General features: G+C 42.9%; 1 protein-coding gene across 3 annotated transcripts; it reads right to left on the bottom strand.

Annotated features, from left to right (window-relative positions):
- Positions 1-1,767: 1,767 nt before the first annotated feature.
- Positions 1,768-59,207, bottom strand: LOC137784288 (ephrin type-A receptor 5). Of its 3 annotated transcripts, none has more exons than XM_068574832.1 (19): positions 58,910-59,207; positions 54,095-54,159; positions 45,128-45,848; positions 31,807-31,962; positions 31,383-31,721; positions 24,509-24,633; positions 23,265-23,354; positions 22,993-23,062; positions 22,720-22,822; positions 19,721-19,788; positions 18,731-18,856; positions 17,033-17,218; positions 16,452-16,513; positions 13,751-13,818; positions 13,519-13,660; positions 12,090-12,239; positions 9,082-9,275; positions 7,776-7,940; positions 1,768-7,075 (listed from the first exon to the last, which is right to left on the bottom strand). In XM_068574832.1, exons 1-19 carry the CDS (start codon positions 59,007-59,009, stop codon positions 6,964-6,966), a joined length of 3,042 nt encoding a protein of 1,013 aa, XP_068430933.1. In that variant the 5' UTR covers positions 59,010-59,207; the 3' UTR covers positions 1,768-6,963. The 3 variants fall into 3 exon arrangements, with proteins under 3 accessions (XP_068430933.1, XP_068430935.1, XP_068430936.1); XM_068574834.1 differs by having other exon boundaries at positions 7,027-7,075; positions 7,771-7,940; XM_068574835.1 differs by lacking the exons at positions 1,768-7,075; positions 7,776-7,940; positions 9,082-9,275 and adding an exon at positions 11,103-11,166.
- Positions 59,208-60,568: the final 1,361 nt, after the last annotated feature.

Below are 60,568 nucleotides of genomic sequence, written 5' to 3'. Positions count from 1 at the left end.
CGGGACGCTTCGACCACTGACACCTCTTCAATAGAAAATTACTTCATCGTGCCCTGGGATAACTGACTTTAATCTGATACAGCGGCAGTGTAATAGAGAGGGATACAGGGGCAGAGACTGGGGCAGAGATGTAAAGGCAAGCAGAAAGCCAGACATGACGACCGAGTGGAGTCACAAACAGAATGCCATGCAGATGCAAAGATGTGCAGGCGCGCAGCAGTCGGGCAGAAGGGGCCGGTCAAAACAGAGGGAGGCAGACGAGCACGACGGGGGAGTACGTGAAGAGGTGCATGCATACAGAGGGACAGCCGGGCTTGCCCCGAAGCCAGACACCCATCAAGGAACAATCCCAGTCAGCACCGATGGGAATATGGCCCCAGCGCAATCCCAGTACACACCCCCTGCAGCTCTTTTCTCCAAGCCGCTGATACAGAGGTTTTTGGTAATAGCCACGCTGATGGCGTGATGGCTAATTTCACCTTCATACACTTTATGTGTGTGCGAGTGTAATAATCACCTTGAGCCGTGCAGGCGGTGGATTCCCCCAGAGATCAGCCGGCCTTGATTTTACATCACAGCGCACACGCACACGCACACGCACACGCACACAAAGTACTGATATTTACATATAAACTACTTTCGCAATGTAAGAATTGCATCACCTTCACACGTGATTCAAGGTTAACAACAAAATAATGAAAAGATGTGTGAATTAGATTGGTTTTTTTTATGTATTGAAAGGGATACTCAGCAAATCGTTTTCTCCTGTAATACAACGTCATAGTGATTTCAAGCAACTACTCCATATTGACCATTCACCCTATTCGCGGAAAAAAAAAAAAGGGATTATTGCGTATAGTATGCTAATTGTTAGCAAGGCTCTCACCCTGGAGCCAACACACAATTACATGAGTCGCTGACATCAGCAGCTAAAGCATCTGACAGATACATCATTGCCTGGTCTTGCATCATCAGGTTTTAAAACACTGTGCGTTTTATAGAGCCTCGCAGCTCATATCAGTATAACCCAGCCATGAACTGTAGTTTACTGGATTGTGTTGTCAGTCATGATGCACCGTCGACTGTACCTTTTGCCAAATACCTCAGCACATGGATGGGGAGCTGTGTTATTTGGGGTGAATTTCTTTACTAGGGCAGTATTTCATCTCATTTCAATCAAAAATGGCCTCAGTGTTCATTAATATGTCTCACATATCATTCCCTCTCAGTCTGCACCTTGAAGAAGAGAAAAAATGCTAACTAGCTCCCTTGTTACCTTGACAATCGGCATTTCAACCAATAAACCTTATGTCTAATTGCGCTGCCTGGAAACATCTTTTAGCAATTACATCGTTGGGCTGAAATAGCTCATTACATATAAACCAACTAGGGATATAAATGCAGACAAAACACAAATCCTAACAAATCACATTTCAATTAAGTTCACAGCCTGTAGTTTGCTCTATTAACTGGGTATCACAAACTACAATGCACACTTCTACATCCATAAAAGATCGCATTACTATCCCTTTTCAAAGGCCAATCTCAGAAGTTAGCGTTGCACTGGTTCCTTTGACGAAAAGCCAAAAGGAGTTTTCCATTGTTTTGCACTATTTACATAAGCAATATTCAATTAACCCTACCTCTGGATGTGTTACGATGTGGCAGCAGCCCAGGCTGTAAAGCATTACAATGACACCTACATCAAGAGAGGATTTTTTTTTTTATAGGTTTTATTGCAAAAATATAGATTTTTGATAACACACTACAAAAACATCAACACAAACATAATACATGACAGTCTCAAAGACAAACCAACAGCACATCAATTGTATCATAACTGTGCTTTCGAAGAGTCACAAAACAGTTATTCAGATCTTTAAAACCTTATGTGTGAGTAACTGATAAGATGATCGTTGCCTTTGACCTTGAGGAAACCTAATAACCAAATACCTGCTTTTGTATGTTGATACTTTGAGTGCACATGACAATGTATCCATGTCCCATTAAATGTACCAAGTTCCCACTTCCTGAGAAGTTAACTATACAGTTGTGAAGTGGGTGGGGCTACTGGTTAAATTCAGTATTTTTCCACACATTTTAAATTTGATTCAGCACAACTCGTTATGTTTTAACTTAGAGTAGTATTACTTCACTCCCCAACACTGCTGTTTGTCCACGGTTGCTGTCATGACACATCATGTCAGCTAAATATTTAAAGTCAGTTCAAGCTTATCCCAAACACACTTGGAACAAGACTTTTGGCTTACTCAGTCCTGCACCCATGAATTTGTATTTGCACTTTCTCATTGCCTGACAGAAGTGTAAGTGTTGGAAATGATCAAACAGCATGTCAAAAAAAGTATTATATTGTCCAAAGAAAACATTAGGACTGTTATGACTAAAGCTGTGACCCAGATATAACCCCACCCTCTTTGCTGTTGCGGTTATTAAGGACACCAACATTTTTTTTCAAAATTAGAACACGTCTTAAAGCCATTCAGCCATTAGGTGCAAGCTTTTATGGTTGTTATATCCCTACACAATGGTGTGTATGCAATTATATGATATTGTTTTTGCTATTAATATCAAATATTGCTTTTGTACATTTGCTCGAGCTCAGTTTAACTTATGGAAATGAATGTGTACATTGATTTAAACTAGATTACCACCTTCAACTAAGTTGAATCAAATGCATTACATAATGTAATTTGACAGTTAAAAATGTGGCTGCTGTGTAAAACTTCACTGCATGGAGTTCCAGTTGACAGTCATTGTAGAGTAATAACACCAATAAATCTTTACAAGTCTCTGCTGGTTTGCTGTGCTTCGTTTCTTCCTGCTAAATGAAAAGTACTTAACAAGAGACGGCGAGGATCAAATCATGCCATTGCAAAACCGCTGAGAATAAATAAATTGAATTAACAAAAAGGTGTTTGGCGCAGCAACACCCATCAACTAAACCGTTCATGTATTGTTGTTTGCAAAGACAACAAATCAATACCTGCTTTCACACCTAGCAGTGGGAGTTGAGACAAAATGTCTGGCCGAAGTTTGTTGACATCAAGGGCTCGCGCTATGGACGCTCGCACAAAGTCATATCATCCGCTCACTGTCGGATGTCTCTCGAACCCTGTGCTTACGTTCTGAAGATGTATCGTTGTGCCGTACACAATGTGGTGTTCTATATCAATAATTTAGTTTTCAATATATATATATATATATATAACTTTGATTTGTTTTAAAAAATATTACCAATGCCTTGTGCTTAACTGTCAAATGTTATACTATGGGAATATTTGAGAATATGGAGTGATATACTCAACATAAGGAAACTCAGTAATCATAGTAAATCAAGAAGAAAAACTAGTCAGTCACCTATTTTTTTTTTTTGTCAAACAAAAAGGGCACAAAATTGATCATAAAGTGCAAATTAAATTAGTTCCAACATACACATTGTCTGACATTCTTCTTATTGCCGTAAGATATTGTTGGCAAAAAGTAAATACATAGAAAGTTGGGCCATAGCATTTTGGTAGGGGAGGAAAAAATGGTGCTCGAAAGATGAGAGGCACTTATAAGGGTGTACTATTCACCAATTCATGGCCCAGGCATAGGTTAAGTTGAAAAGGGTGGTTGTAAAAAGCCAATACGATGAAATTTGGGTGGGATCAAAACACTGTGAAACTTCATCAGATAACAACTGAGGAGACCACCCAGCACAAATCCTTCCACTGTACATGCCTTATATTGTCAAATATAAAAGGTGCACCATATTATTGATGCATTCCCCCCACTACATTAAAGATCTGCATAGCCACAATAGTCTACTTACTACTGCATATGTTTTACTGCCAAAAAGTTGGTTGCAGTTTTGAGACGAGACTAAGACGTGCTTGAAAAAAAAAAAAAAAATTACAGTGCAATTTAAAAAAGGTAGAAAACCAAAGATTTAATGTTGCAGAATGGCTCTTTTTCATATCATAAAACATAAACAGGAGCCAAACCCTCAAAATGATAAATGTAGACTAAAGAGACTTTGCAGATGTTTATCTTTCACGCAAACCTTCACTCTGTTAAAACATTTCGACTTTTAAAAACGCATATCCATATAGAAGTATATCAGCAGGTGGAAAAGTTCAAAAGCCACAAGTGAGTTTGCCCTTAAGGCCTTTTACTTTGACTCCTCATTCAGCAGGAGGTTTGAGTTTTAAAAATGCGAAACACATCCTCTAAAAAAGTGAAATACCCCTTTAAAACCTTACATTCTTCGTGTGTGCTTTCCTATGCTTTTCATACAGTCAAATGATATCACTTCTTTATAAAAACTATCTTTACAATCTCATTTTGTTTCGACTCTTAAGTCACAGCATCTGCACTGCACTGTGTATAACCAAGAAAATATTAGCATGTCATCTGCAAAAATGAAATCTATATTTATACTGTCAGAACTCAGTTCCTGCTTCGGTGAACACAATGGTGAAAAGGGTCAAGTTTAAGCAATAAAGCACTGAGTAGCAATGTATAATATACCATACCAAAGAGAAGTAAAGCAAGGGCTTGATCATTGACATCATTGTATACATTTAAAACATACCAGAAGTTTATATACCAATCCCTGTGCACTCTCCTCTGGCTTTTAGAGACGACAGAGTAATCAATGTGGTCTCATTTAGGGCCGCTGAAAATATTTCTAGGTCTTGTACCAAAACTTGAAAAGAAACACAATCACCAACAACATAACATGAACATCTGGTAATTCTGCTTATCTTTCGGGGCACCCTTATATGGGGACAGATGTGCTGGTCGCCCCACCTGACAGTGGTCCAGGTCTAAGTAGCAGGAATGCTGATTTAGAATATCTGTCACAATTTACTATCATGTCCTACTCTGAGATGCTTGATCAATACCAACGTGTCCACACGACGGTAGACAGAAGAACAATGCTCCCTGCTTTAAATATATTATACATTATATACATGAAAGACATGTAGGCAGAGCTGCTCAGTAGTCCAATAGAGTATTATGACGAAACAAACTGTCTACATCATTTAAACTTTTTTTTTGAAACAAGTATAAATAAATAGATGATTATCAAGTTGATCAATATCGCCCCCTTATTTTCAGCAGTCCTGTTCGAGTGAGGTTTATTGTGGTGTAGCAGACGTGTGGTGGAGAGAGACTCTACGGCATGGTGAACTGTTGAGGGTTTCCTGTGGTACCTGAAGGTTGTTGGTTCTAAGTGAAGGCTCCATGAAAATCTGAGTGCACTCTTGAGTGAAGGCTGCATTGGAATTCGAGTAGAGATTCCATTAGAATCTGAGTGGAGGTTCTATTGGAATATCAGTAAACAGTCCCACTGGAATCTTTCTGGCGGTTCCAGTCTCACATCAGCAAATGTTCCATCAGGATCAACTTCTCCTGCATTCCCATGGAATTATATTACTGCAACATTTCCATCAGAACCTTGTGTGCCTCGTCCATTTGAATGTCCGACGTAGAGCCTGCACGAAGGTTCTTCGGAATCTGGGTGAAGGATCCATTGGGGTCTCAGTAAAGGTTCCAGTGGAATCTCAGTAAACAATTCTTTTTGACTCCGAGTGAAGCTGTGTGGACCTAAACGAAGGTTGCCCGGCATCTGAGTGAACGTTCCATTAAAACATGCGCGACGTATCCAGTTATATGAAGTGATTTCCAACTGGAGTACTCATGGTTTAGGGGCGAATTGCTGAATGAGTTCCTTAGGCGCCCATCTCGATCTTTGTGGAGATTCCTGCAGATGTTCGGGGCAACGATGACAAACAGCCAGCTGAATATCTTTTACAATCTGCAGATTCATTTATAAGATGGTTTTAAGGATCAGATTGTTCTCTCCCTGCTTAACAGCTTTTCCATATCAAGCAAAATAGAATGAGGTGTCAAGCAAGTGTTGTGTTTTGTGTAGTGCTATACATTCAGCCAGAAGAGCAGTTATAGGTTACCATAATGCTTCAAGCGTTGTATCCTTTCACACTTTTTCTTTTGTAGGTTCAATAAGACCCAAACTCATCTGGAAGAAGTCAGGCCCAGACGATTTCCTTGTTACTTTGTTGTATTTTAAAATTCCAGCCTCATTAAAACGATGAAGGTTGCATTATGCGGTCTGGTATTGTATCACTTTGGAAGACAAAGAAGTACATGATGCTGAATATGGACCTTTCATGAGTTGTACAGCTGGGTTTTAACTAAAGTCTTTTTGCATGTAGACGTGCCAGCGACAGGAAAGCAAAATCCAAGGCCATCAGCATGGCAAAAGCAAAGCCTGAAACTAATGAACATGTTGCTCCTGGTCCATTATTACTTTTTTCCCCCCCGCCTGAGAATGGTGTTCAGCTCAATGACTCGTGATGGAGGTGCACTTCCAGAGAAAATTGCCAGATAAATTGTTCACATCCACGGGGTTCAGATCACCTGAGACGGGCTGAAAAAGTTAAGTTTGAGCCCGCTGCATGAAACCCACTGTATCTGTGATACAGCCTAAAAGTGCTGGCTGCTCTCAGAGCCAGATCTGCGGTCTGTGTTTCACGTTTGATCTGAAAGAATCCAGACAGACAGTGCACAGATATATATCACAATCCCCAAGATTCACACAAATAGAATAATTAGAAATACAACTCTTCACTTGAGTTCAGTTGAGCTCACCGTCATCTTTCCTTCATGTAGCACTCGGCTCAGTTTGGTTTTGTTTTAGTGCTGCAATGTCAAAAATCCCCAACGACACCAAAAGCAAACTCCAAACACAAGAACCACAACATATGTGGATCCTCCAGTTTAGTTCCATGTACACTGGGCTTCTTTGTCCGTAGAAAGTGCTAAGCCGTTCTAGGTCCAACAGCAAGTCTTTTCGTCAAATACTAGGTCCATATATTGAGTGTATGTGTGCATTTGTGTGTGTGTGTGTGTGTGCATGCCTGTACATATCCATCAGATGTTTACAGTGGAGTTGGTGTTGTTCATATGGACTCTCATCTCTTGAATACTAGTGATGATTTTCTTTTGATGTCCAGCAAGGTTCACTCCTACTCTTCGCAAATCTCTGGAAAACATCACAGAAACAACATGCCCATATTATCAAGGGGTGTGCTAATAGGTAAAGAAATTCATGATGCAAGTAATAAATAAAAACTGTACTTGAACTTAAAGACGTTTCCTTCATAAGGTTTATTCATAATGTTTCAGACTACCTGCATTTTGATGCCATTTTTATTACATTTGTAGTGATTTGTTTTTTTCCATAAAGAGACTCAATATACAATATTCTCACAAGGGCTTTTGTAGACATCCCGATTAAAGCAAAATTATTATCGTTATACTGATATGGTAGTTTCTGGACGGTCCAGGAGTAACACATTCACGAGTCCTACTGAAAATTCTGTAGCATTATCCATCGTCACAGCTGCTTTTAGGAAGTGTATAGCAGGCTTGCAACCTTGTACTAGATACTGCAGCCTCATTTAGTTTCAACCTTCGCAACATTTTGTCTCAGTTGCTTCACAGAGTAAAAAAAAAAAAAAAAAGCAGAAATGGAAAAAAAGGCGTTTATTTGCATGTGCTGCATTGAGCATTTGATCGTTGGCATTTGAGTCTGGATCATGTTGTTTAACGACATGTTTTACCTGAAAGAGTCAGTTCACCAACCAAGGACAACTTTTACACGCAACACACATTATCCCTGTATAAACTGACAACAATAAGGATATTTCTTTATGTCAGTGAGTGTGTGGAAGTGACCTTACTCTGATGTCATCTGAGTCACTGTCTCCAGTGAAGAGTAACCTCCTTCCATGAAGAGCTCGGTGTAACGACCCATCTTGATGGAGTCCAGCCACTCCCCTACGGTCTGGCTCAGGGTGCTGCAGTTCCCTTCTACACTGGCATGCTCCACTAACAGGTTGGAAACCCTGGTGCATAGGAAGACGGACACACAGTCAAAGAAAGAGTAAGTCAGTAATCAAATGAAAAGACAAAAGGTAGAAGAAATATTAAGGAGTGGGATCGACTCCATTCTGAAGCCCAGGGCTGAGCATAAAAGTCACCAGCGAAGCTTCGTTATGCTATTTATGCATCATCACGCAAAGCTGAAAATGCTGTCCACTCGAAACTCTTTGTCATTCAGCTCACTCTCCACGCTTTCAAACAAGCTAACAATATTCTCTACGCTGTAGCTTGAACAAGAGTGTTATGTGGAACAAGGACTAAGGTCCCTTTAATCTGGCTAACTGTCATATGTTATTGCACGGACCATTAGATATGCCACTGATTTATTAACTGTGCTGCTGCACGTCTTTGTAACTGTGTGTGTGTGTGTGTGTGTGTGTGTGTGTGTGTGTGTGTGTGTGTGTGTGTGTGTGTGTGTAAATAGACAGATTTCACATCATTTCATTATCTCGGGAAAGAAAATCAGGTAATAAGGGTGTCTGCTAAATGTCTGTTTCGCAACACTTATAGCCGTTTCATGCCATTATACACTAATGCAATGCATGTGTATAGTTGGGGAATACTAATTGAATATTCAAATGTTACGATAATCAAAAGATACCCCACTGAATACCATTCAGACTAATGTGTGGTTTTGGGAAAATCAAGCCACTTTCATTTATTTCTCTCGTCTACTTTGCAGGCATGCAGCAGTTAGCTACTGTGTCCGTCCTGATTTAATTATGCAGCTCCACAAGACTTTAATACAACTCCATTTCTATTTCATCTGAATGGTGACGAGTCTATTAGATAGCAGAGCTGGGTTTAAATGAAAAAAAAAAGCATTTTCAAGATTAAAAAAAAGATCTCTTCCTGAAAAAGTAAACACAACGTTATATTTAGTAGCCTTTTACGAGCAGGGGCATGAAAATCAAACCCTAAAATATTGATTCCATTCAAATGTTTAACAAAGGAAATCTTCATATTCTCATACGTCAGTGTAACAATTATTCATTAACTGCTTGAACCATACAATATATCTTTGTTGTATTGACATTAAACATAAAAAACAGTACATTTTTAAAAGGGACTTTCTTAAAAAAAAAAAGAAGATTGAATTCATACCTGTGTGAGGAGTTGACCAGTTTTTTTAACGAGCTGGGATTACGAATGAGTTTGTCTAGCAGACAGACAATCTCATCAAACTTGGGGCGGCTGCTGCGTTCCCGCTGCCAACAGTCCATCATGAGGTGGTAGAGAGCCTCAGGGCAGTCCATAGGACCCGGCAACCTATAGCTCTCCTCCACGGCCTTTATTACCTGCAGACGGGCAGACAAAGACAAAAAGCGGTTAGGTCCTTGGTATCAGGTTAAGATCTGCTCACAAATGAGTTACCTTCATTTAGAAGTTGAGAAAAGAAGTGAGACAGAGTGAGAGAGTAACACCCAGTTCACAAAGGCTGTCCATGAGGTTTAGGAGGCGCAGTGGAGACCAGCCACAGCAGAGAAACCTCACATGTTCCTCCCATCCAAAGGATGACTTTGACTTTTAAAAAATGTGTCAAATGTAATCTCCGGAACATTAAGAGAGCAGCAAATAACCATCATGTGCGTTAATATATAGTGGATTAATGTCTACCTGAGCAGAGACTCCCCCACTCTGTGTGTTGTTCTGGTCACCAGCTGTTTTATCCTGAGCATTGAACAGTTTGATGGTACAAATATTTCTCGCCCTGTTAGACCTGGCCTTCGGGAAACAGAATCTAAGCTGTGCAGTTCATGAATCTTGATTAATTCTAAATTATGCTGAACTGTAATCAAGTTTGTTCAAAAGACTCTGGACTGAAGGGAAGAGGTGACATAATGTGTCCCACACAGTGAAGATTGATGACCAGCTGTGTATTTTTAGGAGGGCGAAAGACGGCTGTAAGGACATAGTCTGAAGAAGACTCGTTCCCATGGCGTAGAGAGGACACAACTTGTGGACATGTTATTACCTTTTCACAGCACGAGTGTGAAAAACTTCAGCAGAAGTAATGTTACCTCCAATTTGAAATCTCCGGAGCAAATTTCTGAACCCAAATGTTTGCTCCAGGGATGCTGCTGCTCTCTATCTGACCCTGCACTCAAACCTCCATGAAGTTAGCAAGCAAAAATGAACCTCCCTGCGAGGATCAACAAAGCAATACATCATAAAAACATAATTTGTGTATTTGATACGCTGCACGGCCCAGTTAATCATTTCCGCAAGTAACAAGACGCAGCACCGAATCACAGAAATGTTTTTTTGGGGGGAGGGAAGGAATTGAATTAGATGAATAATAAATAAACCCCGGCTCTTTCCTTAGACCCTGCAGTGGGAAGCAGTCTGGAGTTTTCAGCCTAGTTCTGCCTGAGCAAGACACTAAAGGGAGTGGGTTTGTTGAGTTCAGACACTCTTTGCTCGTGTCAAATTCACACAAAAACACAGACGCGATAGCGCCCCAATGAATGTGCAAAATGAAAGTGCACGTACGCTCGCAACAAAGCGCGAGAGTGGAGCGTGGCATCGAGTCATCGCCGCTCGCGGAGAGCGGAGAGGAACTACACACGGCTGACTGGCAGGAGGAGAGAGAGAGAGATCAGAGGAGGGCCGAGCGGGGCGAAAGAAAGAGCAGGCAGAAGGCGAAGGAGAGGAAACGACACTGACAGAGTTTGCGTTCTGGAGAGACAAGCGAGAGCACGAGAGAAAGCAGTGAGGAGGCGAAGGGGGTAGAAATGGGAAGCAGAAGGAGGGAGCTTAGAGAAAGAGGAGTGCGAGAGCCTGCACTTTCTGGCACAGATCAGAGAAAATCCAGCATAACGCTTTCAATTAAACATCAAACGTCTTCTCCTCTCCTCTCATCCTCCTCTCCTCTCTCCCTCCCTCCCTCCCTCTCCAGACTTCTCTGAGACAGACAGCCTAATAACCAAAAAGAGGGAGGGGAGGGGTCTGAGGCAGGGGATGAAGAGGTCACTGCAGGGCTGTGCGCGCATATGTCGCCCCTGTGTGCGTCTGTGGGCGGGAAATGAGTGCGCGTGTGCGGCGTCTGAGGCAAATGGGACATTCCTGCTCATCGGCGTGTGACGCGATGGCAGGTCTCCTCATTAAAATGGCCTCCGGGCTGCATTATAATGTAGGTGCTGGCCGCTCCTCCTCTTTTCCCACACCCTCTTCCTATTCGTCTCCTCTCTGATGCACACACACACACACACACACACACACACGCACAGGTCATTTGGGTTCCTGCTGAGTCGAGCTAACCCGCTACCACAACAATTCATTTAGCCAAATACTGGATGTCAAAAATTGCTGCGTTTTGTTTACAAGTGTTCTAAAAACCTCGAGGCCTAATGTGAGACACACAGACCGCCTCAGTGGGTCTACAGGCTGCTATTCTCCCTGCCATGGTTTTTCTTTCTGCTTAGCTCTGCACCTCCATGCGTATTCACCTGTTTCACTCTTTTGCTTACGCACGGCTTTTTGCTACACCCCGCCATGTCCCTCTGTGTGTTTCCATTGAAGCTATTCATTCCCATTGTCCAGACTTTGCAGTAATAGACTCGTAACAATAGGTTCCTGCACGGCCTTTCTTATTCCAACCTCCATTCAGCCTCCAGACAGGAGACATGTATGTTTCACCTTTTTGTCTTTTTCTCCCTTTGCGCCTTCATCGATGTCTTTATTGAGCCCCAAGTTTAGTTAATTAAACTAATATCAATATGCATGTCATCAGAAATCTTTCATGATCCGTCAGGTTGAGAAAGACTGTCCCAATTTAAGCTCAAAATACATTATTGACCCTGGAACTTGCAGTTGAAATACAAATGATTTCTCAACCCCTGATTCCAAGTTCCTTCAAGCAAAAGTTTGACATTTTGGAAAATATTTCTTTTCTGGCGGAGAGTTAGAAGAGAAGAGTGATAGCACTAGAATGACAACTAAATGGACCCTGAGTTTCCTGGCTGCTGTACAATCCTGCTTTCTCTGCATGCACCTCCTAAAAAGGTGGAAACCACATTTCCACTTGGTGAATAAATTGCAGGGCTTCAAAACAGGAACAAATACAAACACAAGCAGAAACATTTTCCAAGACAGCGTCACATCAAACTTACATCTTGATTGGACATCTCCCAGTATGGCCTCTCTCCGTATGACATCACTTCCCACATGACAATCCCGTAACTCCACACGTCGCTGGCTGAGGTGAACTTCCTGTAGGCGATCGCCTCCGGAGCCGTCCAGCGAATAGGAATCTTCCCGCCCTGTGACGACATGCAAGAACTTTTACCACATAGTGCAAACATCTTGTTGGACTTAAGCGGTAACTACACTTTGAATTGTGACTTCAATTGTTTGTGGTGCTGAGCATAAATAAGACAACAGCTCAGTGCCACACTTATACAAATGACCTTCCCTGTATAAATACAGCTGCAGGCGTTTGAAATTCCAAAGAGGGAAACAAAGAACAGACCTTAATTGAGACACTTGTGCTGCATGTGGTCCAACTTACAATCACACTAATGAACAAGTTCAAGATACAGAGTTTCATTTCCTTGAACAAATCCCCTGTCCTAACTGTTGGGGGTCTTGACATTCCTCGGCTCGTTTTCCTCATCTTCATTATCGCGCCTTCCTTGTGAAGGCAGAAAAGTTCACAGGACGACTGCTGAGTTCCAGAGGAAAATGTGTTTTTCGGCTGATGAGTCGGGAAATTAGCTTGATGCAGTATTGATGAACACAGCAGCGGGATGTCTCATGGTCTGATTATATGAAGGGTGTGAATTATGTTATTCTCACTGCTGTCAGCGACTGGGACACACACACACACACACACACACACACACACACACACACACAGCGCGAGACAGGGAGAGACAGAGAGAGAGACAGAGAAGCGATGGAGCCTGGCAGTGAGAGGTGATTGACAGGATTTTTGGCGCAAAGGCTGCAAGACTCGGTGCTAATTGAGTGTTGCGGAGACTGAGCTGAGTACTAATTGGTCCTCTTCCTGCAGGAAGGAGCCAGTCTCTGGCTGACAGGACGCCACTCAGCCAGGGACACACAGTTCAATTTAAAACCTGCTGCCGTCTGTGTGTGTGTGTGCGTGTATTCGGTTTAGAGCGAATCCCTTACGTAAGAGTTTAACTTAATCCAAAGTTTGATGTAACACAATACTCTGCACACGCACACACACATATAAATGTCCTCAAAGACACAGCAGTGTGCCCTCTAGTTTACCTTTCCTCTGTGTGTGTCTCTCTCTCACAGTGGTGCTGAAACAGTCACACGATTATTGGATCAGCACAAAACTGACAACCATCAATTCTTTGCTCGAGACGTAAACCTATGGGCTGCTTTGATCCGTTTTCATGTTATTTGAACCATATCTTTGAGCGTTTTGCAGAGATCACCTTGGAGTCTGGAAGATTGTGACCAGCATCTTTGCTGTGATCACTTGAATTCATAAGTGATGATGAAATAAAACAAGTTAAAAAAAGAGTTTAAGTCCTATTATACATCTCCAAAAATGACCAATCTTACCCGTGTGGTGTACGCCGCCTCCGGGTCATCTTCCAGGACTCTGGACAGGCCGAAATCAGACACCTTAGACACGAGGTTACTGTTGACCAGGATGTTACGAGCTGCGAGGTCCCGGTGGACGTAGCCCATGTCCGACAGGTATCTGCATTTATCAACACAAAGGGATTAAGTCTAAACACTGTGCCCTAATGATGTGCACTGTAATAGACAGGTTGTTTGCGCCTCTGTGTACCTCATTCCAGACGCAATGCCTCGCAGCATACCAACCAGCTGGATGACGGTAAACTGAGCATCGTTTTTCTGAAGAAAAAAAAAGGGAAAAACAGGAAAAAGACTTGTTGATATCTGCTCTATGAGAACTGGGAACAGATAACATTCAGAGGGGGGTGTCGGAAATAAATCTAAACACTTCACATGACCAACAATATTTCCAGTGAACGCCACTATAAATGCTGTTTAAACAGCATGCTCCGTATGCATTTTCAGTTACGCAGCATGTAGTATTAAAAAGCCTAGAAAAAGTGAATCAATTTGCTTCAATACAGATTGTTTTTTTAAAATTCTTTCTGTGTGTAGACTGCAAAACCCGGTCAGCTTACAAAACAATATAAAGAGGCGCAACATAGAGGACACGTATGACCTCTGCATTGTAAAATGAGAGCTCAGCATTCTGTTAACGGCCGCTTACAAGTTACCTTGTAGCAGGAAAACCATTAATGCCACAATTACTGGAAGTTATAGCCCCACTGCACGGCCAACGTTAACACACAGTTGTATGTCAGCGGGGGTTTCAACCGTCTCCTTCCTGGAAATATAAATTCCAAATAATTTATCTCTGATAATAATCATTTCCTATACATCATGGCAATCTCTCGGTTTGGTATCAAGTGTGCACTTTTGTACCCCAAACTATGATTAAGGCTTCCTCTAATCCTGCACAGAGCTTCGGGCTGCCCTGCAGTCAGAGTCTCACCACGTTTTATGAAACCACTGCCTCTGGAACAGACACCAGCCGAGCCTCGTCGCCCTCGAGCGAGTCACGGCCACGTTCTTGTTCCTCACTTCAAACCCCGGTTTAACCTTCTCTCGTGGGACCTTTAAAACTCCACACCCAACTTTGATAATTAGGTCTTTTTTAATAATCGAGGCAGAATGATAATGGGGAAAATAACTTTTTTTTTTGCCAAGGACAGAATGGGTTTTTTTCTCTTCTTTTGCATGCTGGTCATGAGGAAGCTCCCCGAAGGAGCCGCCAGACTTAACGGGATATGCCACCGATTTACCTTTAACCTCCTCTAAGCGTTCATTCAAATAATTTCCCCTAATCTCCACAGCAGACATGTCGGTCTCCTCCTTCTCCCCTCATGGTACCCACCTCAGTTTCTAATCACTTCTGCAACTACCTTCCCCATCCCTCCACAGCAGCTGCAGAACACCCCACTTCCAACTGAAATGAGCTGTCGCGCTAAACACGCGAGTTATGAGCCTCGTACTGCATTGTCCATAGCTGTGACCCTTAATCCTGGAGCTAGTCCGGCCCCTGCTTCTCTCATGGCTGTGTCGTTCCCGTCCAGCCTCAGTACACCAGCCATCCATGTAATTACTTCACAGGGTTGTCCGGCTGCTCCGCCTGCTGGTCTCCCAGCTCCTCTGCCTCGCTTTGCCATCCAGTAGCATCGCTGCCCGAGTTTCCACTGACCACAGCCCTGCAGCTCATCCTTCCTCTGTCTTTAGTCTCACAGCGTCCTCCAATTCAGCACATTCCGGTTGAGGACGTCTTGTCCGGGTCTTTCCAGTCTGCATTGCCTTTCCAGCACCCCGCCGCACTTTTCTCACCTTTCCCAAATTTCCATAATTGCAGCCGTTTCCATCACGCAATCACGTGACCTTATTCCTCTCATCTCTCCATTAGCCATCTGCTGCTGGAGTTTACCCTCTTTTTTTTTCACAGGCTTTAGCCTCGTCCGCCAACTGAGCATCTTGCCATTGTAACCAGTGAATAGACTTATGTGCTCTGGAGAGGGATCACTCAACTCAGAGGTTTGCCAGCCTTCATTATAAGCCTACCTTCTCTACTCAGCGAAGTCCAAATTGTCTAGACAATGCAGACGTGATCCCGGCCCCGAGTGCTCAGATGCCTTTCATATATTCTGGCAAAGTGATCTGGCTACTAAAGATAAAACTAAAATTATAGAGTAACTTCAAAGTCTGCACCATGTAGACGGGCTTCCTGTTTATTCGGTGTAATTAATTGTCGTTTCCGTGAATGTTTGAGAGAAAGAAGACTCACGCTGCCCTGGGTATGTGACAAGGTAACTTTGCTTTCCCCTTGACACCTGCCAACGGCTTCACAGTCACACATTGACCATAATACAGGCTAATTCATGGCTACCGTCATGGCTATCACATATTCTTCTCTAGTTCATTTCTGCTTCGACGTGTATAATAATGAGGTATTGAATTGGAATAATGATAGCTTTTGTTGGACATATTCTCCCACAGCGGTGCGTTTATCTCCCCTGAAAAACAGCTCCCGTAAATATATTTTCCTTTCCAAAGGATTACAGGTTTTTTTTTTTCATTTGCCCCTGTGATAATTGTCCTCCCAATTTGGCATATCAGCAAGTGGTGACTCTCCAGCCGTGCCCATTTGCCAATTACCTCAGTACAAACCAACAGTGATCTGTGTCTGAGAGCCGACACCACTTCATTTTCCTATATACCACAAATATACTGCAAAAACAAGTCCCATTTGAAATTGATTCTTGAGAACCAGTGGTTTTCCATATCCCCTGTTCCTCTTTTTTCCTAGTCCCTATACTCTCTATCATCCTCCTCTTTATCCACCGTCTCCTTCCCATGGCCTTATCGTCTTTCACTCCCTTCTCCCTGGATTCCCCTCTCTTCCCTATCCTTGTCCCCCTCTGGCCTACCTTGAGGAAAGTGTCCAGTGATCCATTCTCCATGTATTCAGTGATGATCATCACCGGCTTGCCTGAGAAACGAGATACGGAAAAACAACTTCACCACGAGAAGCATAGCACATATTTGTTTGTGTTCGTTTCAGAGGATTCAGCTACTCAGAATGGCGATGTTGGAGCGTTCTGAAATATATTACTTTTCATTTTGTTATTGCTGTATTCCCCTTATGAATACATACGTCGTATGTCAGAGAAAAGGTCATTTAAAAAGTACAACTTAAAGTACAACTGAGCTTGGTTAAGCACAGTTGGAGCTGGCGAAGCGCATCCAAACCGGACTGATGAAGAACAGCTGGGTCTGATGGATGAAAAACCCTGACTAAGTACAGCTTATAGACGGAAGAAATCAGAGCAGAGTCTGACAAGTTTAGCTTGAGATTCCCAAACGACTACACAGTGCAACTGTCATATGAGAAGTCGTAGTAATCTGCGTTGTGACATATGTTCTGAATCCTGAAGTGGGATTCTTAGGCTCACGACCAAAAACCAAAGAGGGAAAAGTCTGACTAGAAACAGACATGCTGGTGACTCACTCTTGGTGACTACGCCCTCCAGGCGGATGATATTTGGATGGTTGAACTGGCCCATGATGGACGCCTCCCACAGGAAGTCGCGTCTCTGCTGCTCGGTGTAGCCCGCCTTCAAGGTCTTAATGGCAACCTGCATCTCTCTCTTCCCGGGCAGCCTCAGCGGTCCGCTGCACACCTCGCCGAACTCCCCTGAGGGAAAGAGACAGAGCTTGAACGTGGCCTTAACGTGTCAGCTCACCTTGATCTGCAAAAGTCTTGATGAAATGACGAAACAAACCCTGCATAGCTGATGCTTCTTTTCTCTTATTCTGTTATGAAACCTCAACCTATTGCAATAATGTTCACAGATCTTTGTAAAAAGTCAAGCAGGAAGCTGCTTGACAACACTGCAGCTAGCGTCCTCACTAAGACCAGGAAAGTGGATCACATCACTCCTGTTCTGAGGTCTTTGCACTGGCTTCCTGTCAAACAAAGAATTGACTTTAAAATCCTGCTGCTGGTTCATAAAGCACTGAATGGTTTAGAGCTTAAATACTGCACGTTTGTAATCTGCTGCTACCTTATGAACCACCCCGACCCCTCCTGACATCTGCTTCTGGTCTACTTTCTGTTCCAAGAGTCGACATGGAAAGCAGCGTTCAGCTTTTCTGCTCCACTTGTCTGGAATAACGTTCCTGAAAGCTGCAGGTCTGCTGAGACCCTCAGCTCCTTTAAATCCTGATCCGATACTTTTCATCGCTGTGGCCTTTATTTGAACCAGATTCAAGGATATTAATTAATTGCTGCATCTCACTACCGCATTTTATTGTCGAATCTGCAATGCAACTTTTTTGCTTTTTTATGGTTTTATTGAATGTTCTTAATTCTTCTGCATTATGTTTTGATGCTTTTAACGATTTTATGTGAAGCACTTTGTTCTTGTAAACTTGCCTTGCCTGGCTTGGGATCAGAGTTGCAATACAAGCACATTTTGACTTCTGAAAAAATACCAGGCGAGCGTCACTCGGCTCAGTGTTCTATATCACAACAGATAGATACATAGACTCCAAAGGAAATGTTCAACTGAAGTTAAGCTGCTGCACAGCTAGAAGGCTTGTGAGGCTCACAAATGTTGCAAATAAACAACGTTTGTCAGCAGGACACAAACAGATTTCACAGCCGTGCAAGCTGTTATATTCTAGCAGTGCTTGGCTTAATTGAATATGACAAGTCTGGTTGTGGCTATTTAGGGTGTGGCTATCTTGTTATTGACAGGTTGCAAGCGCGGTGTTGTCTGGCCCTGCAGTTCGTTTTTTCATCTCATCTTATAACTTTTTAGTTATAAAAGAGAGTTGACATTTTGGTTGGCTTTAAAATGCCCCATTCACTGTTCAGTTGTACTTGGCTCTATTTTTTTTCTATCACTTCTGGTTGCAAAAGAAGGAAGCGCCGACTGCCAAAAACCAAGATGGAGATGGCCGAACTATACAGTCTATGAAGACAGCATTGTTTAAATTCAGCTGTCACGGGATGAGAGTATTTTTACCGAAGAATGCATGACTGAACAGGTTTGCTTCAGAATGAACCATAATGCATTCTGCGAGACATTATTGTGGCCAAATCGGCCCCAAACTGCCACTCAGAATAAGAATGAGAATAAAACACACACACGCACACACACACACGCACGCACACACACACACACACACAGAGTTGACTCACCAGCTCCGATGATCCTCTCTATGGAGATAAACGAGACATCAATTTCTTGGGCAAATTCATGCACGGCCTGGTTGGGATCCTCATAGGTGAGGGGGTCAATGTAGGTCCGCACCCCCGGGAACTTTACTGCAGACACACATGCATGGCATCATTACCATTTAGATGTTGTTTAGCATCACTAACATTCATTCAGGTTTGTTATCCAGAATGCCTGCAATGCATGACGTGACATGAAAAACGACTATTGCAGGCAATATTGCAAATCAACGAGCTTTACAGCAATATTGACAACACACTTTGCTTTGTCAATGCTAAGTAGTATCTTGTTTGTCAGTTTCTCAAAGTCTACAACATGGTGTGATGGTGTAATAGAAACACATAATGCATTCCTTTTAATATTGTTATGGATGTGATTTAGTAAACACTATAATAGCCCTAATACTTAGTCTAGGTTTCATAACACGCTTTACTCCTACTCAATCTACTGACAAAGAAAAAACATATAGAGATCTCAACATAACGATTCACCCCTTTCATTATCCCGGAAACAAGACACTCTTTAAGTTGCTTTTTGTCGGCAAGATACGTATCAATCAAGAATCAATGTAATCGTGATGACAGCACTAGTATTTTTCCCTGAAGCTCTCGGGCACCGATGAACCCGTCATGGTCGGATCTGACGCCAGCAGACGGATGGCAGGATGCGAGGCCAAAGAATGTGGCCAAATATATTAAGCTGTCACGGCCTATAAATCATCACAGCTTTTGTGTGTCCTCTGCCAACACGGCTGCCGTGGAGCTGGTCTGGAGCTGTGTCATTTAGAGAGTAGTGCCTTGTACAAAACAACCACACACACGCACGCACACACACACACACACACACACCTACAGGGTTGAACAAACTCATACAGACATGCCCGCTGTTTGAACCCTCTACTGTACATGTAGTAGACACTGGATGACTATGAGTTTTTGGTTTTGTGAACTTACTGTGACCGTTGTGAAAGTGCATCTTCTCCTCTTCGGGATCCTGCTTCGCTTTACTGTAGCCACACCGCCTGAGAGGAAGCATCAGAGTTAATGTCATGTCACAGTTTTGATATGTACACATGAAACAACAGTAATTATTGCTTTGAAATATATATATATTATTTTGTATGTCAATAGTTCTAACTGAGGACTGACAAAATAATGACAACACCTCAGTTTCAGTCAAATACATTTTCATAGTATAGGACAGCATAAAAATGCTGTGGGCCCTTATACATGTTATCTACTGTATATCTAAACAAAGAGAGAGCAGTGGCATTTACACTCCGAGAGAAGAAAAGGGTACCAGACAGAGATCCCAGTAAAGATACCATAAAATGGCCCAGACACATAAAAGCAAATCCTGGCCAACACAAGGCACAATCTCACTTGGATCTAACTGGAAGATAAGCTTTTTAGTCCCTCTTTATTTCCAGGTTCTGTTAACTTACATTTCAAGGTTTTCGAAAAGCATTGCGGGAAATGATGAAAACTTACAGCCTTGCAGACTTCAGCAAAGGACTGCACTTTTCAAATAATACAATTTTCAAAGAAAGTCCTCGTCAACAGATCAACTCTGACTTTTGGCAGAGGAGAGAGCGCAGTCCGAAAGAAAATAAAGAGTTTTTTTTTTTGGAGTCGCCCGGAAGAAGAAGGGACTAGAAGAGACATTCCCTTAGTCAATGTGTAGGCCAAAACCGGCATGACGTTTATTGTTGTGCGAATACATATCTGCGTACGTTTGTTCCATATTTGAATATTTGGACAAGCAGCGTCACAGATAATCAGAGATGACCCAGATTAAAAAAAGTACAGGACTGATGAACGTTACACGTGAACACATGGCGGTGACCGCGCGGACCCAGAGACACACACATTGAAAATGGAAACATTTTTTGTCGGCAAATACATTAATCCACTTCGTTGGACTTGTAAAACCAGAACTCAAATGAATGTTTTAGATGCCCGAGTTTTCCAAAAGGGGGTCGTGTCCACAGGACAGCCAGACTTGACTGGAGGGGTTTGGTGAGCACAGCTGGATAGTCTGGGGGAGGGGAGTCTGCTTCTGTGTGTGTGTGTGTGTGTTTTGTACATGCATGTCTGCCTGAGGCTGCTTATTTTGCCAGATCTGTTGAGTCAAGGGGTTTGAGCTCGCTCATGCCCAGCCGGCCCTCTAACTTCCTACATGTGTGCGTCTGTGTGTTGACCCATGCGTACAGCACATGCATCCGCGTGCGTGCGCGTCTGGCTACACATGTGTGCTGTGTCTATGCATGTGCGTGGAGTCTGGAGGGTCACGCAGGCTGAGGAGAGGGGAGAAGGGGGAGGAGGGGCGGGGGGGATGGGATACAGTGGTTAGAGGGGGTTGTGGCGCTTGTGTTCCAAATCCATCGCTGGAAAATTTGGCATTCCTCCATTTCGCCTCCCCCACACGAAACCAGAGCGAGCATCGTCCCCGTTTTGGCTGAACCCAAATCACCGCTGTTTCCTCACCCGATGTGCTCTTTAATCCTTGAACATTACCAGAGCCCCCACTGTCCATCCACCCGATCGTTGTGTCCAACAACTGCATTGATTCCTACTCTGAGCCTCGTAAAACTACTCTCATCTGTATTAATTATTGTTCAGTAAAAGCCTTTAGGACGCAATAGTTGTTAATTAACTTAACTAGATACATGTCACAGTAGAATGTGGTTTGCAAAGATGGAATCAGGCAAAAGTTTCACAAATACAATCGTTTTGAGTTTTTAATGGACAGCGGCTGAATACTGGCACTCTGGCAACTTTTGCATGCGTTTAAAAGCTCCCCTTGCATTCATCCATGTATCTAGTGCGTGTGCGTATGTGAAAAGGACATCATGAAATTGGTGGTATCAATTACAAGACACCATGAAGTGAAGGTCATATGAGACCGGAGGCTTGCAAATGCAACATTAATGTAGTGTGTAACGTCGGGGCTGATAAAACCCGGCAAAGTTGGGACACCAGACTTGAGGAGGTTCCACTGGATTGTATGCATCGTCGCTGAAGCCATAACCTAAAACCCTTAATCCTCCTGACCTATTACAAATCTCTAACCTCAAGTCATGTATCTAATCCCATAATGCTGCTCGGCAACACAGAAATATCTGGGTCACAAATTAGATTTGATATTGCTCATTTTTGCTCGTCAGAAATAGGAAGGAGAAGGACAAGTGGATATCCTCTAAGCTAACATTTATCCACAGGTTCAGAAACGTTCATCTTACAAAATGATAAGAACTGAATTCGGAGGTTTCACGCTGAGCAGCCTCTTTCATCAGAACGAATAAATTACATCACAACGTGATCTCATTGTCCAAAAATGTCACCTGCTCCAAAGATGAGAGGATGAGGGGTGTCGCTACAGACATTTAGGAGAGCGTTTATGTCTTTTATTGTATGAAGTTAAATGGCCATGTCATTTTTTATTATTAAGCAGGTCTAGGCACTATATAAATATTCTGAAAGTATCAAATGCCCAAGGCTTTTTCAGAGAGACAGAAATAAATTAAGTATTTGTTTTTACAATAAAAAGCATGTTTGAGCCAAAAAATTAAAGGCAAGCATGAACCCCGAAATTGGGCATTGAGAAAAGTTGGTAAATGGACTTTTGGCATATCAACAGCATTTGTAAAGCACCTTCCTAGCCTCGCGACCACTCATCGCACTTCTAACATTCACATTTCCACATCCATTCAAACAGTGATGGCAGAGGGCCGGATGCCAACCTGCTCATCAGCGTCTAATCCAGACGCTCATTCACACGCGCTCACAAGCCGGAAACCGCCAATCTTAAGATACCTGGACAAGCCACAGGCGCCCACAGGACGAGAGGAAGACGGCGCATAACGCGGAGTGCATGTGCTCACGCCTGCACACACAGATCATGCTTTCCTGGTTGCGCCTGTGTTCCTTTCAGGTGTGTATTTAGGACTCACCGTCCACTGAGCAGGAATCCAGCGACGACCGCCAGTAGGACCAGAGCCAACGTGATGGCCACCGCGACTATTGAAGCTTGAGCGCGCTCACTGGTCGCAGTTACTGCCAAAGGAAGAGGCGGGATTAGACACAAGTAGTACACACACACACACACACACCTGCCGACTGCTGTTAATGCGGCTCCCCCCCAAAAAAAGCAGGTGGGAGTCACGTACAAGTTGAACTCGGATGCACTCTCCCTTGCTCTCTCTCTCTCTCTCTGGTGTACTCACAGTAAGGGCTGGTCTGGAATTCAAAACGTCGGCTAAATGCACCGTAGCCTGCTGAGGTCCTGGCTCGCACCTGTAATGCAGCATATGCAAATATATCACAAAGACAGTCAAGATGTTTTCATCTTTATGCATCACACATTTTACAACATCTTTTTAATTGCTTATTCACCTCTTCTCATTTCAGAATAAGTGTTTTTTTTTTTGCCATCACATTATGATTCAGAATTGTTTTTCTATTTGTTTGTTGTTGTTTTTTTTAACCCATGTTTGACCTGGAAGATGTAGACTGAAGAGGGCTTCAGGCTTTCCACCACCATCTCGGTCTCCTTGGATTTTATAATGGTGTAGCTGGAGTCCTGCTCCTGTGGGAGGGATGGAGGAGGGTTGATGATTATTTGTTGGTACAGATGTTGCACATTTGAGTCTTCTCGCCTGCACATTTTCACCAATTCTTCAGCACATTTGTGTAGCTAAACTACTGGGGAAACACCACTTATTAGATTAGATTAGAGCAGAAACTAAATCACATCGCTGGATTGTATATTGCTGGACTATATTCTACTTCCTGTTTAAAGTTTGGAGCACAGTGTCTCTGCATTGGAAAGGTTTACCATTTAATTGTAAATCTTGTTAGATTCTTTTGTTAATCGCTATATTAATGAGTTACATTTTGTTTTATAAAGTGAGGCGAGCAATGTTTACGTCAAGCCTGGTTATGCCCTGACGCATAAAACACTCTCAGTCGCTCACACGGTGAAGCACACGGCAAAATAATGAAAACACTGGCATCAATACTCGGTATCGGGGCTGAAAAAGACCGGTTGGTCCACCCTCATAGGCTACCTGTAGTACGTGTGGGAGTGCGAGAGAGTGTGGACGAGCGTGTGTGTAAGGATCAGTTTCTGAACTGTAACCACATCAGGTTTAAAAACACAGCTAAATGCCTCCTCCATTAGCCAGAAGCCATTAGCTAACCGCTGACCACAAACCCTGCTCTGCTCCCTGTATACCTTTATTCTGACCTTCCCAGAAAAGACGGCAGCACACGACTAAAGAGAGAAAAGAGGAAGGGCACGGGAACAAAGATCTGAATAGAAGTATCAAATTCCTGCCTCTCCACAAATCCAACTTAAAAAAAAGAGAAAGGAAATAAAAGCCCCACACAGCTGTAGCTCTGTCAAATGAAAGTCTTTTTGAGGCGAAGGTTTTTTAGAGGCCACTATAATAGACAAATTCAAGCTAAATTGAATGTATATTCAGCTGCATTTCTGAGGTCAATTTGAACAATCTTTATCAACAAGTTTCCAGTCATTTAGCACGTTGAATATGTGGCGCAGAGAGCTGTTATGAGTCACAATCCATTGGCGACAAGGGTCATTATGGTAAATTCTCAAATGGACGCAATATAGACTTTGTTTGAAAGTCAAAAGTGCTACGAGGAAGTTGAATATTGTGTTGATTTTGTGCAGTACATGTGCACAAATATTTAGATTAAAAGGAGCAAAATGATTTGTACCTTTTCAAAGTACTTGATCTCGTACTCCAGGATGATGCCGTTGGGGCGGTCAGGCTCCGCCCAAGAAAGAGAGATGCTGCTCTTCCCCGTAATGCCTTTTCTCACCACACTCACCGGGGACGGTGCTGCAAACACACAAATATAATCAAAAAAAAAAAGACATAATACAATTCCAACAGTTTAATAGGAAGCATGCCAGTGCATGTTTGTTTTGGTTTTTTTTAGTCCAGTTTTCAACACGACTGACATAACATCCTAATAAAACACAAGAGAAAAGATGCCAACGTTGTAAAACCGGTTGGGTACCATCAGCCTCTATAAGACATCCCTCTTTTGAAGACACCTCATTCTTTGACATTTACATGCACAGAGCTAGTTGTGAGGCTTACTGTCACTGTTGTACGTTATGAAATATTTAACAAAAGATGAAACATCAAAGAACAAAATCATTAAGAAAAAAAGACCAAAAATGATTTTCAACACGATGGTGAAAAGATGGTTTTGTACTACATTAGAAAGCACACGGTGATGTACTTTGTCTTTGCTGCCGTTAATTCTGTCCCCCAGAGTTTCTTCTCATGAATTCAAGTGTGTTGGTTACCAAAGTTCTTCTGAGGTTATTCGGCACAGTCCCTTGAGCTTTAGCTCAACTATTGAGATTATTCCTGGTACCAAAGCAGCTTTACCTCTGAAAAAAATAAAAAATAAATATCTGCAATCTGGCGACAAGATCCACCTGTGCCTAATTAAACCATCCCTTTATATCTTGCTATTCAGTAGCTGCTGGCAGAGGAGCCGACGATGACACTACACATCTGGAACACAGCCTTTACTGTTCCATGTTGCTGCAGATTACAGGAGAAAAGTAGTAGTTTGGGTTTGGCTGTTTTGCAAAATTTAATTTCCATTATAAGATTTTTGCTAATTTATTTTTTTAGGTTCTGAGCTCACTAGTGTGTGTTCTCATCAATCGTCGAGCCATCCAGTTGTAACCTGAACTGTTGGCCCATCTCTCAGAGGGACAGTTGGAGACTCTCTGACACATAAAGAGCTTTTCACCAGGCAAAATGCTCCCTCAGGCAACATCCCGATTGTGTGTGTGTGTGTGTGTGTGTGTGTGTGTACAAATGCTAAACAGCGTTTTGGTTTCAATGGCCTCAGCAGAAGTCCACAGGGAATAAATCATTGCTACAAACACAGTAACTGTATCCTGAGTGGATGGTCGCACAGAAGTGTTATCTGCAACATCTTAAAAGCCTGAAACCAGAAACCCAATCACACACACACTCAATGCTTAAATGGTAGAAACGCTGGGATGCGATGATGGGAGAGAGCGTTTCTTTTCCTAGCAGCTTAGCGGGTAACAATACACCAGAATATACGTTTAAATCCTCCGAAATTGGATGCAGATCGCCGCTACATTTACTCCGAAATAGAATAGATGGTCGTGTGCAGATTGTACAGTCCTCTGTTATACAAACTTTTGGGGCTTTAAAAAAAAAAAAAAAAGATGTGCCATTCTCCTTATAACATGTATACATTTGAACTATATAGATAGATAGATAGATAGATAGATAGATAGATAGATAGATAGATAGATAGATAGATAGATAGATAGATAGATAGATAGATAGATAGATAGATAAATAGACATATGTATACATATTATTAAAAATAAAATGCCAGAAAATACAAAATATTCTCAGAGGCTAAATTGTTATTTAGATTTTGCTTTGTAAAATACAAGCCATTTTAATATGTGTTCAATTTGCAGTAATAATCCCCCCCAAAAAATTGTCAAATACTACGACCTTTGAAAAGCTGGGACAAGCATCTGAAAAATAACTGAAACGCTGCATTTGTTATACAAATGAATGCATTTTGTAAATGTAAATACATTCCAGAAAGTCATGCCAATTCTCATTTTAGTTACACTAACATTAGTAATTCTGTGTGTATTTGGAGCACAACTCCAAACAAACGGATCCAATTATTGTTTTTGCCTGTTCCTTCTCAGCCCTAACCTTTCCTCCAAATGCCAAACGGCACAACGTCCACATTCAACACCCGAGGCGGAATTTTAGTCAACAGAATTCACACAATGCGACACTTTTTAGTGCCATAACTCAGGTTTTAAAACACTTTTTTTTTACAGGTTTGTTTATTCTCAGTCGCTGACGAATTTGAGAAACGCCAGTGCAGAGAGAGAGAATGGGAGGTGCTGGAAGAGGCAGAGGGGGTGGTAGAAGAGGAGGAGGAAAGAAAAGTGAGACGGTTGACAATAAGAGAAAAAAAAGTGAGACATAGAGGGAGAAACCTGGTGAAAGCGTGTAGACAGGGCCCCAGCAACACTTTCAAAGGATATCAGAGGAATCACACTCCCTTCCAGTGCCTGTTACATCTGCTAATGAGCACCTACAGTTCGGCATCGCAGGCCACAAATTAAACTCACAATATCTATGGAGCTATTTTTTGTTCTTCAAATCGAGCCGAAGCTTCCATTTCATGCAGGGACAGGTCTAGAAAGCTATTCAGCGGACGAGTGCAGCCCTCCAGTGCAACAACTTTGGCCTCAGATAAGAGCAACGTTATCATCGTGGCGTGCAGAACATAAGCCTCTCAGACCGCTATCTGTCTGGAGCATCACCAAAATCAATACAGACCTTCAACTATCTGGTTTATTATCCTTTAACTACCCCCGGAGAATGACAGACAGAGAGACCCAGAGACAGAATGAAAGCTATATAGGAGAGAAAAAGAGAGAGATGGCTTTATTAAGGCTGTAAAGCACTGAAGCTGCTCTCATCTTAGTTTTTTTTTTTTTTGCAACTTAACCATCTGCCTGCCTGCTCCATCTCATCCCAGTTTCATACAATTGCAACGCTGAGAGTCATTTGGCAACGCAGAAACTGATCCGTCACACAACATATTGGTACATTTCAGTCAATCAGGAATTCATAAAAGTCATAACAGGAAGATGACTGGAAGTACAGGGCGCCTTCTTGGGCCGACCATGAGCTGTAACGTCCCCAGACCGTTGCTCCATGTCATTCCCCGTCTCTCTTCGCGTATTTCCTGTCATCTCGATTCTGCTGTCTGACTGATGAAGGCATAATTTAGAAGGAAATATGTTGAAAAGAATACTGAATGTACAAACTCAACCAGGCGGACGGCAATATTCTTACATGTTTAACTTAACAAAAAGCTTATTATACTTCAGACGTTTAATATCTTGAAGTCATAAAAAACGATATGAACCATGTGACCCCTGGCCGGCTTCTTTCCAATAGCATATCTCTTCCAAGTGTCTCATCTGTGAAGACGTCTCCCACTCTACTCCCTGTTTGGGAGAATAAAAATACCTAAAATGACATACCTAAATTTAGATGGCTGCAGCTTACTATACGCACACATCAGGGACACCAAAAATCGGAGAATAAAACACCTAATAAAGTTTCTTGTGAAAGTACCGACACGTTCACACTCAAGTTGAAGTGTGACTCGACAGACGGGTGTCCAAAAAGGACATTTGGAGACTCCAAATGTACATGTGTTAACCAAATGTTATTCTGAATCACTAAAAGTGATACACCTCCAACAAGTAGGAGCTAAAATACTCACAAATTAGCAGTTTTTCAGTTGTCGTGCAAACACCCTCGCTACCCCACTACTTTTATACCTATTATATGTGACTAAAAAGTAAGACACATGGGCAGAGCCCCAGGATATGCTCTTATTTCTTTTACCGCCCACAAGGTAATGCATCACGATTCATTTGAGTAATAGCCCACAACAGCACGAACAATGTATGGGAGCATTTAGTGTGCAGTTACCACGCAGCGCTCCGGCACTTTCACATGAACAACCGGGCCGAAAGAAAGGCGTAATAGAGCTGAGCTACCACAGGAACTCATTATGTGATCATCAAGCTTATCGGCTGACAAGAGACCGATTTGACATTTGCTCCTCGTGTAGAAGGAACAGTGTATTCATTGCTGCCGATAAAACTGTCACAGATTTATTCACGAGGCACGAAGAAACACCTAAACTGCAGATGCTTAGAAACGTCAGTTTGCTGATTTCTTTTTGTAAGTTTATTCCTACGACCTTACCACCTTCTTAGCCCTGCTTTACATCCTTCAGCACTTCTCTTTACCGCTGCTTGCAATCTCACCTTTTCCTTCCTTATCGCAACCTCCCCATCATTCCCGAAGCTTCTTCCTCTACCACCGTCCTGTTGTTCTGTCCTTACCTCCTGCCTTTCACCGCTCCTCCTCACGAGTACCAACACTTTATTATTCAGCAGGTCTTCACAGGGACACTGTGAAATCACCTATTTCACGGCTCCCTTATCGAGTGTGACACTTCCCACACATCAAACGGCAGATCCTCTGACTTTTTCCCTCCGTCTCCGTCTGTCCGAGGCTACCCGACGCCCCCGTCTCTCGGTACTTCGGTCTCGTTTTTGCCTTTTGCTGCCTCACAAGCAGAATCTCGGTCGAAAAACAAACAAACAGATGTTTACAACGCTGATCAAGGCCCTTATTGCGCATGTGTGGAACAGAGGTGAGGCAGGATGTTAAACTGCTCGTAACAATTAATGCTTCAGGATTACTGTGAACATGATTCCTCTGATTACTTTGAGAAATCCCTTTAGAGCTAGAAGGTCCTTTTAAAAAAGGGACAGTTCACACCCAAATCAAAATCCACATGTTCACGTTTGCCTGTAGTTTATCAATCTTAATGGTTTCATTGAGAGTTGCCTAGTTTTAGAGATATGCGCATGATCCATAACCAAAGCATTACCACAAGGTCTGTGGTTTACGTTGACGGACTGGGTCATGATTTCTGAAAAGAGACGTTGCATTTAGACATAGCACAAGCCCGGTGTCATATTGTCTCATTATATTTGAGTCTAATGAAGATACATCCGTAGCTTGCGTTACATTACAAACATACTTATTCTAAACCAAATCATTATGTTTTTTCCTACCCCAGCTATGTGAGTTTGTTGCCTTAACTTAACCACCACTGTTTCACCAACCTCGACATAGAAAGGGCTGCCACGTCTGGGGCCTCTCCCCATGAGGCGAAATATGACGAGCGCAGATGATTTCACAATGGAGGGTTCGGTTCGTACACCCTGACATCCCGGCTGGGTGTGGTTCAATTAGGTGCAACGAAACTTCTGGCAACATCCGTCAATAACGCTGGATATTGCCTTTTGCTGCCTCACAAGCAGAATCTCGGTCAAAAAACAGCAACAACCTTTCAACCACAACAGGGCCGTTAATTAATGTTATTCCATTGATCGCTGGCATAACCTCGGCGGTGCCAGCGACTGCTTCTTATAATTATTGTATTCCCAAATTAAAGAGTATATTTATCCAACATCGACAGAAATGAAGAAAAAAAACACGCCCAAGCCGAGCTTGGAACACATCCATGCCAGAGAGCAGCACGTTGTATCCGTCTGTGACTCAGACAACCATGTGTAATCTAATCTACCGTAATTGCTAATCTCTACATGGTCCAGTGACTGGCCAACTTTAATCCAGCCGCAACGCCAATAAACTGAATGTGGATTCTGTAGTCTGGTGTAATCCACCCAGTCTGCTGACGGGCACAAAGACAACACAGTTAGAGGGCCCGCCAGTGCTCTTGACTGTCAGACAACCATCTGCCCTCTCTCATTCTTTCTCCTACTGCTACTACTTCCTGCAGTTACTCGTCTGCCAATGGACCATTTGTTCAACAAACGGGAACAAACACACTCCTTCAAAACTGTTCTTTTCTCTCGTCTTCCCTACAGATGGAATCCTTGGGAAGGAGAATATTAGTATCCTATTTTTTTTTCTCATTTCATTACGCTTTGTGCTACCCATTTCATTGCCATCAAATGAAATAAACAACACAGGCACATACCTCCCATAAACATAAATATTTTTTTTCTCCCAAAGCCCATATGAATTTGAGTCTCCATTTAAAAAGGAAAGCCAGCAACGCTTCCACTATTTACAGCTATGGGGAGTAGTTGGACTCTTTCATTGTCTAATATTAGAGTGGTCTTTTATGTTTGGCAACTTTGTTGCTCACTTTAGTGTTATTGGTTTAGGGCCTTGCTCAAGGATACTTTATAGTCACACAGAATATATAAGATGCTCCGGCATGGCAGATAATGGAATATTCCCAGCAGCTACAAGTGCAAAACATTATACCAGCTGAAGATGTCTTTCTTTGCTCGGAGTTGATGGGTAAAAGTATTTCTCAGCCTAAAAATGACGTGCCTATCATCAGCCGGGTTCATCATTTTTGACAGGCATGCAGAAGAAAAAAAAAACACACCTGCTCCCACACAATACACAAACAGTCTGCAAATCAAGAGCTTTCATTATGCCCCCGATTCCTGCAAAGCTTGTTGATGGACTGAGCCGCCTAATTGAGGGGACCAAGCTGCTTTTTCAATGACAAATCTAAATGCAAAGACAAAAAAAACATATCTTTCCACTGTGCAATGTTCCCTCATTCACTGCAAGGAGGGCGCATGAAACTAAATTAACACAGCGACAGATTTGTTGGAAAACTACTGTGATAATTTGATCATCTGGTGTCTTTGTTACCAAACTAACATGTTTGCGCCAGGAATCCAACTCGCAGGTTGGTCTGTGAACGTCTCAACAACGAGGGGAAAAGAAAAAGATAAAATGGTGTTGATTTGTGTCGAGAAAATTCAGAATGAGTTTGATTACTGGGGGGGAAAAAACAACACAAACTAAAACAAGACAGCCGTGGTGCTGATTGGATAATTCATGGGGAGACGGGGATTGGCAGAAAAATAAGTATTGACAGAAGCGACAGATCTGGTGCAACATACCTGCCTGATTGGTTGTCACATTCAGTGACACGTACTGCTTGGCGTGGTCTTTGGCCAGCTCTGACACCCCGTTGACAGCCTCCAGCAGGAAGCTGTAGTTGGTGTGTGACTGCAGGTCGGCCACCATGACCGAGGTGTTTGACAGGCCGACGCGGCGAGGCAAAAAACGTACGTTGGGGCCGCATTCTTCCAAGCCCCTTCCATCTGGCAAGACCTGTCTGCACAGGATGTTGTAGCGCACGTCCTTCCTGCCACCGCTCTCCATGGGAACGGACCACTCCAGGAAGACGCTGGTCTCGTTGACATTGGAGATGGCGTTACGTGGTGGAGACGGAGGGCCTGATGGAAAGAGGGGTTAGAAAGGGGGTCGCCACAGCAATATTATAGTCAAGATGAAAAAAGTAGTGCAAATATGAATCCTCACATGTGCAGGCCATATTAGGAGGGTCGGAGTCGATCTTATGGTATCCGTCCTCGCAACTGCAAGAAGTGGCCCCTGTCTGCCTGGCCACACTGTGGGGTGGACATTTACTGCAGGCCAAGGACTCCAGCAGCGAGCGGTAAAACCCCACTTTGCAGACTGAGAGACGAGGAGGGGAGGGGGCGGATGCCACGGGATGTTTGGGGTTGGATGAAGATGAGATGAGAAGATAAGAGTAGACGTACAAACAGGAAAAGGAAGGGGGTCATGGGGAGAGAGAAAGCGGGACAGCATGGTTAGTTCCTTTGAAAAAAATAAATACAAAAATAAATAGAAAGGAGGTCAGCGTCAACAATTTTCCTGGGTTGTTGTGGTTGTTTTGAGGTTTCGCACCAGAGATACCACTGTAGCTGCAGAGTTGAAATTAAAAGAAGCATTTACCACATAGTTTTTTGTCACATTTGTATTTCTTCTTTGTTCCTTTTAAAGATTGTTTTCTCATTTCCGACGGGGGATTATTTATTTTCTTCCAACCTACTCTCGTCCTCTGGTTTTCTTGTCCCAACCAAAAAAAAAAAAGGTGATTATTTTTGTTCCATTGTGGAGATTCCCTTAATTCACCTGGTTAAGAATCCTGGGCATCTGCTGCACAACGATGTACCCACCCGGCCCCATATGGAAAACGTACACAAACAATCACTGAAACAGACATAATCTCTCTTCCTCCCACACAGGCATTCACTCTGTTGATCTAAGTGGGGCAGGTAGACAGCGGGGTGACACACTCTGAATGTTAACACGGTAAAATACATCATCAACCTCTGTCACCATGGCTGCGCCCCCAAGCCATCCAATCACCGACTTATCACAGGATCATTTTCCTTCTGATTTTGCTGTCGCGCCCAGACAGATACAAATAGACACATGCAATAGAGGATGAAATAATAATGCAGGGATTGGACTGTCGATAAGCGGAGAGAGACAGCGGAGGACAAAAGAGAGGAGATGTTACATCTATGTTTGTCCTCGAAGGGCGTAAAAGGTTAGCAGTTGTTGTTGTTCTCCCCCCGTCTCTTTCGAAATGCGGTTGCTGTGAAGCCCATTCAGGCTGCAACTGGGATTAACAACTTCATAATTAAACTTCAGGTAAGAGGACGGGAGGATAATGAATAGGAGAGGAAAATGTAGGTGAAAAGCAAATAAGACGAGGGAAGAGAGTGGTGGGAAGAGAGGAGATGAGACAAAGGAGGAGGAGTGTGTGTGTGTGTGTGTGTGTGTGTGTTTTAGGCGTTAGGCGGCAATGGCTCTGATTCCCCTTGACGGAACCTTGGTCCACTGTCATGGAACATTAAGCCTGAAAAATTCTCCCTCTGCCCTGGATCGCTCTCTGTCTCACCTCTGTGTACGCCACACACACACAAACACACACACACACACACACACACACACACACAGTATGGCCTTGTGTGTGGATTGCCTTAGCGTGTGGATTGCCACACATACACTAATTATGAGTCGATCGACTCAAGACGTTGCTTTTGAGGCATTCATGAGGCTGGCCTAGTTTCGAACGAGCAGATCGTAATGTAATGCAGCTGATGACATAATTCAGGCTCAACAATGTATGTCTTTAGGGAGGATTTTGAAAAAAATGGATAAAATGCTTTTTTGCTACCATTCTCTTTTTTCATTAAAGGGATAAATGCTGAAAAAGAAATTGGATCCATAGTTATTAAATGTATGATTTTTATCGCACGTCCATTGACTTCATCTTGCTCCGCTGCAGCGTAATGATGCAGAACCTTATCACCTTCTACGAGTGAGTGTGTGTGTGTGTGTGTGTGTGTGTGTGTGGAGGGCTGCGGCATTCAGGGCAGTAGGACACACCTGATCCTTTGTCTGCTTCAGCCCGTTGCCACGCGCACATTTATGGTTGCATACAGATTTATTGCCGTAGTCTGGTGTCTAGCTCTCCTTGACTTCATCCTCCAAAACCCCCATGGCCAAATCAATAAAAAAATGGGGTGGCAGCTCATTTCACAAAGACGGGCACACATGCAGGCAGTGAAGTAGACTGGAGGGTAGATAATAAGGAGTGTGATAAAAAATACTGAGGAATGGGAAAACCCTCTGAACACATTCATAATTTGAGGTATATGGCCAGATACCATACCAGTGTAACAAGCAGTATTATTATTATTATTTTTTGGTGCTAAACTCTCACTGTGGAGGATGACTTTGTCGTATGCCATATAGAAAAATAGATATGCTCTCATCTGATCCCAGATTCTTCTTGGTAAAGGAGTTAAAAGGGTCAGCGTGAAATTGCATTAGTTTGCTTAATTTTTTACCGCTGAAGAGATTAAAAAAAAAATCATTGACAAATAGACATTTCAGGATAATGTGTTGTCGAAGATCACATGACTCGTGGTGATTTGAGTAAATTGACGCTTTAATTTTCCCTCAGTTGCAAATGATCATGAGAATGATATAAACATTTCCAATTAAAATGTGCAAATTGGTGCGATTTTTTTTTTCAAATTTTAGAATCCATCACATGACACTTTAATGAAAGTCATTTCCAGTTAAACACGCCAACAGTGTAGACGTTAAGGTATTTATTATCAATAATTCTAGCTCATTTTAGTTGAATACATTATCCATGTTTGACAGGAAAAGTGAAGCGAGAACATGTTTGTAAATGAGCTGCACGCATTCATTGTGAGACGTGACATGGAACTATGAGCGAGCGTGACTACGTATATAGTATACATGTACCTACTTATACATGTCTCATGCCATATGATATCATGCTCCGTTTGACTGTTTGTGTAATTATGTGTCCAAGGATTTACCAGCCGCGGGCTAAAGGGGGCAGAAAGGTCAGGGCAGCCAGCTGCAGGCTGAAAAGTTGGATAAAGCGATTAAAATGTGACAGGGAGTTAATAAGAACATGTATGCATGCTCAGTGTGGAATCTGAGAGATGAAGGGGAGCCCGTGGTGTGGCTGAGGGGAAAACTAAAACACAAGTTGACTGAATCACAGTCATGAAATGTCAACTGGATTACAGTGCATGCGACTTATTACTGCTTTCATGTAAACTGTATGGACGAGCTGGAAACCATCCGTATGGTTTCTACTCCAAACGACAAGGCTATACACACCTTTCAATAAGCCTTAATTCCAATGTGCATCTAGTGATGTGAAGAAACCAGATATGGTTACAGTGCAACTATGTGGCTCAATGGATGGTATTCATTTTGGCCTTTTAATAACTTTTCATCTCGAGCCAACAGCTTGTCTACATTCCCACATGTCGGATGCCGTCGTCCCTGACCCAATACCTGCAAAACTAACGCCCATGCCTATCAGCTTTTCGATGCATTAGCAAACGTTCACACGCTAACACGCTTAAATCAAGAAGTAAATATTACTCGCGACATCAGCATGTTCACGTGGTCACTGTCTGTTTCTTGCATGCTGATGCAATCATTCAGCTATGGAGGGATGTGATGGAGCTGTTAGCGTTGCTGTTGACTCATGTCTAGTTGAAAGATCAAAGAATGATCTCTGACTTATTACACACAGAAAGTACATAATATGTGAGCGCATATGGCCGACTGTGACCTCTTGATGGAGAATTTCCATATTCATGTTTATGTTTTTTTCTAAAATGGCAAATCAAGTACAGATTTCCAGAGTCTTGAAAATGACCTGTATCATACATCTCAACTCTCAAACCCACGCAGTTTTACTCCGTTCACATATATATTTTCTTTCACTTTGAATTAATCTATTTTCTTCACTTAATGTCATCATCTCTTCCTCATTCATCCCGTTAGATGTCCTGGAATGAAACGTCTCCAGATGCAAGGAAAGGCTTAGATCTTTGGATGAGGTGCTTTACTCGTTAAATTGTCTTAAAGGGACACAGAAGGGATACGTCTTTGTATCCAAGCAAACACAGGCATGCACACAGTTGCTGTGGTGAGATTAGTAATGGTCATGGGCGGCTGGCTGAAATGGCTCATCCCTCATTGAGAATGCAATGTGAATAAACGGCGTTGGTGGTATTAGTGTGTGTGTGTGTGTGTGTGTGTGTGTGTGCGTGTTGCCCTTGGGCAAGCTGTCTTCCTGATGCCACGCAGCTCTTAATGCACAGCACAAAGGGTAATAGGTAATTAATATGCAACACACACTAATGTGCCTGCTTGCGTGCATGTGTGTGTGTGTGTGTGTGTGTTTGTGTGTGTGTGCGAGAGGTTAATACGTAATTAATATGCATCACACACTGGCATCCCAAGCAATTAAGGATGCAGCGGTGTCCGTTGATGCTTCCTAACGAGCGTCCTCTTTAATTGGAAACATTTCATTGTAAACATGTTGATTTATATGACTGGCTGTCATTTGGTGGGATTAGAGGGAGTAAACGATTAAGGCAGAGGGAGAGAGGCACACTCAAAAAGCGGGGAAGGGGGTAGGACAGAAGTTAAAGTTAAGGGCCACATACTGTGTATCGAAACATCCTTGGATTTAAATTAATTCATGTGAGTCAGTGTGAAACTGCATTCGTGGCCTCAGTATGGATGCAATTATTAAAATATATTTTCTAAAACAGAAATATACTTAAACAACAACATTGGATCAAGGGGCAATTTCTTTTAACTCAGGGTTCTATGCTCTGACCTCAGGATTCTATGTTCTGACCTCAGGGTTCTATGTTCTGACCTCAGGGTTCTATGCTCTGACCTCAGGGTTCTATGCTCTGACCTCAGGGTTCTATGCTCTGACCTCAGGGTTCTATGCTCTGACCTCAGGGTTCTATGCTCTGACCTCAGGGTTCTATGCTCTGACCTCAGGGTTCTATGCTCTGACCTCAGGGTTCTATGCTTTGATCAAGATTCTTAAGATTATTCCACCACGGAATTTTAAAAACGGAGCTTTAAAGTCAGACCAAATAAGGATAAAACTTCTCACACTATTTATCGAACGTGACATCATATTTCCATCTTTCCTGTCACTCTTCCAACTGTACACGGATTCGGCAGGATTGGCATGAACGTAAACTTTGACAGGAGAAAGACAACAAATGGTGAAGCCGAGTTTTCGACACAAAGCCCATGTTGTTAACAGATACTATTGTGAACTAATAAATCGGGCGAGGAAACAGTAAATATCCTGTTCCTGCATTTGTCCTGCAGCGAGCTACTGGCCTAAAAAGGAACATAAACAGAGCATGTGTTTGCGCGTCCATGTGTGTGTGTTGGCTCGAATGACGGTGTCATACCTTCATGCATTACTGTTGCATTGCTGCGTTTGTGCGCATGTGGCGATATTTGTGTGCGCCTGTGTGTGAACACAAACAAAAGCCAGATGATAATACCACAACAATATACAATCAAGTCAATGGGGTTTCCTGTCTGTTGGGAGGCGGAGGAGGTCATTGTTCAGCACCCATTTATTCTCAGGCCGCAAGGCGACACCCAGAGGTCCAGCGGGTCACAATAGCGTTACAACATAAATCAACTTATTCCCCCAATTGGGAGAGATTACACATTAGCAATACATCATAATGTCAAGTGTCAGCTTGTCAGCTTTTTTTATTTACTTGATAAATGTACGGACGCACAACTGCAAACACACATTGCAAGGGGTCAGGATCTCTGTGCCATTACAATACTCCTGAGACGTGTGCCGGAGGTGGAGGGGCTGTCAGGTCAGACGCGAGTGCATGCAACGGATGTGCGAAATCGGCTGCGTATGCGATAATCATTTATTTTGACCCATTTAAATGCAAGTGTGTTTGCACATCTATATTGCATCGCTATGATATGTTTGCAGACACACGTGCTGAACGGGAGTCCCAACCGAAAGTCACCGGATGCTGTTCGCACTTTCCCAGGAAAATGTGTTTCGATGTATTTTTGAATAGCCAGATGTTGCGATGAATGATCAGGTAATTTAGAGACATTTACAAATGTGTTACTTTTTTCCAGCATCTGCATTGGAAATGTATAGAGTAGCCAGGTTATGTTACAGTGGCTGTATATAAATCCAACGTACAAGTATTTCATCTTCACTTTCACTTCTTCCCAGACCTCTGAAGAAGGTTCAAGAAGGATTTGAATTTTTTCATCTCAACAATGTTGTCAAACGGTTATTGTTTTGTCAAAGCGCATCATTTGGGAGACTCAGCGGCTGACCTAAATGCATCAAACGTGTCCACGACCAGTCTAACCAGACTTGGGCTCTGGAGACGACCAGGCTTTCATGGAAAGACGCTGGCTCTGCTGAATGAAGCATTTTATTAATATTTCACCAACTGCAGGAGTGTGTGTGTGTTTGTGTGTGTGTGTACACTTATATATTTGAGAGGACATGGCCCACATTTCTTCAAAGGAGATGTTTGAGGGTTTCGACTTGGTTTTAGGGGCAAGGTTAGAATTAGGTTTCGGTGAAGGTTAGGGCTGAGGCGGAGCGGCACCTAGTTATGGCTGAAGATGCGAGATGATGCACTGGGTCAAAGAGAGTCCTCACAAGTATAACAGAAAACAAGGGAGTATGGGTGCATGTAAGCAGGGGGAGGGGGAACAGGGAGGAAGCACTTCTGGGAAAGTCAGTTTACCCAACAAGCACTCAGGAAGCACTTTAGTTGTCATGACAGCATCACTACGTTGAGATGATGGGGAGATGGAGGGGGGGCTGGGGAGGAAGATGGAGGAGAGAGAGAGAGAGAGAGAGAGAGAGAGAGAGAGAATTGAAAGAAGTCCGGGCGCAGCTTCCAATTGAACAGGATCTTAAAAGATGAATGGCAGCTCTTTATGCAATAAACCCAGTCAATTCATATTTCAGGAGATGACGGAATGAAAGAAAAAGGCTTCCTGCCACTTGCAGATTTTTGCGCTATCATTCACCATGTCTTTCCGTCTCTTGAGGAACTCAGGGATGCACAGCCTTCTGAATACCGATCGCTCGAACGATGGAGAGATTTAAAAAAAAAAAGGCACACTGCAAGAGCTGCAGGGAGCAAAATATCTGACTCGCGCTGCCATTCAGGTTCAGCGAGTTCAGATAAATGCATTTGCATCTGCATGTTTCGCTTGCACTCACTGCAACCATGACAGTGGGGCTAATACTGGTGGTTAAATAGGCAAAAAGAAATAAGAAATACAAAATATGAATGATCTTTTTTTTTTCCACCCATGTGGAAACGATGGGTGAAAAGTTTAGCTCGACACTCAAATAAAACAAATATTGAAATAAAAACCTAATTAATTATTGAATGAATTAAGGAAAGCGACCCACGGCTAAGAAGGTGTTGGAAGTCAGACCCTTATGGACACATATTGAACTGGCAGATGTGTCACGATCATGAGTGCCTCTCTTGTGTTACGCAATACCCTTGTCACCATCAACCGCGGGCCCCGCACTGAAAGCGTGAGCCGCTCGTTCGCCGCGCCATAATTCCCGAGAGGTCGCAGGCAGAAAGCTTCCTCGCGTTACTCCACCGGTGAGACCGTTTCTGACGGCGGCAGCAGCAGCAGCATGACCAGATCGAGTTTGACATAATGCAGCGGTGACGTCTGACGGGCAGGCAAACACGGGGGAACATCAGGGGAGCCCTGACACTGAAACAAAGTATTGTCGAGGGGGAATCCGGCGCTACCCGTGACACACTTAAGACGACGCTCCAGGAACGGAATGCTCCGCGGCATTGTTCGTCTCCCAGTGAGCGACAGTTCATCGTGTCGTATACGATTCTTTTAATTGATGATGCTATCAGTCGTCCTCGTTGTCATTCGTATTCCTCATCTTCTGTCATCCTTTTTCCTCTTCCCTGCTGCCTCCCTCCCCCACCTCCCATCGCTCCCTTTCTCCCCCCCCCCTCCCCCATCGCTGCCCATCTTATACCTCCAAGTCTTTTCTTCTGTCACGTGAATCCAGTGCAGCCTGAATACGAACATCACAAAGCTGTCAATCTCAGGATTGCATTCAGCCTTTATTTCATCTTCCCAACATGGCATTCAACTCCTATTCCATCTTTCCAACATCCAATTTAGCTCTTATTCCATTATACCAACAACAATGAAATCCAGCCCTTATTCCAGCATTACAGTGTGACGCTTCAGTCTTTAAGTGGCATTACAACATTTCACTCAGTTATGTGACACATATTCCATCATTTAAGTAACAGCCGACACTGCATTCAACCTTTCATCGACTTATTTTGATATTTTTATCGTCATTTATTTCATTACAGCAACATTGTCTGTAACGAAAAACTCATAATTCAAACAAAGAATCATTCACTTCCCGACTTAATGTGTTGTACTTGTTGATATATGGTTTTGATGTTCATTATCATTTTTGGGCACATGGAAGCATCATATCCTGGTCCCACAATGACAGAAATCTCCTAAACTAGTTCAGATCAATTTGCCTTTTATCAGGATAAAAACCTTATCCAGGTCTCTGGTCAGCATGCTCCTCCATCCTCAGCTAAAAGTGCCTCGTATAAAATAAAACATTAAATGAAAGTAAGAGTGACACATTACGTAATCATGATGGAAACATATCAAGGTTTAGTTGAAGTGTGCTATTGTGGCTTTCATCTTCTATTACTGGTGGTCAGATGGAGAAGCTTTAATGCATGGACGGTTTACTGCAGTCTCAGCAGCCCAGACTACAAACTTGGTTCTTTCTTAACGGCTCACAGTAAACAAATGATGAAGCAATGACAGAAACTGGCTGAGAAATAGGCAGGATTCCTCACGCTCCAGGCACACATCATACCACGAATATAATCCAAAGCATTTAGCTCTCATTCCAACAACGCAACATTCAAGTCAAACGGTACTCTGATGTTTCATTCAGCCATTATTCCCACATTCCTTCTAGTGTTCATTCAGCCTAAATCACATCTGCGAGGCTGAACTCAATCTACAATGCTCCCCTCCCTCCCTCCCTCCCCCCTCTCGTCCCTCATCCATCTGCCCACTTCTATCCTCAGTTATCCTTCCTCTATTGCAATCACCGGCTGAAACAACACTCATCCATCTCTCTGTCTCTCTGCCCTCACACCCTGTGGTGAGAAACCTTCAATTTATCTTGGGTCCCCTTGTTGTGCCATCACTTTCCCCTCTCAGTAATCCTCCCATCCTTCCCCTCCATTCATCCATCTAGCCGTGGATGCACTCCCCTCCTCCCTCATCCCCTCTCTTCAGTCTCACCGGGCTGACAGTGCTGCAGGCCATCACCAATTATCCCAGCTAAAGTTGTGCCTACATCTATACATCTCACACAAGCACATGCAATATCTTTAGATGTCATCTGACACAATATCATACATCCCTGGTATAAGGGGACACATTGTCACACGCTTCGTATGTAAATGAATACCGTCTGCGTCTCTCACTCTGGCTACGCTGGCACTCGAAAATAAACAAATACTATGGAAACAGATGATCAGTTTAATCCTCCGATGCCATGCGAGTAGATAATAAAAAAATACTCAAATAAACAGAGTCTAGACAATAGCGGAACAAAGCAACAAATAACAACAAAAAGAGAGATGTTATTTCGTCGTGAGTGCTAGGTCCAACAAGCAGTACGGAGACAAAATAAGATTGTCGATGGAGAAGTATTACTGTTATTTTTGTGTGTCATAAACAGGAGCGTGCTGATGAACAGTGAAGAGGAAGGGGGGGGGGCATGGAAAAGCACTGAGTGATGAAGAGAAAGATAAAGTGAGCGATAGAACGACAGGGGAAGGACAGAAGAGGGAGGTGGAGACAGAAAGCAAATGAGTGAGACAAAGAACTTGAGATGTGAGAAAGAAAAAGACAAAAGCGGGGGAGGAAGAACTGCACGTAACGATTTTTGTCCTACATTCGGCGAGGCGGCGTTAAATCACGCCCCACTAGGCAGCACATGCAGCCAATAAAGCCGGGATCCACACACATTCTCTCTCACATTGTACTGTACTCCGACCTGCAACCCACTGACTCAGACTACTGTAACACAAACATGCCCAAAGCATTAACTGAACCGGCTGGATAGGCTGTAAAATAGAAGCTGGTTATTATCAACACTGCATGCATGTCTTCATTCAAATAGACATAATAGAGTAGGGATGAAGCCACTAGACCCCGTGCAGGTTCTCGTATCCAGACCAACAGATGTTCGCATCTGAAAAGCAGAAACCGTCCCCAAAATACACAAAGAGGCTGAATACGTAACTCCTCGCAGTATGGAGTCCAGGCAGGCTTTCAAAGGGGAATTCAACTCTTAATACTGCGATGCGAGTGAGCGAAACGCACAAGAAAAACTGTTTTCCAAAAGCAGAGAACACATATGGTTACAAAGCTCAGAGAGACGAAATCCTGCCATGTTTCTCTGTGAAGACGCTTTCAAAGGCCGTCGTTCTCATCTGCATACCAAACTGAAAATCATCTTGTAGCGTCAATAATTGCTCGGAGGGTGTTTCTCCTCAGACTGCTCACTATCAAGTCTGTTTACTTCCCTCGGCTGTACGTATGGACCACGATATTAAAAAAAAAAGAAAAGAAAAGAAAATCAATCAATTCTACTGTGACCACCGGATATGTTTCTCATTCTCAACGTTCAACCAATGGACCACATTTGCATATCACAAAGCTTCATCTTCGTGGAAGGCAGAACTCATTAAAATGAAAATAATTTAATCCTTTTGGCCGCCTCAAAAACTTTCCTCTGTTGCAACATGACGGCGGGGGGAAAAAAAAACGGTCACGAGGCGTACGGTCAGCGTCGTGCGAAACACGGCGGCCGGGTTAGACTTTCATCACATCGCCATCTAACCGACGCCGTCACACCACTTCCACGGATGGAGGTTCAAAAGAAATGCCACTTTCTGTCTGTCTCTTTTAAGCCCGTTCCACAACAGAAAAGACTCACTTGTGGTTTTTAATTGATGTCTGATGAAACAAAAAATACCCGTTTTAATCTTCGCTGCTGCACACACCAGCCTCCACAGAGACGCAAACCACTTCCCAGTCACACACGTAGTGTTTGTTTTAAAAGTTTTTTTTTTATATAATCAATGAAAAGGTGTGAATACATTTCAGGGCTTTTGATCACTGTGAAGAATAATTAAGCATCATCTAGAAAACTCAAGATGGAAAAAGGATTTCCTCTACGTTGGGTTTATTACACATGCCTGTGCGCAGTATGCCCATGACACTTTTGATAATATATTTAAAACTCAAACAGGGAAAACATGCAAAAATGTTGCACATCCGGCTGAAATGGTGCTGAATGTGCAGTAAATAATACAAAAAATACTTTAAAAATACTTCAAATAACCATTAAGTTTAACAATCTACAGTTGTGCTCGTCGCTCTGTGAGGCTGCGCGTACAGACGTTACTGCTAGCGCCGGCATGCTAACGCTCACCATGGATGGTCAAACAAACACAGGACTTTCACGCAGGAGACTGGTGTTGGTTTCTCGTGTGAAACCAAGTGTCAATGTTGACTTATTTCCAGTTACATAACGTTAATGCTTTGAGCGTCGGGCCACTGTCCAAGCTGCTGTATTTGAGCAGCTGCGAGTGAGGATGCTGGAATACAAGCATCAATGGACACGATGATCCACCCAACAGTTGTAAATATTTAGGGAGAAAAAGTCAACACATGGGGGGGGGGGGGGGGGGACATTAACGTCTGTCCAAAATCCTCCACCAACCCATCTGAATAGTTAGTGCGATATTTTGGTCTAGATCAAGATGGCGGCTGATGCGGAGCCGGTAACTCTGTCAGCATTAGTATGTCAACAATTAAAGCACATTGCTAATAATGCAGAAAGTTAGAAGTCCAATCCTGAGAGCCCAAAATGTCATATTTTTGTAATTCTTAGTATTCCGATTGATTATAAAGTGCACACATTTGTATTCTATATACATACCGTATATGTTTCTTTTGGATACAGTATACAATTACTTCTCTCATAAACACAAAAACACAAATTGGGTTGATTCTTTTTTTAATACTCATGGCCACATCCTGATGGACACGGTACAGAAAAAAACAAAAAACACCAGCGATATTTACTGTATCATTTTTTTCCAGCCTCGTCAGCCACAGGTCTGCGTTACCGTACAGTCGGTGGCAGTATGACTCCAGGCAGGCCAGTGGCACACTGACAGCTCTTCCCTAATGATCTCCCCACAGAGACTCCATGTCTGACGCAGTTAAGCTGGAGATAGTGCACACTTTATCACACTGTGGGTTGTTTTTTTTTATTTTTTAGAAGACATATGCTGCTTCTAAAAAGGCTGTGCTTTACTTCTGGAGGCTTGGTGTGATGAATTCAATAGAAAATCTGATTTGTGAAGTGCTCCCTCAAAGCACTGAGCCTTGCACACCATCCAGCCTCTCCCTTATTAGCAGCGACATGATGTATCATACTGCACATGCACGCTCACCCATATGCAAGGGGCAAATTAGAAAGGCCCCGAAAAAAAATAAAAGCAGAACCTCTGCATGTAAGATGCAGAGAGGTTCGTAAGAGTCGGTCATGTGTAGTTGAGCATTTGAGAGCAATCTTTTAGTTCATTGCTTGAGGCTGACACTCGATTGGTGGAGATGAAACACTCGAGAGCGTCCAAATAATCACACATTTCGATGTTTCATACCACGCGGCATCGCGCCGCTGTAATAACATCTCTGGAATCTTTTCAGAATGTTTCACCACGCCACTCAGAGATGCTCTTGGTCGCACAAGTAGAGTCGAGTGTTTTGAGTCTGAAAATTGAGTAATTTAAAAGACGGCGCACGGGGGGGAAGATTGGAGAGGAGTGAAGGAGAGGAAAATAAGAGAGGACTACGGGCGCCCGTGGAAATGGCAGTTAAGGTCAGCGGTGGGAATGTTTGGGCTCGAGTCGGAGCAGAGCAGCGGCTGGATGAGAGCAGCAAAGTGCTGCAAGGCTCGGGGGAATTCCCTCCACTAAGCTCGGGAGCAGCACACGCACAGATGCACAGCGAGAAACACTTTTAGTCAAAGAATAAAACCCGTCTGTGCACACACACTCAAGCACACAATACTAAAAACAAACATGTGCATGGATGTAAAAATAAACAAACGGGATGAAGCTTGCAACCCGACGCAAGGAGTCACGCACCCACAAACACCAAAAAGACACAACGTGTGAACCAGAGGAGATGATTTTAAGTAAACAAAATATTGCCCGGGACAGAATTACTGCCGTCGATTAAATACAAAAATTAGAAATCAACGAATCGGTTAGTTGTACGAGCACTCATCGGCACACAAACGTCCTCTTACCTTGACACGATCCGTTGATTTCCTCAAATCCCGGCTGGCACACGCACTTCCCGATCGGCACCAGCCACTCTCCCTCCGTGCTGCAGTGCATCCTGGGAGGCTCATACAAAGGCAGGGAGTTATTGACGCAGCGGCCCACTACCTCCACCAGCTGCGAGGCCTCCGAGCCCGGGATGGTGTCGCGGAACTCGGCCAAACTCTTCACCAGAAACGGGCAGCGTTTGTAGAAAACACGCACCGACACTAAAGCGATGCAGGCCCCCAAATCCTGAAAAGCCAGGTAGACTCCCTTCTGAGTCAAGGGACCTAAGTCGCGCACTTCGGTGTTGAGTTTCATCACGCGGTCCCCGAGGTCCAGCTCGGTGAAGCTCTCGTCGGCTGCTATGGTGTCAATCTTGATGTACCGGCTCTCCTTCATCGCCCTGTCTTCCTCATCCGACATCCCCGTCCCGTCACTCATCTCTCCGTCCTCCAGTTCCTCTTCGCCGCCGTCCGTCTCGTAGTAGTACATGTTAAACGTCTCCTTGCAGGTTCCGACCCCGCCGGGCAGGCTGTTGCAGTCCCTCAGGGTGAACTTGAGCTCGATGAAGACGCGCTGGGCGCCCTCGGTCAGGATCCAGTTGGTGTGGAGCCAGTTGTTCTGGTTCTGCTCCATGACCCGGCACACTTGGTAAGTGTGGATCGGAGCGTAGTCCTCGTCCACTTCCCCGATCTCCTCCCACTGAGAGAGAGAGAGAACAGAGGAGGTTTCATGAGGAAAGAGCACAGAAGAGAGGAAACATACAACCAAACAGGATGACTTCCTCTTGATGACTGGGAGGTAGAGACGGGCATCCAACCTCATTACTTTTTTGGCTCCGACCAACAGTAGTGGAAGATACATTCAGTTCCTTTATGTGCGTAAAAGTGCCAATACAGCAGTGTGAAAATACCTTGTTACAAGTAGAATTCTGCATTCCCTTGTGAAACATAATTATATGGTACATCATTAAATTATGAATACTGATACATTAACGTAATTCAACGTAAGAAGAATTTTACAGTTATACAGTAAAATACTGTGTTTAGTCGTGCCCCCTTTGAAGGGTCATAAAATACAGTTCAGCTGTGACATGGTGGGGTAGCAAAGAGGACAAAACTCTTCTGATAGACAAACTCATAATTATAGTTTAGACTATATTTGTTGTGAAATGGTAGATCATTTAACCTGCTTATGCTGTCAACATTTATTTAATTTTTGTTCATGGACAATCTTAACCTGACAAGTAATGAGCACCTCTAGTTCCCGCTGTTGAGTACAGTACAAGAACCTCAGAATTGTACTAAGTACAGTACTTTGTAATAATGGTATCGACAGAACTCTGTTATCTGTGCTAATATTAGAATATTCTGAATGATACCCAGATGTAATACATTGATGAGTTCATAACCATGTACCTGTCCAAGAGGCTTAACGCTGACAGGGAAATTATAGAGTGTGTGTGTGAGTGTATGTGTGTGTGTGTGTGTGTGTGTGTGGGAGAGGGGGGGGGGGGGCTAGGTATGGATACAAGAATAATCATCATCCCTTCCACCACGTTTTCTCCTACTGCAACAGACAGAAAAGAATGAGATAGTGTTATGAGGGTATATACACGTTTACCATGAATGAGGCGCAGAGTTATTTAAAAAAACAATTAAACCTGCACTTAAGGTGTGTTCATTGGCGTGTAGTGCACAGCCATACCTCCATAAAGTGTGTGTGTGTGTGTGTGTGTGTTCGTTCCTGCCTGTATGTGTGCATATATGTAAATGATTCGTCAGTGTTCAAGCGTGTGTGTGCGTGTGTGTGTGTGTGTGTGTGTGTGTGTGTGTGTGTGTGTGTGTGTGTCAGACAGCAGCATTAATTCCCTCTGCAAGTCTCCTGGGAGGTGGCTATTATCTGCATCACTAGCACTCTCCCATGGCTAATACAGGCGCTTCATCATGTCACTGTAATATGGCCAGAGGGACCAGACTATGATCTGGTGTTATAGCTTAATAGCCCATATTAATCAACCCTTGCTGGAGCCGCTGTGTACAACCTTCTGTCTTTGTCTTTTCTCTCTGTTTCTCTCTGGTCTGACTTGATTTTCTCAATCTCAGTCCTGCCAGCTTTAGTCGGCCTCTTTTCTTTTCTGCGGACTATCATTCAGTTTCTGAACCGTTAGTGGATGAATGAAGGTATAGTCGGTGTGTGTATCTGTGTGTGTGTTTATGTGTGTATTTTGGAGGGCCAATATGAGACTCTTTTACAGACAGAAGTTAAAGTATTCATGCCTAAATGAATACATCTGGATCACTGAACTTTAAACTCAAAAATTGTTCTTAAAAAGTACAAAACAAACAATATCGGACAAAAACTACGAGTAAAATGATGAATTCATGTTATTTATTTTTCCCACTTTGAATCATTATTAAGAGAATATCTTAACGAGTGATTTGGTGGATCACGTTTCACGTGTAGGATTACTTCTGATGCACGTCCTGCTACATTGTCAAATACCTCTCTGACAAACAATTAACATTGGTGCACATACCCTGAAGTGTGGAATTTAATGTTATGCCATGGATAGATAGTTCTGTGGCTGGATTATTTGGCGGAGACAACGTCAAATTAGTAAATAAATTAAAGGAACAGTTGAATGATTTAATTTCCAAGTTGTCTTCCTGTCTGTTAACGTGGACAAAGAGCTCACAGTTCTGTGTTTTTTCAAGGGATCACTTTTGTGTGGACAAATGAAGTGAACATGGGTCAGATGTGACATGATATCACTCATTTGCTTGCTGCAAAATCACATTTTTTTTAACTTCAAACAACCTGAATTTGTCAAAGGGCAGTTTGAGGGTTGACAATTAGTGCGTTAAGGGTAAAGGTTAGAGACAGCCTGGGTAAAGGTTTGACAAAATCCATTATGTTCTCACAAGGATACTATAAAAGCACAGGCCTGATCTATGGCTGCTCGAGTGTGACCGAGTCCCAGAGTCCAGCCCAGTCAGGGCAGACATTAAGCCTCTTACTGGTTAGATCACACAGATCCACCAGTCTGCTCCGGGCTTTACACAGCTTAACACAAACGCAAACACACACGCACGACCACACACACACACACACATATATACAAACACACACCCCAATCATCATAGTAGCCCAGCAGGGAGTTTAGCTGACGACCATCTCCAGTTTTACCTGGAAACAAATGGGCTCTGTATCGGTGTATAAAGTGTGGTTGCCATTGTTGCCACTGGAAGTCCTCCCACTTTGTAGTTTTATTCAAATAACAGTGTTTTATTACTCATGTAAGTTGACATGACACTTGAACAGGAGCCGTTTGCAAGTTTGAAAAGAGCAATGACGCACGCACACACACACACACACACACACACACACACACACACACACACACACACACACACACTTCCATTCAAGTAAGCCGGGGTTTAACTCTTAATCATAATTGTTGATGCATTTCCTTGCAAAGCAAGCCTAGACATGAGACATCTTAAGCAAAAAACTCAACAAATGGCCATTATGTATTGAGAAAAAAGGCTGGTACAGTAGTCACAGAAGGGTGTGTGATGACTTTGAGCATGGCTTTCCAGGAATGAGCTAAGTCCAAATGCTTATAACATGGGATCTTTACAACTATTCCACATGGTATTAAGTGGGGGAGGGTGGGTGGGGGGTGCGAGGTCATTCACAAAGCTTATTGCGGAGAGCAACATACTAACACTGCGGGGTCAGGACCACCCACACTGCGAGGCCCCAGAGAAACAATAGTGTAGCTTTTAAAAGCTCATTTGAAGGTTACGTTTGACAGCAGATCTACTTCTGCTTGACCTATTTCTTTTTGTCTCTTAATGATTCTGTCGTGCAATTCACCATCCATTTGTATTGAAAATGTGACAACGACATCTTCGTTCCAGCCACCTCAGTGTCATGCAATTCACACAACCTCTTCTTAAAAGGGTCACTTCATTCATAATTCCAAGAAAGAAAAAATTCCTCGCGGGATCAAGCCACAGTGACACTTTCGAGTTCACCCGATGAACTTTCCACATATTTGTTTCTAGGACTCCTGCTGCTTCTTTCCTCAAGACCCCACTTACTCAGAATAATGCAGTTGGATTTGCGCAGCTTCTTTTTGTTTTAAAGAAACATTTCTGACATTTTTTCAAAGCTGTGTGCTCACATTATATTAAATTGGGAGCAGACGCTTCAGGGTCGATTATCATGACACCAGAATGATCTGCATGGCCAGCGAGCAATCTGTTTGTTTTGGTGGGATTTGGGTAAATTGATACCATTCAAAGAGCCAACAGTTCTTGGTCCCGACGGTTGAAAATGGTCCCAATAATCAGCGCCTCTTAATTTCAGACCTCCTCACGCAGCGCTAGCCTCAATTTCAGTTTGCTCCCTACACTGAACTGTCCCTAAAGGCATCCCTCTAGCTCCTCATTAGTGTGCGTGAGTGTGTGTTGGTTTTGTTGACTAGCATATGTGTGTGTGTGTGTGGACGTGCGCGCACACCGCGCGAGTCACATCCGTTAGCAGACCTCCTGTGGCTGTGCTGAGTGCCCTCCTGGCTCTAAGTCTATAAAGCTGTCCCCAACTTATTATTACCGCCCATTACCGCTGACCGTCCTGACACTGTGATGGAACTGTCCCTCTCCCTCCTTATGCCTACAAGAACCCCCCCCCCCGTTCCCCCGTCCCCCCCGCCCCCACTTTCCCCTCGATTTCTGCTTCCCTCTAATTCACTCCAACATCACTCTACTTGTGTCTCATTCCGCTGCCTTTTCATGTCATCCATGTCTATCATCATTTTCCCTCTGTGTCCTCTATTCTTCCTTTAATTATCCAATCTTAAGTCTAACCTAGAAACACTGTTGGGACCCCCCCCCCCCCCCCCCCGTCTTTTAATCTCAGCCGCCATTCAACTTGCAGTTTCCGACTTCCTGTCTCCTTCCTTGTCCCCAATTTCTGCTTCTCTCCATCTCTTTTGTCACACCTTTATCTTCCAATTTTCCGCCATTCTCCTATACAGCCTTGTCTTCCCTTCGTCTTGGTGCCGTCATGTGCATTAAGGGGGAAACCAAGCCTGCTAAATAGCGTAGGAGCTGCATCACAACGAATCCCTAAGCAAACACTCCTTGAACTGTTCAAACAGCCGCTGCCCATCCTCATTAGGGAAGGGCAGTTTAGGCCCCCGACACGTCAGGCCAACTGTTAGCCGTCATCGAGTGTCTGTGCCTGGCCGCTGCCCAGAGTGTTCTGCAGTGTGTTCAGCACCTTTGATGCTCCCTCCTCGCCTTTATCTTTGGTCAAGTGAACATGCTGCATCAACAAGAGGCGGTCGATGAAAGGGAGCTCTCTGAGTGCCTGTTCAGCCGAGCGTGTTACACTAATTTAGCGTTGTTTTACCTTATTTTCGGTTTTGCTTCTCTTTTTTTTGCTTCTCACACTTCCGTCAGCCTGATAGAGCTAATCATCCATCGTCAACTTCAGCAGATTCAAGTGCTGAGCTGTCAACCGTTAGGCGTCATCAGTCCCATATCTGAATGGCAATGCTAATATAATCATGTCATCAAACAACATGGACATAAAACACTCGGCCAAAGCAAGCAACACATTGTAATCTGTTTCTATCACAACTTCTGGACTGGGGTTTGATTGATGGAAACTAATCATAGTTAAATTGAAATGTTGGTCGGAACAATTTTTGCAATTACAGCTGCAGCGATTAGTCCATTAGTCTTCAGAAATTTAACTCCAAACTGTTTAATAATCGATTAAACGTTTAATTTGTTTCTGAAAACAAAAATACTAAGTATTCTCTGGTTGCAGCTTCTCCAATGGGAGGCCTTACTGTTATTCTTTATTCCTTAAAACACATTTGTGAACTGAACAACATATTGGACTGTTGTTCGACAAAACAAGACAATTGAAGATGTCACATGGGACCCTGGGAAAGTGAGATAAATGTTCTGCCATTTCAAAGAATCATGATGATATTGTCTCCTCAAATCGCTTAGCAAAATGGAAAAACAAAGTAGGAAAAGAAAATAACAAACTCAACAGTCTCATTTGCAACTTTTAGTCAGACATAGTCCGAGTTTGTGTGTAGTTCAAAGCCGAGATTCACAGATTCACATTGGTGTAAAAAGGTGGTCTAGTTTGGCTTGTTCGTCATTAGCCCATGCAGGCCTGCAGTGTGGCGGTAGTCTTTGTGTTTTCTTGTCACAAAACAGAAGAATTGAGGTGACTCCAGGCATCACAACATGTGTCATCAGTCAGCGTCTGTCAATATGTTCTTTGAGGTCGGCTCGGCGTGTCAGCCTCTTACAGGCCCGAGGGCCATTGCCTACTAATGTTCGGATGAAGACGGAGCAAAATGGGAGGTAATTGAGACAGATGGACAGAATAAAATAATCCATATTGTTGGATCCATCCCTTTAATGGCAGCTTCCTTCCTGACTTTGGCTTGAGGAAGCAGCAGATAAAAGCATCCACCAAAATGCATCTGATTGGCAAACCACCCAATCTACGAAGCAGCACTCCTCCTATGCAATGGGAACAGGACGTTCTAGTAGTGGAGGTATTATATGACAAAGGGTTGACAGAGAAAGTGTCCCAAATGAGCAAAACACCATAATGCCTCCATATCTTCTTTTACACCTTCATATGTTTAAATCTTCTCCATTATTTGGTCAAATACGACATCAATATTAATAAGGAGGATGCAAACTTTCATAAGCTAACTGAAATTCCAATGGCACCAGCTCAGCGTCTTCCAACCATCAATCAAATATGCTCAGATGTAGAGTCTCAAGTAATTTCCTCAAACGTTGGTGGCTGTTTTCTTCCTAATAATCCTCTTTGTTGTTCCAACAAACCGTTTCAAGCCGTTTCAGTAGATTTTGTAAAAAAGGAAGGGCAATTTTAATTCTAGTTTACATTATGCTTGTATAAAGAAGGCGGTGTATGTAGAAGAGAAGAAGAACTTTGCACAGTTCAAGAAGCTCATCATAGATGAGACGAGAATATTTTTTTATTGAAAACTTAAGCTCGTATTCCAAAATGTTTGTGTTTTACAATCTACTACGTCAGTGTCACGCTGTTCATTGAAATGTGTCATAACAATTCAAGGTCATCCATCAAATTTCAAACCTCTTTTTCTATTTTTTAAATCCCTTATTTCACTCCCATCTTCTTTTGGTAAAATGCATGTTTCAAGAACTTTCAACGCACATTGAAGCTTTGGGAGAAGAGTGCAGCGGAAAAGAGATGGCGGGATAAAGAACAGACGAGCAGATGACAAGAATGGGAAGGAAACTGGGATGAGCAGTAAAAGTGAATGTTCGGGGACAATGAAGGAGGGGAGGGGCAGGGATGAGAAATGGGGTAAAAAAAAAAAAGAATAATGAGAGATGAGATGATAATGGGGCTGGAGGAGGAGGAAACAAGGGATGAAACAAACCATCTGGAACATGACTAAATAAAAACTTCAACATCTTATTTAGCCACGGAGGATTGCTGCCATGTGTGTGTGTGTGTGTGTGTGTGTATGTGTATGTGTGTGTGCGCGCATGCGGAGAACGTGCCAGAGTGCTGCAGAATGGGTTCTGCCGTATATGTGCTGTACATGATGGGAATTATAATGGCCAAAAACGATAACGTCTGTTATTTAAAATGCCAAACAGGGAATACATTATCCATTTTGTTGGACATGTTTGTCCTTTTACTTTTACTGTCAGTCAAGTAACCGGGGTTATTTTGTAATTTTTCAGGGGAATAACTTGAAACTGTAGCTGAATAAAAACAAGAGCTAATAGGAGAGGATGTCATTATGAGATCCTTCCATTGCATTATTGCATCTTTTCTTTCCTCTCCACCCCCCCCCCCCCCCCCCCAAAAAAAAAGCTGTTATTTATGCGGTAGCACTGGAGAAACCACATGCCATAATCACATCTTCATTAATATGAAATGCGCATACGGCTGCTTTTGTCAGCACTATCTCTCCCATCTACATGCAGCCACAGAGTGGGCCATGATTTGAATACCCAGAGCCGACAAAACGCTGTGGTCAGCACTATTGGTCCGGCGTGTATAGCTGCATATTTGCCAACAGGAGCGGTGACTATGCGAGAGATTTTCCATGTGGATCAAATGGATGCGCAAATTAATTCCTGTTTAGAGCGACCACTGCACTATCAATCCCTTAGGACGTTGAGGAATTTCATTTTTTTCCCAAGAAAGGTAGCATATTCGGCTGTCAGCTACTGTGTGATGAGTCGAGGTAGGCAACGTCAGAATACAGTACATTAATATATTTATATTTGTTATGCTAGTACATAAAGTATAATATATAATACCAAAAAATATGTTTTTTCCAACTCTACCGATTCATTCTCTAATTAGCCTTCGCCAGGGGAATACGAGGTAATGGAATCTAAATTCCTGGCTTGAGAATAATATATCCCGTCGTGACTTTCAATATCTTATTCATGAATTCAATTGACCCTGATAATGAACTGAGAGTTCTTGGAAATGAAATGACCTGAACTAAAGTTGATGAAACAAATGAAGAGCCTGTACTTCAGAGTGAAATAATAACGCCACACGTGCCTTCGGTCACACAGATGGTGAGTTCACAACCGGTGATTTGTTTTGGACGAACACAAGTTTATTCTGAGACTTAATTAATTCCTTGCCGATGGGTATTGAATATTCTCAAACACTACAGAGATAGTTGAACTACTTAGCTTTGTTTTCATGTCATAAGGTGTTTCAAGTGTGTCAAAAAACAAACACAAGAACAACACTGTATACTTCTACTCAACAAGAGCCTCCAAACAGACAACCGATCAAGAAACGTCACCACGGCAGCATTCGTCAAATTGTATTCTTCTTTTATGATTGAAAGATCTTGGCAATTAGCCACTCACCCCATTTTTAGGATAGGCCACCCATCCTAGGTCTCCCATCACAGAGCGAGAATCCAGCAGGTTCACTGTTGAAGATGACAAACACAGGCAGTCTTCAGTATGGATGAACGACGGACACAAAACCATTCATAATCATGATATCGATATGATATGTGCACGACCAAGCCTGACTGCTGTGTAGATCTGAATGCGAGTTTGGAGAAATGACATAATCTTAAATCACAAAATGAGGGTTGAAAAATAACGGTGGACCCGTGTGTTCACTCCAGATCTGCTCCTCAGACCCGATCTTGAGGACAGGTGCTCTCACAATTCAAGTAATTTATATTGAATTCATACTCTGAGTGTCTCTTTATTATTGGCTGATCGCTTTCAATGTTTGTAACACACTAAACTGGTCTCAAATGAAGACGTGTGAGCATTTGAAAGGATTTCAGTCCAAAAGTAGTCTCAAAGCCACGTCGTGAGACGACATAACATTTGGCGCGGCTTGGAGCGTTGTGCTAGGAAGAGTGGCTATTATCTACTTTGGCTCTTTTGTGCATCTTGTGAACCCGAAAACCGCTAAACTTTACCCTCCGAGCGGTTCAGTGGCTCGGCGGTGCTCTCGGCTCGACCCAATCCATTAATCCATCAGCCTTTTTCATTGAAAGCTGTCAAGCGCATTAACCTGACCACTGGTGCAGCCCCGGTGACCACGTAGTCTCGTGAGCGCTACATTATCTTCCCGCCGCTCTGTAAGAACGTCTCGCTGTGTTGAAAAATTGAGACTCCAGTTCTGTCAGGCTGGAGTTCAGCTCTCTTCATCTCATCTGTGATAACATTTGGCTTGTTTAGTGTCTGACACGGCAGGCACTCAAACAATAAAAGAGAAAGTCAAAATGAACGCCTCATTGACGAGCTTCATGTCTCCGTGTAATGGGAGCAGATTGAGAGCTCGACATTTCAGCATACTAGTAATAGACAAAGTAGTAAATGTTACAACTGGTCTGGGATATCTGCCTCTCAGAACCTCCACATAATAGTTAACTACGTATGAAGTCACTTTTAACCTGTGTTGCATGCTTTAAAGTTACAATAGACCCTCACTTCCGTTTTACAAGGATACAAATAAGGTGGGAGCTTCAAGAAAAATTCAAAGCACTCATAACCAAATGAGGTGTTTGGGGAATGCCTGCCTCATAGAGGAATGGACAGTCCCATGCAATATGTCCTCTACACTGAAAACCGGTTGACATGTGATGTAGTGGAACTATGAGCAACTTCTGGGTTCCTCTAACTGGATAGACCATCGAGGGTCAGGGTTCATGCACTCGTTTTCCCCCTGATGAGTCACGTGACTGTCAAATTGAACAGAGGTTCACAGCTGTCTTCATAACTTGGCCCGTGAACCTGACAAACACTGGGATGAAGTGTGATCCCACTGACAAGCAATGTGGCCAACGATCCAAAATATTCCTGTTTGCGAATTCTAAAAATTTTACATGCAAAATATGTTCCCACGAGTGTGATAGTTGAAATGTTTTAGAACATGTTGCTATGCAAATTGCCAACACTGACAAGCCCAACTAATGCCCCATCCATGTCAAGTGGCGTAGGTATCCAATACTTGGCGCAATTTCAATTTTGAACATTGGATGTTGTGAATTATTTTCCTACGGGATCTGCCAAATTTAAATTGTGAGTGAGTGTTAGTTATAGAGGACACTGGGGTCCACATCACCACATGTTTTCACATCTCTCTTGTATTGGTTGGGAAAAAACTTCAGAGCGGCCAGGTATGTAAAAAAAAATCAAAACAAAACTTTCTCGCGACATATCCCCTTTGTTTCTTCTTGCTCCTGTTTGGAGAAGCCAGCAAAAGAAATGCCCTCGCACAACATTAATACAGAGCAAAGACCAATCAATCGTCCAAAGGTTCACCCTCATAAATGCTATCCATCTCTTACAAGCAGCTGTTGAGCACAATATGTCCAGTCCTATGATAAGCTTTATTACAAGATGGCCGATCCTCTTATCAACCCTGCCCCGGTGTCAACAAATGAATAGACGTCCAGAGTGGGAAGGTGGAGTGAACAAGAAATCAGGCGCGCTCACACACACAAACCCACACACACACACAACACTACACTAGTTTTACGGTCTCCGTTGCTCTGCGGAGAATAATAAAAGATGTCCTTAGGAGGCGGTTAGACAACTAATTAGGCCATAAAGAAGAGATAAGTGACGCTGAACTAGATCATAAGGGATGCGTTACCGCGTTCACTCTCTCTCGTTCTCTCTGAGGATCAAATCACCGAACAAGTTGGAGCTCAGCAGCGACAATGATCTACAGAACTTCTTATTAAAAGTCATCGCCATTGAAATGAGTGAGTTGATTTAAAAAGGCTTGTGGTGACATTAGTTCAAGGATATTATAAATATTTCAATTTTTTTTTTGATGACTGAGTGGATTTCTCAGCATGGGGAGTACAGATAGAATTCTCTTTGAAATAATCGCTGAAAATCGGAGAGCGACATGGCTGACATTTACTTTTAATTGCACATTTGTAGCAATCCAGCATGGGGTCGGTTTGAGTGCCAACTTGACCTCAGTGAACGCCAATAAAATTGTGTCTGAAACCATGTGCTATCCTACTTCTGAAACCAAAAGGTAGGCAAGTAAGTTATGATGTTGGAACCCACAGGTAAGAGGTCAAACATGCACATCCATCACGCCGTTTCCTGTACTTCTACAAGCAGAATCTACTGTCCTCATTTCACCAGCGCCATTACAAACAAAAAGCCACGCTATGAGTTTTAAACTCCCCAATGTGTCACTTCACGCACTCCTCATTAGTCAGACATTATTATTAATGAAACACAAAAAGAAGATCTACAACAGGAGCGAGGCATCTGGCTCTGCATCGAGATGTTGTATTAAATTGATTGATTTTAATAAGAATGGATTAGCTTCAACAGAGGGAATTACTCGAGCTGGAAGAGTGTGGACAGTGTTCCACAGCAGTATGGAGAGCCCCACTGCAGGGTAACCATCCTCACTGCTCACTGTTATTAAGGAGGCATCAGGGTCGTTTTTATTCTGTTCACACACATTAAAACATCAGTGGCCAAAAGTCCCCCGATGATTCTTCCAAGAAGTCTAAAGCGAGCTGGAAAATGGTTTCATGTGACTTTTTCAATTACAATAAATTAGCCCAATGAGAGGATAGCGACTATTTTAATTATGGGCTTCACCCTCCGCTCCAATTATGCATTTAATGTGTGATTATCCATTGCGATACAAATATGTGCCACGTTCGCCGACATTTTTTGTTGAGTCTGGACAAAAAAAAAAAAAAGAAAGAGGTGATGTGTTTAAATGTTGTATTTCATGTGTTTTCAAATAAAAGAGGAATTGTTTTCAGTGAAATTTGGTAGAGAGCACTCACAGGAAATACAAAAAGAATTATGAATGTGCCGTTGCAGAGCAAAACAAAGGATATGTGTGATAAATGAAGACAGCTGGGGAAAGGAAATGTCTGGCTCATTACAAGATGATGTGAGGGATCATGTTGTCGAGGACTTCTCTCTCTTTTCTCTCACTGCAGTCAAAACATAAACTTGTGATCCCGGCTGCCATTGATTCACACTTCTCACAGCCTGAAGCCGGATTTTAACAAGGCAGGAATTCAAGTATCTTCAACTGCAGGTACAGACAACAAACCTCTTGAGTAATTGGCTTGGATAGATTTCAAGTAAAATACACCTTCTTTCAAGTAATTGTATTGAACTTTTCACTCTTCTGTGGAACTTGTATGGCAGATTGTAACAGGACAAGAGGTACCTTTATTCCATTAAACCAGAAAACCCACAGTCATATAATTCAGACACAAAGATAGCCTTTGCATTTCAACTTGAACTATGGAAAGATGCCCTACAGGACCCCCGCAGTGCCCCATGGTCACACTTTGGGAAACGCTTTTATGAAGCTAAACTGAACAAAATTAATCTGCCTCGTGAAGAATAAGCAGGTTGATGGATGTTCTTTCTTTCCCGCATAATGCTGTATAACCCCCAAACAATGGCATTCATCTCGAGCTATTAAAATGCTGCTCAGTCAGTGCGGACAATGGCGTGGGAACAATATTACACACAATGATTCATATACCTTGTAGTTATTTTCAATGTTCAATGCCTCGTTGCAAATATCCATATTTTATATTTAGACGTAAACAGTCTTCACCGCAGGCAAATGACAGTTTTGCGCAAAATGGTGTGGTGGTGCCAAGTGAAACTGTTAATAGCTGACAAGAAAAGTGACACCCGAGCCATCTGAATTTACAGCATTAAAAGGGATTTAATCAGCACATTTAAAGACAGACAGTCAGACTAAACCTAGAATATCATTGAAAAGAGAATCAAGAGAAATAACGCAGCACAAACCAGAAAGTTCCCATTATTATAAGATCTGTCAAATATTAAGTTTACTACCTGACTTACTACTTGTTTTATTTTAAAAAAAAACACAACAAAGTGCGTTAAGGTCAATGCCAATCCAACAGTAGGGGATGCACAACCATGTTGAAGACGATCGCAGAGACTCTCGCAGCGCACTGCGCGTCTGTCGCCAGACTGCTTATCTGGAGAGACGCTCTGATCAAAGGTCCTTTTAACACGCTGTCATTGCGGACTTTCGGGGAGACAGCTGCCCTAAAAAGACATTAACGCTCAAATTAATTTCATGAAACAGCGTCGGAAATGTTGGCGGTCTGGAGCCCCATGAGACGGACCTTTCACCAGCGCGTGTCATCAAGTGTCGCGTGCGTGTTTTACCTTCGTTTGCGGGGATGCTCCACGCTCCGAGCACCGCCAGGCTCCAAACCCACGTCCACGCCACCAGCCGAATGCCACAACTCCACCGGCGAGATTGCATGACGCGTCCACACAAAAAACACACACACACACACACAACCGGTAAAAGGGGGAGAAGGGGGGGAGGGGGGGATATTTCTCCTAAATAACAGCAGTTTCGGTCAGCGTGAAGCGGGATGCCGTTGGGAAACCATCTGTGTCGTCGTACGTCCACTTAAAGGGAAGGGAGCTCATGGTATGCGGCGGGCTCGAGGAAGCAAGTGAGGAGTGAGTGTTCGCTCCGGGTTTGGGGAGGCGGGCAGCGCGCCGGGGCGGGGGGGAGAGAGGAGGAGAGGGAGGGAGGGAGGGAGGGGGGGCGGAGTGAAGCGCGAGCCTCTCCAATCACAGACACCTCCACAGGTGAACTCCACTGCCGCTCCACATGATAACTGTATTACTCCTACCTCTTTACCATGTCCAAATGTAACAGCGTTTTACATTGGGTTAAAGCTAGGGGAGGTAATATTCTTCAAATTGATCATTATTATTATTATTATTATTATTATTATTATTATTATTATTATTATTATTATTATTATTATTCATGTATCTGTATTCACTATTGAAAGAAGAGGAACATACTTTAGAGTCTTTGGTATGTTTGCACATGTGGAAGAATTGACATTAAAGCTGACTTTGAAACCTATTTGGTATTTGTTGAAATTCTCAACTAATGCAATATATATATATATATATATATATATATATATATATATATATATATATATATATATATATGTATATATATATATTATATATATGTGTGTATATATATATATATATATATATATATATATATATATATATATATATATATATATTTCTATCTAAGCATAGTCAATATTTCTCATCATTGCCAACCGTATAGCTTCAAAAGAGAGTAATCAAACCATGAAACATGCTCACAGCATCTACTGCTACATGTGTTATTGACGCTTCTTTTCCTCTACTTGTTCTCATGATGTTAACAAGCTCTGTTTTGGTATTTGTAACAGGGACCCACATTGTTGGTTTTGAAAAGTGCGATGGACATCAATTCAACTTACATCCACCCATGTTTGTTGTATTGTGTTCCATTATAACCAACAGGTTTTCAGGATGCTATTTCACTGACTATCCTCTCTGGTTGAAAGCTTGAGATGACTGAACAAAGGGAACATTCTGGACCGAGATAGCAACAGTTTGTTTTCCTAAATGTGCCCATAAAAGCCCTTTTAATAATAGAGTCCCTCAGAACACTGTAGGTGCACACATCTTCAAAGTGTGAATATATATTAACTGTACACCCCCATCTCCGGCCCACAAAAACACACACAATGTCCGCCAAGTCTTCACACCTTAACTGTGAAAGACAATTTGTTTCTTTGTCTGCTTCGTGGGTAAATATGTGTTGAAGTGAAACATTTTCGCCACAGATTAAGGCTCTCTAAAGGAGAGTCCAATCATCATGATTCCTGAAAGTGTGTTCAATTAATTTATATCTATGGGATCATGAAACTGTTAGATGATCATGACAAATCATCTCTGATCCCCGCTTCTCCTCCGTTTTTCTTTTCTCACACGTCTCTCCATTGAGTGTTA

The sequence above is a fragment of the Clinocottus analis genome, unplaced genomic scaffold (assembly GCF_023055335.1).
Source record: "Clinocottus analis isolate CAN_PGR_092001 unplaced genomic scaffold, fCliAna1.0.p SCAF_13, whole genome shotgun sequence".
Lineage (NCBI taxonomy): Eukaryota > Metazoa > Chordata > Actinopteri > Perciformes > Cottidae > Clinocottus > Clinocottus analis.
The sequence above is the reverse complement of the archived record's forward strand: the minus strand, read 5'-3'. Positions and strand labels throughout refer to the sequence as shown.

Bases quoted from the DNA above. Each gene is read 5' to 3' on its own strand.
- LOC137784288 (XM_068574832.1), bottom strand. From the start codon at position 59,009: ATGCAATCTCGCCGGTGGAGTTGTGGCATTCGGCTGGTGGCGTGGACG. The intron at 31,722-31,806 runs GTGAGGATTCAT...TCTTTCCATCAG, and splicing joins TCCTAATATGGCCTGCACAT to GCCCTCCGTCTCCACCACGT. The intron at 16,514-17,032 runs GTGAGTCACCAG...CTCGTTTCTCAG, and splicing joins GGAGGGCGTAGTCACCAAGA to GCAAGCCGGTGATGATCATC.